This window comes from Oncorhynchus gorbuscha, unplaced genomic scaffold (assembly GCF_021184085.1).
Source record: "Oncorhynchus gorbuscha isolate QuinsamMale2020 ecotype Even-year unplaced genomic scaffold, OgorEven_v1.0 Un_scaffold_1231, whole genome shotgun sequence".
Classification (NCBI taxonomy): Eukaryota; Metazoa; Chordata; class Actinopteri; order Salmoniformes; family Salmonidae; genus Oncorhynchus; species Oncorhynchus gorbuscha.
In genome coordinates, this window is record NW_025746068.1 from 1 (window position 1) to 71,838 (window position 71,838).

At 43.3% G+C, this 71,838-nt stretch overlaps 4 protein-coding genes across 8 annotated transcripts; all 4 read left to right on the top strand.

Annotated features, from left to right (window-relative positions):
• The first annotated feature begins 52 nt into the window (after window positions 1–52).
• On the top strand, window positions 53–15,676 carry LOC124021833. Its single transcript, XM_046336971.1, has 7 exons — window positions 53–141; window positions 4,370–4,460; window positions 4,787–4,817; window positions 12,393–12,470; window positions 12,808–12,910; window positions 15,145–15,278; window positions 15,443–15,676. Exons 1-7 carry the CDS (start codon window positions 61–63, stop codon window positions 15,576–15,578), a joined length of 654 nt encoding a protein of 217 aa, XP_046192927.1. The 5' UTR covers window positions 53–60; the 3' UTR covers window positions 15,579–15,676.
• A 7,657-nt stretch (window positions 15,677–23,333) lies between these two features.
• Window positions 23,334–36,763, top strand: LOC124021828. The gene is made up of 5 exons (XM_046336962.1): window positions 23,334–23,378; window positions 32,640–32,717; window positions 32,816–33,163; window positions 35,562–35,778; window positions 36,667–36,763. Exons 2-5 carry the CDS (start codon window positions 32,663–32,665, stop codon window positions 36,761–36,763), a joined length of 717 nt encoding a protein of 238 aa, XP_046192918.1. The 5' UTR covers window positions 23,334–23,378; window positions 32,640–32,662.
• Window positions 36,673–41,490, top strand: LOC124021830 (sialoadhesin-like). Its single transcript, XM_046336969.1, has 10 exons — window positions 36,673–36,993; window positions 37,649–37,864; window positions 38,009–38,368; window positions 38,683–38,934; window positions 39,157–39,426; window positions 39,538–39,798; window positions 39,891–39,978; window positions 40,072–40,111; window positions 40,235–40,315; window positions 40,406–41,490. Exons 1-10 carry the CDS (start codon window positions 36,807–36,809, stop codon window positions 40,442–40,444), a joined length of 1,794 nt encoding a protein of 597 aa, XP_046192925.1. The 5' UTR covers window positions 36,673–36,806; the 3' UTR covers window positions 40,445–41,490.
• An 8,588-nt stretch (window positions 41,491–50,078) lies between these two features.
• On the top strand, window positions 50,079–64,903 carry LOC124021829 (B-cell receptor CD22-like). Of its 5 annotated transcripts, none has more exons than XM_046336964.1 (13): window positions 50,079–50,157; window positions 57,309–57,386; window positions 57,647–57,985; window positions 58,117–58,335; window positions 58,488–58,817; window positions 58,895–59,182; window positions 60,079–60,357; window positions 61,044–61,307; window positions 61,517–61,607; window positions 61,711–61,765; window positions 61,860–62,080; window positions 62,429–63,471; window positions 63,514–64,903. In XM_046336964.1, exons 2-12 carry the CDS (start codon window positions 57,332–57,334, stop codon window positions 62,514–62,516), a joined length of 2,229 nt encoding a protein of 742 aa, XP_046192920.1. In that variant the 5' UTR covers window positions 50,079–50,157; window positions 57,309–57,331; the 3' UTR covers window positions 62,517–63,471; window positions 63,514–64,903. The 5 variants fall into 5 exon arrangements, with proteins under 5 accessions (XP_046192920.1, XP_046192919.1, XP_046192923.1 ...); XM_046336963.1 differs by having other exon boundaries at window positions 62,429–63,446; XM_046336967.1 differs by having other exon boundaries at window positions 58,488–58,607; window positions 62,429–63,446.
• The last annotated feature ends 6,935 nt before the right edge of the window (window positions 64,904–71,838 follow it).

A 71,838-nucleotide genomic window follows, 5' to 3' on the forward strand; every position in this document is an offset into this window, starting at 1 on the left:
GAAATCTGACTCTATCTTCCTCCCTCTTCTCTCTCCAGCGGTATGGTGAGGCAGAGGGCCATGCAGCAGGTGTTGAAGCTGGATCAGGACTGTGAAGAGGCCTCCATTGAGCTCTTCAACTGCAAGGTCCTGCAACTCATGGTGAGGGGAGACTGGGGTCAGGGTCAAATCAAAATGTATTAGTCACTTGCGTCGAATACAACAGTTGTAGTAGACCTTACAGTGAAATGCTTACTTACGAACCCCTATAAAAGTAACAAGTAATTAAAGAGCAGCAATAAAATAACAATAGCGAAGACTATATACGGAGGGTACCGGTACAGAGTCAATGTGCGGGGGCATCGGTTAGTTGAGGTAATATGTACATGTAGGTAGAGTTATTTAAGTGACTATGCATAGATGATAACATCAGAGAGTAGCAGCAGTGTAAAAGAGAGGGGGGGGGCAATGCAAATAGTCTGGGTAGCCATTTGATTAGATGTTCAGAAGTCTTATGGCTTGTGGGTAGAAGTTGTTTAGAAGCCTCTTGGATCTACACTTAGCGCTCCGGTACCGCTTGCCCTGTGGTAGCAGAGAAAAACAGTCTATGACTAAGGTGGCTGGAATCTGACCATTTTTAGGGCCTTCCTCTGACACCGCCTGGTATAGAGGTCCTGGATGGCAGGAAGCTTGGCCCCAGTGATGTACTTGGCCTTTCGCACTACCCTCTATAAATCACTTTTTATTTTTTTTATTTGTCACATACACATGGTTAGCAGATGTTAATGCGAGTGTAGTGAAATGCTTGTGCTTCTAGTTCCGACAATGCAGTGATAACCAACAAGTAATCTAACTAACAATTCCAAAACTACTGTCTTATACACAGTGTAAGGGGGATAAAGAATATGTACATAAAGATATATGAATGAGTGATGGTACAGAGCGGCATAGGCAAGATACAGTAGATGGTATTGAGTGCAGTATATACTTATGAGATGAGTATGTAAAAAAAGTGGCATAGTTAAAGTGGCTAGTGATACATGTATTACATAAGGATGCAGTAGATGATATAGAGTACAGTATATACGCATACATATGAGATGAATAATGTAGGGAACATTATATTAGGTAGCATTGTTTAAAGTGGCTAGTGATATATTTTACATAATTTCCCATCAATTCCCATTATTAAAGTGGCTGGAGTTGGGTCAGTGTGTTGGCAGCAACCACTCAATGTTAGTGGTGGCTGTTTAACAGTCTGATGTCCTTGAGATCGAAGCTGTTTTTCAGTCTCTCGGTCCCAGCTTTGATGCACCAGTACTGACCTCGCCTTCTGGATGATAGCGGGGTGAACAGGCAGTGGCTTGGGTGGTTGCTGTCCTTGATGATCTTTATGGCCTTCCTGTGACATCGGGTGGTGTAGGTGTCCTGGAGGGCAGGTAGTTTGCCCCGGTAGTGCCTTGACGTTAGAGGCTGAAAAGTTGCCATACCAGCCAGTGATGCAACCAGTCAGGATTCTCTCGATTGTGCAGCTGTAGAACCTTTTGAGGATCTTAGGACCCATGTCAAATCTTTTCAGTCTTATGAGGGAAATGGGTTTTGTTGTGCCCCTCTTCACGATTGTCTTGGTGTGCTTGGACTGTGTTAGTTTGTTGGTGATGTGGACACCAAAGAACTTGAAGCTCTCAACCTGCTCCACTACAGCCCCATTGGTGAGAATGGGGGCGTGCTCGGTCCTCTTTTTCCTGTAGTCCTCAATCATCTACTTTGTCTTGATCACGTTGAGGGAGAGGTTGTTGTCCTGGCACCACACTGCCAGGTCTCTGACCTCCTCCCTATAGGCTGTCTTGTCGTTGTGTCATTGGCAAACGTAATGATGGTGTTGGAGTCGTGCCTAGCCATGCAGTCATGAGTGAACAGGGAATACAGGTGGGGACTGAGCACGCACCCCTGAGGGGCCCCGTATTGAGGATGTGTTGTTACCTACCCTTACCACATGGGGGCGGCCCATCATGGAAGTCCAGGATCCAGTTGCAGAGGAGGTGTTAGTCCCAGGGTCCTTAGCTTATTGATGAGCTTTGAGGGAACTATGATGTTGAACTGTGAGCTGTAGTCAATGAGAATAGAATTCTCACATAGGTGTTCCTTTTGTCCAGGTGGGAGAGGGCAGTGTGGAGTGCAATAGAGATTGCATCATCTGTGGATCTGTTGGTTTGATATGCAAATTGGAGTGTGTCTAGGGTTTCTAGAATAATGGTGTTGATGTGAGTCATGACCAGCCTTTCAAAGCACTTTGTGGCTACAGACGTGAGTGCTACGGGTCAGAAGTCATTTAGGCAGGTTGCCTTAGTGTTCTTGGGCACAGGCACGATGTTGGTCTGCTTAAAACATGTTGGTATTACAGACTTGGACAGGGAGAGGTTGAAAATGTCAGTGAAGACACTTGCCAGTTGGTCAGCGCTTGCTCGGAGTATACGTCCTGGTAATCCATCTGGCCCTGCGGCCTTGTGAATGTTGACCTGTTTAATTGTCATCAACAACACTAATTAGCATAGCGCAATGCCAAATAATCTTACTAGAAAATATTAATATTCATGAAATCACAAGTGAAATATAGTGAAACACAGCTTAGCCTTTTGTTTATCACTCTGTCGTCTCAGATTTTGAAATGATGCTTTACAGCCAAAGCAATACAAGCGTTTGTGTAAGTTTATCGATAGCCTAGCATAGCATTATGTACACTTAGCATCAGGAAGCTTGGTCACGAAAATCAGAAAAGCAATCAAATTAATAATTTACCTTTGAGCTTCGGATGTTTTCACTGACGAGACTCCCAGTTAGACAGCAAATGTTCCTTTTTGTTCCATAAAAATTATTTTTATACCCAAAATCCACTGGAAATAGCGGTCACGACAACGCAGAAAAAAAAATCCAAATTATATCCATAATATTGACAGAAACATGGCAAAGGTGTTTTATAATCAATCCTCAAGGTGTTTTTCAAATATCAATTCGATAATATATCAACCGGGACAATTGGCTTTTCTCTAGGACCGGGAGGAAAAATGGCTACCTTTTTTGTCTTTTACGCAAGAATCACTCTGAGAGCCCTCAGCTGGCCACTCTACGCAATGTGGTCATTCTTCAACATAAAGGCGTCAAACTACGTCTAAAGGCTGTAGACACCTTAGGAAGACCTGGAAAAGGGAATCTGGTTGATATCCCTTTCAATGGTCAATAGGGATGCATAGGAAAACAGAGCGTTCAAAATAAGAGTCACTTCCTGATTGGATTTTCCTCAGGGTTTCGCCTGCATTATCAGTTCGTTATACTCACAGACAATATTTTTTACAGTTTTGGAAACTTTAGAGTTTTCTATCCTAAGCTGTCAATTATGTGCATATTCTAGCATCCGGTCCTGAGAAATAGGCCATTAGGATAGAATTAGGTCAGATTTGCCAAATGGAGGGTGAGGGAGAGCTTTGTATGCGTCTTTGTGTGTGGAGTAAAGTTGGTCCAGTTTTTTCCCCCTCTGGTTGTACATTTAACATGCTGATAGAAATTTGGCAAGACTGATTTAAGTTTCCCTGCATTAAAGTCCCCAGCCACTAGGAGCGCCGCCCCTGGGTGAACGTTTTCCTGTTTATGGCGGAATACAGCTCATTCAGTGTGGTCTTAGTGCCAGCGGTGGTGGTATGTAGACAGCTATGAAAAATACAGATAACTCTCTAGGTAGACAGTGTGGTCTACAGCTTATCATGAGATACTCTACTTCAGGTGAGCAAAACCTTGAGACTTCCTTGGATATGGTGCACCAGGAGTTATTTACAAAAATACATAGTCCGCCGCCCCTTGTCTTTCATTTTTTTATTTAACTAGGCAAGTCAGTTAAGAACAAATTCTTATTTTCAATGACTGCCTAGGAACAGTGGGTTAACTGCCTTGTTCAGGAGCAGAACAACAGATTTATTTTACCATGTCAGCTCCTGGATTTGATCTTACAACCTTTCGGTTACTAGTCCAACGCTCTAACCACTAGGCTACCTGCCTCCCCAGGTCTGAACGACGACACTGTTCTTTCCTGCCGATACAGCCTATAACCAGCCACCTGTTGATAATGTCGTCGTTCAGCCACGACTCCGTGAAGCATCAAATATTATAGTCCTGTATGTCCCATTGGTAGTTTAGAGTTTGCACGTTTGCTAACAGAATGAAAGGAATTGGAGGTTTATTCGATCGCCTACGATCGGGTCAGGCTCTAGTCTTTTGTTATAGGATAACTTTGGTGTTGATTGGTGAACTTGTGATGAGATTTTTTTGTCTTTTCTGTTTTGTTCCTGAGATCTGATCTGATATCAGTTTATCAATTCACCCCTTCTCTCTCCTGTAGGATCTGGGCTTTGAAGAGGGGCAGAGTGTGTTGCTGTTGGAGAAGTTTACCACGGTTCAGGCTGCTCTCGGCTCCCCTGAGGCTGATAGAGGTATTGGGACAGGCTGCTCTACCAGACCCCACCACAGGGGGCGTAGTATAGACATGCTGCACTACCAGACCCCACCACAGGGGACATAGTATAGACAGGCTACTATACCACTACTATACCAGACCCCACCACATGGGGTGTAGTACAGACAGGTTGCACTACCAGACCCCACCACAGTGGGCATAGCCATTGCATTTAAAGAGTTTGATTTACCAAATATACTACAACAATATAGAAATACTTACTGTACATCTAACATTGATTTGTTGTGAGGTTTCGCTACAATGTTTCATAGTAAAGTGAACCTTTTCCTCTTCTTTCTGCAGTGGTGGACCTCTCCCCTGAGGACTCTACTGGGTGAGTGTTGAACTGGGTATCATACCTGGGTTGTTAGTGTGACTCTCTACCATGTTATCCCACTGAGCTAAAGTCTAGGCATTAGCTTCGGGAGCTAACATGAATCTTCATGTCTCAGACAAGGTTCTCGTCATTTGAGACCAGCTTTATTGAGGCCAGCTCCACTCTGTTTGTTATTCGTCATCTAAATGGTCCTATAATACATCATTTCATTTACATCCCTACAGTTATAGAAGCTATAGACTGTCCCAAATGGCCTCCTATTCCAGGGTTTCCGGTAGGAAAATGTTGCGCTGGACATTTGGCAAGAAGCATTTGAATTTACCGGACATTTGAGAAATTTAACGGACCTCATATGCATTGGGTGCTTAAGCCGATTAGGGCGTCCACCATCTGTCAGAATGACAGAAATCACATTTAAATGATGGTAATTCATATTAACAGAACATGCAAGTCGAAGATGCAACAATGTGTGGTACTTATTAACCACATTCTGATGCACACTTTGAAGATGTTAGAATAACTGTCCAAATGTACTTTTCCTCAACAAGACGAGTAACAAACAGCAAAATCACTAGCCTGTCAATCTTCTATCCCCCACCGTAGAAACGTTCACCGATTCTATTGGTCAACTTGTGGAGAAAGAAATAGCCTATACCAAACAGACTCTGGGACAGTTGTGGGAAGACAGATCCCAAATTCATTCAACCAGTAGGACCAGGCTACATTAAAAAACATAAAAAAGTCATGAATCTGATGCAGAGCAGAAGGCTTAGATCAGTAGTCGCCAACCGGTCGATCATGATCGACTGCTCGATTTCCAAGCCACTCCTAGTCGATCACCAAGCATTTCTGTGAAAAACCCAACGATAAAGCGTTCCTATAAACATTTTTTTGGTTTCGCGCTGTTGATGGTAGGTGCACTTGATTCAGCAGCCCTGGTGCCGGGAAGGCAAAGTGTTTCCATTTTAAACCATTTCATGTGTCTAAAGGTAGAACTCGGCAGGCCCAGAGAGCAAATCAAGTGCACCTATAGGCCTACCGCTGCCCAATCAGATAGCTCAGATCACCGAGTCTGCACAGTTTCCTCGCTCCATAGACTGTAAAAAGAATCCTTGAACTCACAGCAAAGTTGATCCTGTGAGATTTCAAAACGTTTAAAACCACGAGTAGAGAGACAACGAATACAGCAGAGAGCTGCTTTTTTCTTGACTGAGTTCATGTTTAAGTTGTTATTCAGCACGGTCAATACTTAGTTCATCCGTTTTATAAGCCATAAAATGTGAGTGTTTTCAATAAGCTTGCGTTGTTGTTATTTCTCTGGTCATAGGAGTAACAACATTTAATTGGTTCATGAGGCAGAAGTAATGCAGTGCGATTTAAGCCTCACCATCAGCTGGAAGACTGTGTCCCCTTTTCTCAGCTGAAGGAGGGAGAGGAGGGACGGTGAGGAGGGAGAGAGGAGGGACGGTGAGTCGGGAGAGAGGAGGGACAGAGGAGGGACGGTGAGTCGGGTGAGAGGCAGCCTCCGCTGCTCCTTCCCTCCCCTCAGACTGACCATCAGATGCTCCCTCCCCTCAGACTGACCATCAGATGCTCCCTCCCCTCAGACTGACCATCAGATGCTCCCTCCCCTCAGACTGACCATCAGATGCTCCCTCCCCTCAGACTGACCATCAGATGCTCCCTCCCCTCAGACTGACCATCAGATGCAGGCCATCAGTAGAGTACAAAAAATAAGCAAATTATTATGCTCACTCAGCTGTGCCTCACAAGCAATAGAACAAATGATCTACTACCAGTGTGATCATATACCTACAATGTTTTAAATGGTCTGAGAAGAACAACATTGGCAGGCCAATTCAAGCACAGCCAATATGCAGTGATGATATATAGGGCCTATAGCCTACTGTACAAACCTCATTGCTACAGAACTGTGTTTAATTAGTTCATGTTGCAAAGGCTTATGTTTAAGTCATGTTTTTAAATCTGAGCCGTAGATGTCTGCTTGCATTTTGACTCGGTGATCTTGACTCAGAAAAGGTTGTTGACCGCTGGTTTAGATTAAAATGTTAAACTATTTCGTCACATTATAAATGCAACAATGTGCACAAGGCAGTAGGCGATGCGTGAATGTTTGTTCCATAATGACATTAGCGGGAGAACACCATTGTCAAAAGGGCTCTGCACATGTGAGCGGTTTCATGTGACAGAGATGAAAATATCTGTTAGAAATTTTGAAAGAGGGGACATCTGATATGCAACAACTAGCATGCGTTGCTGGTATGACTCGGATTGTGCCTTTGTTTACTGGACGAGAAAGAAAGTTGATATAAAATATAATTGCCTCCACAGGCTAGTATACTTTGACACAAAGTAAGACATGCCTAATAATGTGTAGTAAAACCAGGGGTTGGAACTGGTTTGGGGAACAGACTTCGAAAACGAAGAACAGAACCAGAACCGAGAACGAAAGTGTTCTATACTGTACCGGAACAGAACTGTTATTTTAAAAGCATGGGAACCGGTTAATAATATTATTTTCTTTCTGGGAATTTTTTTCCAGTCCCACCAAAAACGCAACAAAGTGCCTATGCACAGCCCTCACTCTGTTACTCAGAAACTTAACCCAGTGTCTGCCTGCCTGCCAGCTGAAAATTGTGTGTGTGTGTGTGTGTGTGTGTGTGTGTGTGTGTGTGTGTGTGTGTGTGTGTGTGTGTGTAGGCTAACTGCCCCTCCCTCTGAAGCATAGTCTACTGTAGCTACTGACGTTACACGCTTGATTAAAATATTTTTTATTAGAGAAGAATGGATGAACCTTTTCATTGCTAGTTAAGGATACTGTAGTACTATATACATGTTTTTATTTGAATTCTGGTGCTGCTCTGCACACACAAGCTTGTTAGCTAGCTAGCTAGCTCTGGTCTAGCTCTCAAACTTTAGGCAGAATTATGTGTATTCAGAAGGCTTTAATGTCCGCAGAGAGACAATTATTTTTGCAGCAGTCATAAAACATCACATATAAAAACGACAAATAAATAGCAAAGGATATTTTCAAGCAAATAGGCAGTCAGGGTACGGCAGTTTCCTAGTGTACTGTAGTGGAACTGAGAGTCATGATCAAGGGTTTGTTCTGGTCCAATGTTAGTTAAGCAAATAGGCAGGCAGGGTACGGCAGTTTCCTAGTGTACTGTAGTGGAACTGAGAGCCACGATCAAGGGTTTGTTCTGGTCCAATGTTAGTTAAGCCAACTCTCTGAAGTTCAGACATTCAAAGTTCCTTCATAGAAGCTTCTCCTCCGCAGGTATGATTCTGTGGGCCTAATTCAGATAATGCATATGTCATCACAACAATGCATGTCATCACTTTATGACCAACTCCCTTCTCACCAGTGTATTTTCAGTCACATCAAGCACCCTTCTCTACACTTGTCTGTCCACTGCATGTACTTAGCTTGTCCGCTGCTAAATGTAAAATATATATATAAGGTGTAAAAAGGAACGATATAAACTGTTACGTTTGTTTGAACCGGTTCAGAACATTGTTTTGTTGGTCGGAAAAGTTGAGCGGCACAAACAAAATAATGGTTCTGTTCAGAACGAATAGATTGGAATGATGTTGGTTCCAACCCCTGATTTAAAACGTTCAGGTTTCTATCAATTAAGTGTATGTTTTCAAAATGCCTACTGCCTCCATCTCATTGCAAAGTGTTGTGTGACGCGGTGATGAAGCCTTCCGTTGCCTGTTCATAGTGTTGTGTGACGCGGTGATGAAGCCTTCCGTTGCCTGTTCATAGTGTTGTGTGACGCGGTGATGAAGCCTTCCGTTGCCTGTTCATAGTGTTGTGTGACGCGGTGATGAAGCCTTCCGTTGCCTGTTCATAGTGTTGTGTGACGCGGTGATGAAGCCTTCCGTTGCCTGTTCATAGTGTTGTGTGAGCGGTGATGAAGCCTTCCGTTGCCTGTTCATAGTGTTGTGTGACGCGGTGATGAAGCCTTCCGTTGCCTGTTCATAGTGTTGTGTGACGCGGTGATGAAGCCTTCCGTTGCCTGTTCATAGTGTTGTGTGACGCGGTGATGAAGCCTTCCGTTGCCTGTTCATAGTGTTGTGTGACGCGGTGATGAAGCCTTCCGTTGCCTGTTCATAGTGTTGTGTGACGCGGTGATGAAGCCTTCCGTTGCCTGTTCATAGTGTTGTGTGACGCGGTGATGAAGCCTTCCGTTGCCTGTTCATAGTGTTGTGTGACGCGGTGATGAAGCCTTCCGTTGCCTGTTCATAGTGTTGTGTGACGCGGTGATGAAGCCTTCCGTTGCCTGTTCATAGTGTTGTGTGACGCGGTGATGAAGCCTTCCGTTGCCTGTTCATAGTGTTGTGTGACGCGGTGATGAAGCCTTCCGTTGCCTGTTCATAGTGTTGTGTGACGCGGTGATGAAGCCTTCCGTTGCCTGTTCATAGTGTTGTGTGACGCGGTGATGAAGCCTTCCGTTGCCTGTTCATAGTGTTGTGTGACGCGGTGATGAAGCCTTCCGTTGCCTGTTCATAGTGTTGTGTGACGCGGTGATGAAGCCTTCCGTTGCCTGTTCATAGTGTTGTGTGACGCGGTGATGAAGCCTTCCGTTGCCTGTTCATAGTGTTGTGTGACGCGGTGATGAAGCCTTCCGTTGCCTGTTCATAGTGTTGTGTGACGCGGTGATGAAGCCTTCCGTTGCCTGTTCATAGTGTTGTGTGACGCGGTGATGAAGCCTTCCGTTGCCTGTTCATAGTGTTGTGTGACGCGGTGATGAAGCCTTCCGTTGCCTGTTCATAGTGTTGTGTGACGCGGTGATGAAGCCTTCGTTGCCTGTTCATAGTGTTGCCTGTTCATAGTGTTGTGTGTTGCCGTTCATAGTGTTGTGGACGCGGGTGATGAAGCCTTCCGTTGCCTGTTCATAGTGTTGTGTGACGCGGTGATGAAGCCTTCCGTTGCCTGTTCATAGTGTTGTGTGACGCGGTGATGAAGCCTTCCGTTGCCTGTTCATAGTGTTGTGTGACGCGGTGATGAAGCCTTCCGTTGCCTGTTCATAGTGTTGTGTGACGCGGTGATGAAGCCTTCCGTTGCCTGTTCATAGTGTTGTGTGACGCGGTGATGAAGCCTTCCGTTGCCTGTTCATAGTGATTATTATTATTATTATTATTGTGACGCGGTGATGAAGCCTTCCGTTGCCTGTTCATAGTGTTGTGTGACGCGGTGATGAAGCCTTCCGTTGCCTGTTCATAGTGTTGTGTGACGCGGTGATGAAGCCTTCCGTTGCCTGTTCATAGTGTTGTGTGACGCGGTGATGAAGCCTTCCGTTGCCTGTTCATAGTGTTGTGTGACGCGGTGATGAAGCCTTCCGTTGCCTGTTCATAGTGTTGTGTGACGCGGTGATGAAGCCTTCCGTTGCCTGTTCATAGTGTTGTGTGACGCGGTGATGAAGCCTTCCGTTGCCTGTTCATAGTGTTGTGTGACGCGGTGATGAAGCCTTCCGTTGCCTGTTCATAGTGTTGTGTGACGCGGTGATGAAGCCTTCCGTTGCCTGTTCATAGTGTTGTGTGACGCGGTGATGAAGCCTTCCGTTGCCTGTTCATAGTGTTGTGTGACGCGGTGATGAAGCCTTCCGTTGCCTGTTCATAGTGTTGTGTGACGCGGTGATGGAGCCTTCCGTTGCCTGTTCATAGTGTTGTGTGACGCGGTGATGGAGCCTTCCGTTGCCTGTTCATTTGCTGTTTGAGGAGCTGTAGCAACATCTCTCCTGCTGTCTGACAGATTTACCTCTCAGAGACTCTGCATCTGTAGGCTGGACGCCTGATAAATATAATGCATTACGAATATACTGTACACATGTCCCAATTTAATTCCACTGAATTATGCAAATTAACCTATAGATTGATAAGCATGACCCGTCAAATGTATTTAGATCAGCTGGTATTTGCATCAATCCCAGTAAAAAAAATCCCTGTTTTAGGTAGGATCACCACTTTATGTTATGAATGTGAAATGTCAGAATAATAGCAGAGAAAATAATTTATTTCTGTTTTTATTTCTTTCATCACATTCCCGGTGGGTCAGAAGTTTACATACACTCAATTAGTATTTGGTAGCATTCCCTTTAAATGGTTTAACTTGGGTGAAACGTTTCGGTTAGCCTTCCACAAGCTTCCCACAATAAGTTGGGTGAGTTTTGGCCCATTCCTCCTGACAGAGCTGGTGTAACGGAGTCAGGTTTTTAGGCCTCCTTGCTCGCACACACTTTCAGTTCTGCCCACAAATGTTCTATAGGATTGAGGTCAGAGCTTTGTGATGGCCACTTCAATACCTTCGTTGTCCTTAAGGCATTTTGCTTTGGAAATATGGTTGGGGTCATTGTCCATTTGGAAGACCCATTTGTGACGAAGCTTTAACTTCCTGACTGATGTCTTGAGATGTTGCTTCAATATATCCACTCATGATGCCATCCATTTTGTGAAGGACACCAGTCCCTCCTGCAGCAAAGCACCCCCACAACATGATGCTGCCACCCCTGTGCTTCACGTTTGGGATGGTATTCTTTGGCTTGCAAGACTCCCCCTTTTTCCTCCAAACATAACGATGGTCATTATGGCCAAACAGATCTATTTCTGTTTCATCAGACCAGAGGACATTTCTCCAAAAAGTTGCAGTTGCAAACCGTGGTCTGTCTTTTTTATTGCAATTTTGGAGCAGTGGCTTCTTCCTTGCTGAGCGGCCTTTCAGGTTATGTCGATATAGGACTCGTTTTTACTGTGGATATAGATAATTTGTACCCGTTTCCTCCAGCATCTTCACAGGGTCCTTTGCTGTTGTTCTGGGATTGATTTACACTTTTAGCACCAAAGTATGTTCATCTCTAGGAGACTGAACACGTCTCCTTCCTGAGCGGGATGACGGCTGCGTGGTCCCATGGTGTTTATACTTGCGTACTATTCTTTGTACAGATGAACGTGGTACCTTCTGGCGTTTTGGAAATTGCTCCCAAGGATGAACCAGACTTGTGGAGGTCTACCATTTTTTTTCTGAGGTCCTGGCTGATTTCTTTTGATTTTCCGATGATCTCAAGCAAAGAGGCATTGAGTTTGAAGGATTGGCCTTGAAATATATCCACAGGTACAACTCCAATTGACTCAAATTATGTTAATTAGCCTATCAGAAGCTTTTAAGCCATGACATCATTTTCTGGAATTTTCCAAGCTGTTTAAAGGCACAGTCAACTTAGTGTATGTAAACTTTTGACCCACTGGAATTGTGATACTGTGAACTATAAGTGAAATAATCTGTCTGTAAACAATTGTTGGACAAATTCCTTTTCATGCACAAAGTAGATGTCCTAACCAACTTACCAAAACTATAGTTTGTTCACAAAAAATGTGTTAAGTGGTTGAAAACGAGTTTTAATGACTCCAACCTATGTGTATGTAAACTTCCGACATCAACTGTATGTAGGGAATAGGGTGCCATTTAGGTTGCATTCATAATGTTGTGGTGTTATGTTGCTGTAATGAATGTGTTTTTCACCATGGTCCCCTTCCTCTTGTCCTCAGGTCCCCCTGTCCCTCTCTCTGGGTGGGGAACGTCACCGTGGACCTCACGGAGAAGCACATATGGGACCTTTTCAAAACGTACGACCACCATGCCCCATTTCCATCCGTTTTAGTTCAGTAGCCTGACCGATCTATCTCCATATCCACTGCTTAGGCTTCTCTTGCTGTGACTTTCGTTCGTTCGTTCTTACATGGTGTGTGGTGATAATCGTCAAGAAACATAACATTAACACCTTAAATGGTTTACTCAAAATGGCCGCCGGTCCCCCATTCTAATACTATGACATTTATCTGTTTGTTGAGTTGGAATGGTGATCATTATTCTTTTACGTTCTAATTCTATGTTTTTACTGTAGGTGTGGGGAAATAGAGAGAATGTAGAACTCTGATACTAATTCTATGTTCTGTACCATAGGTGTGGTGAGATAGAGAGTGTCAGAGTTCTACATGAGAGATTCTGTGCCTTTGTCAACTTCAAAAATGCCAACATGGCTGCTCGCGCCTTGGAGAGGCTCCAGGTGAGTGGTGGGATGAAATATAATGCTGTCTAAATGCCTTCAACTATGTGAGTTGTGCTTTCAATTCCTCAGCTTGAACTTTAGGAGTGTGTACTTTTTTGCCATTGGAACTATGCTTTTGGGACATGCTTTTGGTTACACTTTTGGAACTATTGCTTTTGGGAGTATGCTTTTGGCTATTGTTTGGGACTATGACTATTTGGTTCCATGGCACTTTTGGACTATGCTATTGTACTTTTGGGAGTATGCTTTTGGTTCTATTGTCCGATTGGAAAAATTTGTTACTTTTGGGCTATTTGTTCCATTGTACTTTTGGGACTATGCTTTTGGTTCCATGGCACTTTTGGACTATGCTATTGTACTTTTGGGAGTATGCTTTTGGTTCTATTGTCCGATTGGAAATATGCTATTTGTTCTTTTGGGACATGCTTTTGTACTTTTTGGGACTATGTTCTATTGTCCGATTGAAATATGCTATTTGTTCCATTGTACTTTTGGGACTTTGGGACAATGTTTATTTAACCAGGCAAGTCAATTATTAATAACAAATTATTATTTACAATGACGGTGAGGCTATAGGCCTTGTGTGAGTACGGATAACCCCTCAAAAAACAGTTTAAATCTAATTAATTAAAACTAAACCTGTCCATTCAAGATGGAAATCAGTCCTAAATCCCGATGTCACACATTCAAGATAGACCATGATATCATGTCACACTTGCGTGTCTGCAGTGAAAGGTGGCAGAGCGAGAGCGATGTTTGTCAGACCACATGGAGCGTGTCTGCAGTGAAAGGTGGCAGAGCGAGAGCGATGTTTGTCAAGACCATGAGGCATCCCGATGTCACACTTGCGTGTCTGCAGTGAAAAGTGGCAGAGCGAGAGCGATGTTTCAGACCATGAGGCATCCTGATGTCACACTGGAGCGTCTGCAGTGAAAGGTGGCAGAGCGAGAGCGATGTTTGTCAGACCATGAGGCATCCCGATGTCACGAATCGGCTCAAAGCCCGTAACAAAAGGGAGACAACGTGGAGATAAGGAGAAACAAAATATATATTTATTAAATAAGTAACTAAGTATAATATACAATGGTGTGTAATCAGTATTCAGTAGTGTGAGTGTTTTGCATGAATGTGATAATGCAGGGTGTTGAAAGATGCTAAAGCAAACAACCAAGAAACACAACAAATTCCATAAAGGTGTCTGCATGGAGAGAGACTCCTCCATGAATGGGGAAGTGGTGTATTTATCCTGGGAGACACCGGGCCCAGGTGTTTCCCATGTAGCTGACGACCCTCCCAACTGCGCCCACCGGCATCCTAATAAGGGAACAAGAACAAAGAGAGAATACGGCAGACGGAGTGGGAGGGTCGTCACACCGAAAAAACGTCTGTACCAAAACTTGATTAAAAATAAGTTTGACTAAAAGGACAACACAGACCAAAGACACTGGCAACAGCTCAAATACACCAGCAAACTGTGGTGTGTGTGTGTGTGTGTGTATTGTAAAACAACAGGCTTCCTTACATAAGGCAATACAAACTAGTGTCATGTGGTGACAACTAGAAACAGCGATATGGCTCAACAACCTGTTCATCTATTTAACCTTTGAACTCCTCCAGACATCAGGTCCTGGGTTTTCGGTTGGCTTGGAGGGAATTCAAGATCAGGGGGCTGAATAATGAAGGGGACTATTAGCATGAAACACGATTGAGATCTGAGCTTGTATTATGTGTTCTCATTTTGAGCTGGAAGAGCAATGTTTCTTAACTGAATAAGAATGGACCAGGGTTTGAGGCTGCGTGTTGCTACTGATGTCCACCTGACAGCACTGTAGAGATCTCAATGTTGAGTCAGACGTCTCTGCATGATACACAGAGTCAAGAACCTTCAGTGTAGAGCTTGAGTCTTGCACATAAATAGTATCACCATCGTTCAACACAGAGAGAAAAGTACAACGATTCAACTCCTTTCTGTCGGGAAATGAAAAACAAGCCGGTAATAAAACCCAATATAATGTTATTGGTTTCACTGTACTTTGGGACAATGCTATTAATTCAATTGTACTTTTGGGACTATGCTATTTATTCCGTTGTATGGCAAAGGAAAAACAATCTTTGTGCCGGTAATAAAACCCAATACGTTGTTATTGGATCCATTGTACTTTTGGGACTATGCTATTGGTCCTATTGCATGTAGTATTTTGAATGTGCCTGCTGTTTGTCCTCCTGTCCAGGGTGTGGAGCTGGAGAGCACCAGGCTGGTAATCAGGTACCCAGACCGCTGGATCCAGAGAACCCCTCCCTCTCCTCAGAGGACCAACTCTATAGGCCTCAACACCTCCTCAACCTCCCAGTACGCCTCCACAGGGTAAAGACATCCGTCTGTCATTCAACACATCATTATGAGTTATTCTAAAGTTTTACCAATCAACTTGTATAAACTTTTGAAATGTACAAAGTGATGGAAGGAGGAAGCAGGAGCTCAGGTGCAGGTGTTTGTGTTTTCATACTGTTTGTGTGTCTCTCTCCCAGGACCAGGAGGATGGCTCCCATCAATGGTGACGAGTGTTTCTTCTGGAGGACCACCGGCTGTTTCTATGGTGACGGGTGTCGCTTCAAACACAAGCCTGACCAGAGAGGAAGAGACAGGAAACCATGGCAACCCTGACCACCACGCAGGGACTGGATAGTACAGAGGGAGGAGAATGATGAGGATGAGGGACTGTGTCCCTACTTTAAAAGGGAAAAGGAGGTTGAGGGTGGGGGCGGGGGGGGGGGGGTGTCACCCCGTTTGTAGTCCTCTGGCACAGACCACAGATCCCAGACAGAACACTAGACATATATAATTAGTGTATGAAGTGTCAATCAAAGTGAAGAGGAGTGCACCTCTGATTTCCTTCCCCCTCTCCCTCGGCCGGAGCTGTGGAACATGGAAATGACATCATCATTAGAAGTTGAAGGGATCTTTGCCCAGTGAACCGCCTCTATGGTGACCATGTTGTAGACACTAAGGGGGATGACATCTGTTGTTATCATGTGTTTTACTGTGTATTTATATATGGTCATGTGACTGGACATGTGACCTGAATATGTCGCTTTGAGACTCAGTGCCAGCCTGATGCCATAGGGTGCCAAGTAATTGTCCCTACAGGGGATGAATAAACAATGCTTTTTAATTGAATATGGGGCATGTTCCAGGCAGACTAAATTGCAGTCACCTGCCTTCTCTCACAACACCTAGATAAGTGTTTGTTTAAGATGTCAGCTAACCCATCATGATATAGCAAACTGATGCAGGACTGCACAGTCAGTGACGTGGCACACAACCATGAGTCAGTCTGGAACGTCACCAGTGTCCATGGGGTGTTCTAACATCCAGACCACCTTAAATGAAACAACTAGTGTCCTACTGTGGATATTGGAACAAGACCCATAACACCATCCTAATATTGAGTTGCTCCTCCCCCTTTCACCCTCAAAACAGCCTCAATTCATCATGGACTCTACAAGGTGTCGAAAGCGTTCCACAGGGATGCTGGCCCATGTTGACTCCAATGCTTCCCACAGTTGTGTCAAGTTGGCTGGATGTCCTTTGGGTGGTGGAACATTCTTGATACACACGGGAAACTGTTGAGCGTGAAAAACCCAGCAGCATTGTAGTTCTTGACACACTCAAAGCAGTGCGCCTGGCACCTACTACCATACCCCGTTCAAAGGCACTTAAATCGTTTGTCTTGTCCATTCACCCTCTGAATGGCTCACATACACAACCCATGTCTCAAGGCTTAAACATCCTTCTTTAACCTGAATCCTCCCCTTCATCTACACCGATTTTGAAGTGGATTTAACAAGTGATCATATCTTTCACCTGGATTCACCTGGTCATTTCTGTTATAGAAATAGCAGGTATTCCTAATATTTTGTACACAGTGTTCGCTCGGTGGACTAATACATACATGTCTGTTCAGTGGACTAGTACATGTCTGTTCAGTGGACTAGTACATGTCTGTTCAGTGGACTAGTACATGTCTGTTCAGTGGACTAGTACATGTCTGTTCAGTGGACTAGTACGTGTCTGTTCAGTGGACGAGTACATGTCTGTTCAGTGGACGAGTACATGTCTGTTCAGTGGACTAGTACATGTCTGTTCAGTGGACTAGTACATGTCTGTTCAGTGGACTAGTACGTGTCTGTTCAGTGGACGAGTACGTGTCTGTTCAGTGGACTAGTACATGTCTGTTCAGTGGACTAGTACATGTCTGTTCAGTGGACTAGTACATGTCTGTTCAGTGGACTAAAGTGACAATAAGAGGAGTACAGAATGACTGTTTGAGAGCATAAATGTAAAATGACAATCTGTCTGTATCCTCTCAGCATGTGGGGGAGCTGAGTGTACAAATGACTTAGTGTTTTATTATGTCAATCAGTTGTATTCATTCATAATAAAATATAGTTTTATCAAATCAGATGAAGTTTCATTATTAAATGTAAATGTTATCTGCTGCAACGTGTTGTATATTTATATGTATGTTTCCCTCTGATTGGATTGTCTGAATTCACTCGTCGAGTGACAATTAACGAAAAAAACGACATTGATGAAAGATGTGAATCCCTCTACCCTGGCAAAGACAGACCGTATCTAGGAAAACGATTTAGGCTTTGCCTGTTCCTCTCTGCCCCTGTTCCTCTCTGCCCCTGTTCCTCTCTGCCCCTGTTCCTCTCTGCCCCTGTTCCTCTCTGCCCCGGTTTCTCTCTGCCCCTGTTCCTCTCTGCCCCTGTTTCTCTCTGCCCCTGTTTCTCTCTGCCCCTGTTTCTCTCTGCCCCTGTTTCTCTCTGCCCCTGTTCCTCTCTGCCCCTGTTTCTCTCTGCCCCTGTTCCTCTCTGCCCCTGTTTCTCTCTGCCCCTGTTTCTCTCTGCCCCTGTTTCTCTCTGCCCCTGTTTCTCTCTGCCCCTGTTTCTCTCTGCCCCTGTTTCTCTCTGCCCCTGTTTCTCTCTGCCCCTGTTTCTCTCTGCCCCTGTTCCTCTCTGCCCCTGTTCCTCTCTGCCCCTGTTCCTCTCTGCCCCTGTTCCTCTCTGCCCCTGTTCCTCTCTGCCCCTGTTCCTCTCTGCCCCTGTTTCTCTCTGCCCCTGTTTCTCTCTGCCCCTGTTTCTCTCTGCCCCTGTTTCTCTCTGCCCCTGTTCCTCTCTGCCCCTGGCCCCAGTCCCTTTTTGCCTGCGTCCCTTTTCTCCACCCTTCCCGAAGTGTGCACTAACAATCACCAATCACACATGCACACAGAGGCAGTGTTAACTGAGTTGTCTCATTTAAGGTGGAGAGTTCAGACCCTGTGAAGAAGAAGGAAGTCTCACTAACAGGTGACATGAACACAATGGTCTCAGAATGATTATTTCTATTCACTGAAAGGACCCCAGTTTAACACTGTATGTGTGTGTTCTCCAGAGAAGGGTATTCAGCTGTTTAAGCAGGGCCAGTACTCTCAAGCTGTGGACATGTTCTCTGAGGCTCTCCACTGTTACCGCAAAGTCCACAGATACACAGCACCTTAAAGCTTGACCTCTAACCTATGACCCCAATAATTGCTACAGCTAAGGGTGTTTGGAGATCTACTCCTCTGACTAATCATATGCTCAGAAGTCCATCAAGCCTGATCCTGATTGGCCAAGGTGATGCTTCCACAAAGGGAGTGCACTAACAGGGTTGAAGGTCACGATCTGATCTACTGTGAATGTGCACAATGCTTTGTGTGTCTGTCAGAATTCTGACTCTCGCCATCTCTCTTCCTCCCCCCTCCCCTCTTCTCTCCAGCGGTATGGTGAGGCAGAGAGGGCCATGTAACAGAGTGGAGGCTCCTCAGAGGAGGAAGGGGAGGGACATCCCCCTTAGTGAATTTAAAAAGTTATCCTTTTTAGATGAAACTATGTAATCAAATAAATGATTAAAACACACTATTTCGCAATGAAGGTCTATAGTAGCCTCAACAGCACTCTGTAGGGTAGCACCATGGTGTAGCTGGAGGACAGCTAGCTGCCGTGCCCTGGTACGGCAGCTAGATCCTCCTCTCCACCCTCTCCGAGTTGGGCATCTCCGGCGCGGCCCACGCTTGGATTGCGTCCTACCTGACAGGTCGCTCCTACCAGGTGGCGTGGCGAGAATCTGTCTCCTCACCACGCGCTCTCACCACTGGTGTCCCCCAGGGCTCTGTTCTTGGCCCTCTCCTATTCTCGCTATACACCAAGTCACTTGGCTCTGTCATAACCTCACATGGTCTCTCTTATCATTGCTATGCAGACGACACACAATTAATCTTCTCCTTTCCCCCTTCTGATGACCAGGTGGCGAATCGCATCTCTGCATGTCTGGCAGACATATCAGTGTGGATGACGGATCACCACCTCAAGCTGAACCTCGGCAAGACGGAGCTGCTCTTCCTCCCGGGGAAGGACTGCCCGTTCCATGATCTCGCCATCACGGTCGACAACTCCATTGTGTCCTCCTCCCAGAGCGCCAAGAACCTTGGCGTGATCCTGGACAACACCCTGTCGTTCTCAACTAACATCAAGGCGGTGGCCCGTTCCTGTAGGTTCATGCTCTACAACATCCGCAGAGTACGACCCTGCCTCACACAGGAAGCGGCGCAGGTCCTAATCCAGGCACTTGTCATCTCCCGTCTGGATTACTGCAACTCGCTGTTGGCTGGGCTCCCTGCCTGTGCCATTAAACCCCTTCAACTCATCCAGAACGCCGCAGCCCGTCTGGTGTTCAACCTTCCCAAGTTCTCTCACGTCACCCCGCTCCTCCGTTCTCTCCACTGGCTTCCAGTTGAAGCTCGCATCCGCTACAAGACCATGGTGCTTGCCTACGGAGCTGTGAGGGGAACGGCACCTCAGTACCTCCAGGCTCTGATCAGGCCCTACACCCAAACAAGGGCACTGCGTTCATCCACCTCTGGCCTGCTCGCCTCCCTACCACTGAGGAAGTACAGCTCCCGCTCAGCCCAGTCAAAACTGTTCGCTGCCCTGGCCCCCCAATGGTGGAACAAACTCCCTCACGACGCCAGGACAGCGGAGTCAATCACCACCTTCCGGAGACACCTGAAACCCCACCTCTTTAAGGAATACCTAGGATAGGTTAAGTAATCCCTCTCACCCCACCCCCCCTAAGTTTTAGATGCACTATTGTTAAGTGACTGTCCCACTGGATGTCATAAGGTGAATGCACCAATTTGTAAGTCGCTCTGGATAAGAGCGTCTGCTAAATGACTTAAATGTTAAATGTCATGGTTCTCGCCCCCTTCCATAGACTTACACAGTAATTATGATTCAGAGCATGTCCTCCAACCTGTTAGAGCTCTTGCAGAATAAACTTGCAGAATAAACTGACATTTTGAAAGCATAAGCTGCAGCTAGCTAGCACTGCAGTGCATACAATGTGGTGAGTAGTTGACTCAGAGAGAAAGACAATAGTTGAACAGTTTTGAACAAACACATTTTTTCCAAAATGAAGGAGGAGCAAAATAGAGAGCGATAGATCAAACAACCTGCTCAAACAGAGGGATGTTATATTAGCTAGCTGGCTATGATGATCCAACTCAACACTGGAAGTCTTCCACGTCAAGGGAAGCTTTTGGTTTGACTAATTTATTGCCACCGGGGCTCACCTGTGTATGTGCTAAACTGCTTACTGACTGTACATAGTAACGTTACTGCATGATTTTAGAGGGATTACTAACGCATTAGTTCTATTAGCTATTGTAGCGACCCGCACAGACAGCTGTGTGTTATGTGTTAGGCTATTAGTTGGTTGTGTTGTACTTACCAGTACCCAGTGTTCGCGGGGCTGACATGCCAATCAACCTGCCAATCAAGGAACGCCTGGAATGTTCTGATGCCGGGCATCCTGGTGGTTGGTGGAGTGGCGTGGGGGTGGGGATGGAGTGGCGTGGGGGTGGAGTGGCGTGGGGGTGGGGGTGGAGTGGCGTGGGGGTGGGGATGGAGTGGCGTGGGGGTGGGGATGGAGTGGCGTGGGGGTGGGGATGGAGTGGCGTGGGGATGGAGTGGCGTGGGGGTGGGGGTGGGGGTGGAGTGGGGGTGGGGGTGGAGTGGGGGTGGGGGTGGAGTGGGGGGTGGGGGTGGAGTGACAGCTAACTAGCTCAACGGCAGCATATCGTATTGTTCACAATCCAGTACATTCAGAGTAGCTGTGTGATGCACCGAAATGCTTGTTTATCACTGAATAACAGCCACTTCATGTAGCTAACAAGCTAGCTGAGCTCACTAGTTCACTCAATTCAAACACCAGTTCAATATAACTCCCAATAACACGGTATTTTCACATGTGTGGCTGGTTTATTCTATATATTTTTTTTACATTTTCAAATGTTATTTAATCTTGTGTGTATTTTCATTGGACTTGTAGGGACATATGAAGCCTGGAAGCTGCAGTAATGTAGAGATGTCAGTAGGGAGAGCTCTAGTCTAGAACACTGGTACCAAAGATACTCTCCTTTCATCTGTTCTGGAACCTTCAGTACCAGCTGATGAGGAGTGATGGGAATGGGTCACATTTTGTCTCTTGTAAAACATGTAGGCCCACTCCTCAAATAAAGAAATGTAACTACAGTATTCTGACTTTATACCATTTTCTATTTAGATACAGTGCCTTGCGAAAGTATTCGGCCCCCTTGAACTTTGCAACCTTTTGCCACATTTCAGGCTTCAAACATAAAGATATAAAACTGTATTTTTTGTGAAGAATCAACAACAAGTGGGACACAATCATGAAGTGGAACGACATTTATTGGATATTTCAAACTTTTTTAACAAATCAAAAACTGAAAAATTGGGCGTGCAAAATTATTCAGCCCCGTTAAGTTAATACTTTGTAGCGTCACCTTTTGCTGCGATTACAGCTGTAAGTCGCTTGGGGTATGTCTATCAGTTTTGCACATCGAGAGACTGAAATTTTTTCCCATTCCTTCTTGCAAAACAGCTCGAGCTCAGTGAGGTTGGATGGAGAGCATTTGTGAACAGCATTTTTCAGTGCTTTCCACAGATTCTCGATTGGATTCAGGTCTGGACTTTGACTTGGCCATTCTAACACCTGGATATGTTTATTTTTGAACCATTCCATTGTAGATTTTGCTTTATGTTTTGGATCATTGTCTTGTTGGAAGACAAATCTCCGTCCCAGTCTCAGGTCTTTTGCAGACTCCATCAGGTTTTCTTCCAGAATGGTCCTGTATTTGGCTTCATCCATCTTCCCATCAATTTTAACCATCTTCCCTGTCCCTGCTGAAGAAAAGCAGGCCCAAACCATGATGCTACCACCACCATGTTTGACAGTGGGGATGGTGTGTTCAGGGTGATGAGCTGTGTTGCTTTTACGCCAAACATAACGTTTTGCATTGTTGCCAAAAAGTTACATTTTGGTTTCATCTGACCAGAGCACCTTCTTCCACATGTTTGGTGTGTCTCCCAGGTGGCTTGTGGCAAAATTTAAACAACACTTTTTATGGATATCTTTAAGAAATGGCTTTCTTCTTGCCACTCTTCCATAAAGGCCAGATTTGTGCAATATACGACTGATTGTTGTCCTATGGACAGAGTCTCCCACCTCAGCTGTAGATCTCTGCAGTTCATCCAGAGTGATCATGGGCCTCTTTGCTGCATCTCTGATCAGTCTTCTCCTTGTATGAGCTGAAAGTTTAGAGGGACGGCTAGGTCTTGGTAGATTTGCAGTGGTCTGATACTCCTTCCATTTCAATATTATCGCTTGCACAGTGCTCCTTGGGATGTTTAAAGCTTGGGAAATATTTTTGTATGTAAATACGGCTTTAAACTTCTTCACAACAGTATCTCGGACCTGCCTGGTGTGTTCCTTGTTCTTCATGATGCTCTCTGCGCTTTTAACGGACCTCTGAGACTATCACAGTGCAGGTGCATTTATACTGAGACTTGATTACACACAGGTGGATTGCATTTATCATCATTAGTCATTTAGGTCAACATTGGATCATTCAGAGATCCTCACTGAACTTCTGGAGAGAGTTTGCTGCACGGAAAGTAAAGGGGCTGAATAATTTTGCACGCCCAATTTTTCCGTTTTTGATTTGTTAAAAAAGTTTGAAATATCCAATAAATGTCATTCCACTTCATGAGTGTGTCCCACTTGTTGTTGATTCTTCATAAAAAAATTACAGTTTATATCTTTATGTTTGAAGCCTGAAATGTGGCAAAAGGTCGCAAAGTTCAAGGGGGCCGAATACTTTCGCAAGGCACTGTATGTGACATGTTGTTCCTGCATGTTAATGACCTGACTAGACGAGGCTACTTTAAAATGTGTCAACCACAGAACTCACACTTAGGCTATGCCTGCTTCTACTAACACTTACAGTAGACTACTTCTTGTTTCCACGCAGTGACAGTACGTTGACTGACTGTTCAAGACCTCTCCCCTTCACTTCACTCTGTAAGTACACTTGACGATATCTTGAAATATAGTTTTAGTTTTGATGTTTTTAGCCAAACATCACATGACTTACTGTATCTTTGTACTTGTTGGTTTATTTTGAACTGTGTTTTGGTTGTTACATCAGGGCCTGTATTCATAAAGTGTCTCAGATGGTCCATATAATTATGATCTAAAAGGCTAAACTGATCCCAGATCAGCTCTCCTACTCTGATACACTTTGTGAGTACTGATCCTGGACTGTGGTTTCATGTGTTTAGTTTAGTTCAGTTTATTCATTTACATGTTTAAAACATGATCAGTAGAGTTTGACAGTAATACCCAGATCTCTATTCAACAGGGTCATGTTCACTGCCATAGTATAACTGTGTAAGTGTGCATGTGTGTGTGTACGCATGCGCGTGTGTGTGTGTGTGTATGAATTTATTTTTTACATATTCATCTGATTGTTGGATATACAGTCACGACCAAAATGATTGGCACCCTTGACAAATACTGAGCTATATATTGTGTGCTACAAATGATGGGATGTAAATTGTACATGTTACACAAAAACTTGTGCTTGTTATTTTAAGAGCTCTGAGTGCAATAGATTGTTGTGGAGACATTTTGAAAATGGCCTAGAGTGAGAGTGATTGAGTTGTTGTTTCAAAAAAGCTTTAGGAGTAGTATTAACCTGAGACACAGTGATGGTGGGTTGTGTTTAGGAGTAGTACTAACATGAGACACAGTGATGGTGGGTTGTGTTTAGGAGTAGTATTAACATGAGACACAGTGATGGTGGGTTGTGTTTAGGAGTAGTATTAACCTGAGACACAGTGATGGTGTGTTGTGTTTAGGAGTAGTATTAACATGAGACACAGTGATGGTGGGTTGTGTTTAGGAGTAGTATTAACATGAGACACAGTGATGGTGGGTTGTGTTTAGGAGTAGTATTAACATGAGACAGTGATGGTGGGTTGTGTTTAGGAGTAGTATTAACATGAGACAGTGATGGTGGGTTGTGTTTAGGAGTAGTGGTAATATGAGACAGTGATGGTGGGTTGTGTTTAGGAGTAGTATTAACATGAGACAGTGATGGTGGGTTGTGTTTAGGAGTAGTGGTAATATGAGACAGTGATGGTGGGTTGTGTTTAGGAGTAGTATTAACATGAGACAGTGATGGGGGGTTGTGTTTAGGAGTAGTGGTAATATGAGACAGTGATGGTGAGTTGTGTTTAGGAGTAGTATTAACATGAGACAGTGATGGTGGGTTGTGTTTAGGAGTAGTATTAACATGAGACACAGTGATGGTGGGTTGTGTTTAGGAGTAGTGGTAATATGAGACAGTGATGGTGGGTTGTGTTTAGGAGTAGTATTAACATGAGACAGTGATGGTGGGTTGTGTTTAGGAGTAGTGGTAATATGAGACAGTGATGGTGGGTTGTGTTTAGGAGTAGTATTAACATGAGACAGTGATGGTGGGTTGTGTTTAGGAGTAGTATTAACATGAGACACAGTGATGGTGGGTTGTGTTTAGGAGTAGTATTAACATGAGACAATGATGGTGGGTTGTGTTTAGGAGTAGTATTAACATGAGACACAGTGATGGTGGGTTGTGTTTAGGAATAGTATTAACATGAGACACAGTGATGGTGGGTTGTGTTTAGGAGTAGTATTAACATGAGACAGTGATGGTGGGTTGTGTTTAGGAGTAGTATTTACATGAGACAGTGATGGTGTGTTGTGTTTAGGAGTAGTACTAACATGAGACACAGTGATGGTGGGTTGTGTTTAGGAGTAGTATTAACATGAGACACAGTGATGGTGGGTTGTGTTTAGGAGTAGTATTAACATGAGACACAGTGATGGTGGGTTGTGTTTAGGAGTAGTATTAACATGAGACACAGTGATGGTGGGTTGTGTTTAGGAGTAGTATTAACATGAGACACAGTGATGGTGGGTTGTGTTTAGGAGTAGTATTAACATGAGACACAGTGATGGTGGGTTGTGTTTAGGAGTAGTATTAACATGAGACATAGTGATGGTGGGATGTGTTTAGGAGTAGTATTAACATGAGACACAGTGATGGTGGGTTGTGTTTAGGAGTAGTATTAACATGAGACACAGTGATGGTTGGATGTGTTTAGGAGTAGTATTAACATGAGACACAGTGATGGTGGGTTGTGTTTACGAGTAGTATTAACATGAGACACAGTGATGGTGGGTTGTGTTTAGGAGTAGTGGTAATATGAGACAGTGATGGTGGGTTGTGTTTAGGAGTAGTATTAACATGAGACAGTGATGGTGGCTTGTGTTTAGGAGTAGTGGTAATATGAGACAGTGATGGTGGGTTGTGTTTAGGAGTAGTATTAACATGAGACAGTGATGGAGGGTTGTGTTTAGGAGTAGTGGTAATAACATGAGACAGTGATGGTGGGTTGTGTTTAGGAGTAGTATTAACATGAGACAGTGATGGTGGGTTGTGTTTAGGAGTAGTATTAACATGAGACACAGTGATGGTGGGTTGTGTTTAGGAGTAGTGGTAACATGAGACAGTGATGGTGGGTTGTGTTTAGGAGTAGTATTAACATGAGACAGTGATGGTGGGTTTTGTGTTTAGAGAGTGATGGTGGGTTGTGTTTGAGTAATATGAGACAGTGATGGTGGGTTGTGTTTAGGAGTAGTATTAACATGAGACAGTGATGGTGGGTTGTGTTTAGGAGTAGTATTAACATGAGACACAGTGATGGTGGGTTGTGTTTAGGAGTAGTATTAACATGAAACAATGATGGTGGGTTGTGTTTAGGAGTAGTATTAACATGAGACACAGTGATGGTGGGTTGTGTTTAGGAGTAGTATTAACATGAGACACAGTGATGGTGGGTTGTGATGGTGGGTTGTCATTAGGAGTAGTATTATGAGAGTAGTATTAACATGAGACACAGTGATGGTGGGTTGTGTTTAGGAGTAGTATTAACATGAGACATAGTGATGGTGGGATGTGTTTAGGAGTAGTATTAACATGAGACACAGTGATGGTGGGTTGTGTTTAGGAGTAGTATTAACATGAGACATAGTGATGGTGGGTTGTGTTTAGGAGTAGTATTAACATGAGACACAGTGATGGTGGGTTGTGTTTAGGAGTAGTATTAACATGAGACAGTGATGGTGGGTTGTGTTTAGGGGTAGTATTAACATGAGACAGTGATGGTGGGTTGTGTTTAGGAGTAGTGGTAATATGAGACAGTGATGGTGGGTTGTGTTTAGGAGTAGTATTAACATGAGACAGTGATGGAGGGTTGTGTTTAGGAGTAGTGGTAATATGAGACAGTGATGGTGGGTTGTGTTTAGGAGTAGTATTAACATGAGACAGTGATGGTGGGTTGTGTTTAGGAGTAGTATTAACATGAGACACAGTGATGGTGGGTTGTGTTTAGGAGTAGTGGTAATATGAGACAGTGATGGTGGGTTGTGTTTAGGAGTAGTATTAACATGAGACAGTGATGGTGGGTTGTGTTTAGGAGTAGTGGTAATATGAGACAGTGATGGTGGGTTGTGTTTAGGAGTAGTATTAACATGAGACAGTGATGGTGGGTTGTGTTTAGGAGTAGTATTAATATGAGACACAGTGATGGTGGGTTGTGTTTAGGAGTAGTATTAACATGAGACAATGATGGTGGGTTGTGTTTAGGAGTAGTATTAACATGAGACAGTGATGGTGGGTTGTGTTTAGGAGTAGTATTAACATGAGACAGTGATGGTGGGTTGTGTTTAGGAATAGTATTAACATGAGACAGTGATGGTGGGTTGTGTTTAGGAGTAGTATTAACATGAGACAGTGATGGTGGGTTGTGTTTAGGAGTAGTATTAACATGAGACAGTGATGGTGGGTTGTGTTTAGGAGTAGTACTAACATGAGACACAGTGATGGTGGGTTGTGTTTAGGAGTAGTATTAACATGAGACAGTGATGGTGGGTTGTGTTTAGGAGTAGTATTAACATGAGACACAGTGATGGTGGGTTGTGTTTAGGAGTAGTATTAACATGAGACACAGTGAAGGTGGGTTGTGTTTAGGAGTAGTATTAACATGAGACACAGTGATGGTGGGTTGTGTTTAGGAGTAGTATTAACATGAGACACAGTGATGGTGGGTTGTGTTTAGGAGTAGTATTAACATGAGACACAGTGATGGTGGGTTGTGTTTAGGAGTAGTATTAACATGAGACACAGTGATGGTGGGTTGTGTTTAGGAGTAGTATTAACATGAGACACAGTGATGGTGGGTTGTGTTTAGGAGTAGTATTAACATGAGACACAGTGATGGTGGGTTGTGTTTAGGAGTAGTATTAACATGAGACACAGTGATGGTGGGTTGTGTTTAGGAGTAGTATTAACATGAGACACAGTGATGGTGGGTTGTGTTTAGGAGTAGTATTAACATGAGACACAGTGATGGTGGGTTGTGTTTAGGAGTAGTATTAACATGAGACATAGTGATGGTGGGATGTGTTTAGGAGTAGTATTAACATGAGACACAGTGATGGTGGGTTGTGTTTAGGAGTAGTATTAACATGAGACACAGTGATGGTGGGTTGTGTTTAGGAGTAGTATTAACATGAGACACAGTGATGGTGGGTTGTGTTTAGGAGTAGTATTAACATGAGACACAGTGATGGTGGGTTGTGTTTAGGAGTAGTATTAACATGAGACACAGTGATGGTGGGTTGTGTTTAGGGGTAGTATTAACATGAGACAGTGATGGTGGGTTGTGTTTAGGAGTAGTGGTAATATGAGACAGTGATGGTGGGTTGTGTTTAGGAGTACTATTAACATGAGACAGTGATGGTGGCTTGTGTTTAGGAGTAGTGGTAATATGAGACAGTGATGGTGGGTTGTGTTTAGGAGTAGTATTAACATGAGACAGTGATGGAGGGTTGTGTTTAGGAGTAGTGGTAATATGAGACAGTGATGGTGGGTTGTGTTTAGGAGTAGTATTAACATGAGACAGTGATGGTGGGTTGTGTTTAGGAGTAGTATTAACATGAGACACAGTGATGGTGGGTTGTGTTTAGGAGTAGTATTAACATGAGACACAGTGATGGTGGGTTGTGTTTAGGAGTAGTATTAACATGAGACACAGTGATGGTGGGTTGTGTTTAGGAGTAGTATTAACATGAGACACAGTGATGGTGGGTTGTGTTTAGGAGTAGTATTAACATGAGACACAGTGATGGTGGGTTGTGTTTAGTGATGGTGGGTTGTGTTTAGGAGTAGTATTAACATGAGACAGTGATGGTGGGTTGTGTTTAGGAGTAGTATTAACATGAGACACAGTGATGGTGGGTTGTGTTTAGGAGTAGTATTAACATGAGACACAGTGATGGTGGGTTGTGTTTAGGAGTAGTATTAACATGAGACAGTGATGGTGGGTTGTGTTTGGAGGAGTAGTATTAACATGAGACACAGTGATGGTGGGTTGTGTTTAGGAGTAGTATTAACATGAGACACAGTGATGGTGGGTTGTGTTTAGGAGTAGTATTAACATGAGACACAGTGATGGTGGGTTGTGTTTAGGAGTAGTATTAACATGAGACAGTGATGGTGGGTTGTGTTTAGGAGTAGTATTAACATGAGACAGTGATGGTGGGTTGTGTTTAGGAGTAGTGGTAATATGAGACAGTGATGGTGGGTTGTGTTTAGGAGTACTATTAACATGAGACAGTGATGGTGGCTTGTGTTTAGGAGTAGTGGTAATATGAGACAGTGATGGTGGGTTGTGTTTAGGAGTAGTATTAACATGAGACAGTGATGGTGGGTTGTGTTTAGGAGTAGTATTAACATGAGACACAGTGAAGGTGGGTTGTGTTTAGGAGTAGTATTAACATGAGACACAGTGATGGTGGGTTGTGTTTAGGAGTAGTATTAACATGAGACACAGTGATGGTGGGTTGTGTTTAGGAGTAGTATTAACATGAGACACAGTGATGGTGGGTTGTGTTTAGGAGTAGTATTAACATGAGACACAGTGATGGTGGGTTGTGTTTAGGAGTAGTATTAACATGAGACAGTGATGGTGGGTTGTGTTTAGGAGTAGTATTAACATGAGACACAGTGATGGTGGGTTGTGTTTAGGAGTAGTATTAACATGAGACACAGTGATGGTGGGTTGTGTTTAGGAGTAGTATTTAACATGAGACACAGTGATGGTGGGTTGTGTTTAGGAGTAGTATTAACATGAGACACAGTGATGGTGGGTTGTGTTTAGGAGTAGTATTAACATGAGACACAGTGATGGTGGGTTGTGTTTAGGAGTAGTATTAACATGAGACACAGTGATGGTGGGTTGTGTTTAGGAGTAGTATTAACATGAGACACAGTGATGGTGGGTTGTGTTTAGGAGTAGTATTAACATGAGACACAGTGATGGTGGGTTGTGTTTAGGAGTAGTATTAACATGAGACACAGTGATGGTGGGTTGTGTTTAGGAGTAGTATTAACATGAGACACAGTGAAGGTGGGTTGTGTTTAGGAGTAGTATTAACATGAGACACAGTGATGGTGGGTTGTGTTTAGGAGTAGTATTAACATGAGACACAGTGATGGTGGGTTGTGTTTAGGAGTAGTATTAACATGAGACAGTGATGGTGGGTTGTGTTTAGGAGTAGTATTAACATGAGACAGTGATGGTGGGTTGTGTTTAGGAGTAGTGGTAATATGAGACAGTGATGGTGGGTTGTGTTTAGGAGTACTATTAACATGAGACACAGTGATGGTGGGTTGTGTTTAGGAGTAGTGGTAACATGAGACACAGTGATGGTGGGTTGTGTTTAGGAGTAGTATTAACATGAGACAGTGATGGTGGGTTGTGTTTAGGAGTAGTATTAACATGAGACACAGTGAAGGTGGGTTGTGTTTAGGAGTAGTATTAACATGAGACACAGTGATGATGGTGGGGGTTGTGTTTAGGAGTAGTATTAACATGAGACACAGTGATGGTGGGTTGTGTTTAGGAGTAGTATTAACATGAGACACAGTGATGGTGGGTTGTGTTTAGGAGTAGTATTAACATGAGACACAGTGATGGTGGGTTGTGTTTAGGAGTAGTATTAACATGAGACAGTGATGGTGGGTTGTGTTTAGGAGTAGTATTAACATGAGACACAGTGATGGTGGGTTGTGTTTAGGAGTAGTATTAACATGAGACACAGTGATGGTGGGTTGTGTTTAGGAGTAGTATTAACATGAGCCACAGTGATGGTGGGTTGTGTTTAGGAGTAGTATTAACATGAGACACAGTGATGGTGGGTTGTGTTTAGGAGTAGTATTAAATCAAATCAAATAACATTTTATTTGTCACATACACTGAATACAACAGGTGTAGTAGACCTTACAGTGAAATTCTTACTTTAAAGCCCTTAACCAACAATGCAGTTTTAAGAAAATACCCCCCAAAAGCAAGAGATAAGAATAACACATAATCGACCCCACAAATGCTGATGCTCCAGATACTCAACTTGTCACGTTCTGACCTTAGTTCCTTTCTTATGTCTTTGTGTTAGGTTGGTCAGGGCGTGAGTTGGGGTGGGTAGTCTATGTTCTTTTTTCTATGTTATATTTCTATGTGTTTGGCCTAGTATGGTTCTCAATCAGAGGCAGGTGTCGTTTGTTGTCTCTGATTGAGAATCATACTTAGGTAGCCTGTTTTCCCCATTTGGTTGTGAGTGTTTAATTTCTGTTTTGTTTCTGTTCACCTGGCAGAACTGTTTCCGTTTTCCCTTTGTTATTATTTTGTGTAGTGTTCAGTTTGTTCTATTAAAACATGACGGACATTTACCATGCTGCATTTTGGTCCTCCTCTCCTTCCACCAACGAGAAGCGTTGCACAACTAGTCTAAAGAAGGTGTGGTGGTTCATTTCTTTACTATCAAATAAGGAGAGACAAACTTATCACACCAGTCAGAGTTATACTTAAACTAAATCTTTAATAATAAGATCTTTGCAATGACTTTCAACGATTCATCATTTCTCATGAACCATTGAGAGTGACAACATAATGGCTACTGAGATATTTTATAGCAAAGATCCACCCCCCTATTCGACATAACAAACCAGAGATATTAGGAACAGTTCACAAAGTGAGACTTTATAAATGAGAAAGGAGTATCCCGTAGCCTGGTCCTCCATCCTCAGGGTCTGGTGGGCAGTATGGCACCTTCCTGCAGTGGCAGGCATGGATCCAAGTAGACCTATCAGCTACGCAAACAGCAGTGGGGGTAATCAGCATCACCTGGTATGGTCGAGCCAACCTCTGCTGGTTCCAATGCTTTCGTCTCAGGTCTTTCACCACCACTCAGTCACCTGGTTGCAGTTTTTGCAGGATCCCCACCAGAGGCTGGGGTAGAGCCGCTTTCACCCTGGGGAAAATAGCATTCAGAACATTGTCTAGAGCTGTACGATAACTTACCATGTCATCGTCACAGTCCATCAGTGTCAGCTTGTTCTGTGGGAAGGGAGAATTGATCGTCCTCATTGGTCTACCTGTTAGAACCTCATGAGGAGCCAATCCAGTGGCAACCTTTCGGTTACTAGTCCAACACTCTAACCACTAGGCCTCCCTGCCACAGTTAGTTTGACCTATATACTGTGTAGGATGTGTGTTTTAACTTTTCTACATCCATAACAACCAGCTCTTTTGACTTTGATACAGACTCAATGGGCCTTACGGGCCTTCACTACAGATGCTCTGTGTGTGTGTGTCACTTGCTGTTTATCCTCACAGCTTGAGGATAGGAGTTATCATTGAACCTGGTGGTCAGTCTTTAGGCTGCTGTACTGTTTGACGGACCGTAGAGGATTGAACATTTATCCTTCTATAATTGTGGATCTGAGAATAAAACAGCTTCACAACAATCAATGTATAAATATGTGTTTACAGTAATACAGACCTGTTGAATAAGTGGTTGTTGTTGATGGGGATGATCATGATGACTTTATTGAATTCATGAGGAAATTATTTTTGCATCATACGACACGTCATCTTAAATAGACAGATGTAGACAGACATGCAACACATCACACACATTACATACATAGTGGAATAGACTTACAGACAGACAGTATTCACATAGACAACCATATAGCACAATACAACACAACACAATATGAGCCTGGTTCATTTTCAGTAATGAGGCCCTGGACCCCATTTACAGTTTCTACTTCAATGTATCAGGTGGAGTTATTCACCAGCTATAGAGAGAGTTGTTGTTTATGTTTCTAAGACTGCAGGGTGGGAGATGCAACAATGGCCTTGAGAACAGCAGGAAGTGTGTTGGTGGTCTTTCTCTGGTCTGTAGCAGGTATGGTCTCATTCATAGCTTGACATGTTTTTCAATCTACAGGCATCAGTGTCATTGGCTTAATTCTGATACCATTGTGCTGTGTGATTGTGTTTCAGTGGTACTGGGTCAGGATGGCTGGAGTGTTACATACACCACTCAGAGTATCTGTACCTTGAAGGGGTCAACAGTAGAGCCGTCCTCCTCTTACACATATCCCAGTGGTCATAAAGTCACAACAACCTTCTGGTTCACTAAATATGATGCTGAGGAGAATTATGTTAGTCTGAAGGATGACCCAGACTACAAAGGACGTGTGACGTACCGTGAGGATAAAGAGAATGGTCACATCCTGACAATCACAGACCTGAGAGAGAGTGACTCAGCTACATACATGTTCAGATTTACAGATCAGACTGGGAAGTGGAGATATACTGGCAAACCTGGAGTCACTCTGTCTGTTACAGGTACAGTTACATTCTATATACTGGCAAACCTGGAGTCACTCTGTCTGTTACAGGTACAGTTACATTCTATATACTGGCAAACCTGGAGTCACTCTGTCTGTTACAGGTACAGTTACATTCTATATACTGGCAAACCTGGAGTCACTCTGTCTGTTACAGGTACAGTTACATTCTATATTCTGGCAAACCTGGAGTCACTCTGTCTGTTACAGGTACAGTTACATTCTATATACTGGCAAACCTGGAGTCACTCTGTCTGTTACAGGTACAGTTACATTCTATATACTGGCAAACCTGGAGTCACTCTGTCTGTTACAGGTACAGTTACATTCTATATACTGGCAAACCTGGAGTCACTCTGTCTGTTACAGGTACAGTTATTCATTCTGGCAAACCTATCACTGGCAAACCTGGAGTCACTCTGTCTGTTACAGGTACAGTTACATTCTATATACTGGCAAACCTGGAGTCACTCTGTCTGTTACAGGTACAGTTACATTCTATATACTGGCAAACCTGGAGTCACTCTGTCTGTTACAGGTACAGTTACATTCTATATACTGGCAAACCTGGAGTCACTCTGTCTGTTACAGGTACAGTTACATTCTATATACTGGCAAACCTGGAGTCACTCTGTCTGTTACAGGTACAGTTACATTCTATATACTGGCAAACCTGGAGTCACTCTGTCTGTTACAGGTACAGTTACATTCTATATACTGGCAAACCTGGAGTCACTCTGTCTGTTACAGGTACAGTTACATTCTATATACTGGCAAACCTGGAGTCACTCTGTCTGTTACAGGTACAGTTACATTCTATATACTGGCAAACCTGGAGTCACTCTGTCTGTTACAGGTACAGTTACATTCTATATACTGGCAAACCTGGAGTCACTCTGTCTGTTACAGGTACAGTTACATTCTATATACTGGCAAACCTGGAGTCACTCTGTCTGTTACAGGTACAGTTACATTCTATATACTGGCAAACCTGGAGTCACTCTGTCTGTTACAGGTACAGTTACATTCTATATACTGGCAAACCTGGAGTCACTCTGTCTGTTACAGGTACAGTTACATTCTATATACTGGCAAACCTGGAGTCACTCTGTCTGTTACAGGTACAGTTACATTCTATATACTGGCAAACCTGGAGTCACTCTGTCTGTTACAGGTACAGTTACATTCTATATACTGGCAAACCTGGAGTCACTCTGTCTGTTACAGGTACAGTTACATTCTATATACTGGCAAACCTGGAGTCACTCTGTCTGTTACAGGTACAGTTACATTCTATATACTGGCAAACCTGGAGTCACTCTGTCTGTTACAGGTACAGTTACATTCTATATACTGGCAAACCTGGAGTCACTCTGTCTGTTACAGGTACAGTTACATTCTATATACTGGCAAACCTGGAGTCACTCTGTCTGTTACAGGTACAGTTACATTCTATATACTGGCAAACCTGGAGTCACTCTGTCTGTTACAGGTACAGTTACATTCTATATACTGGCAAACCTGGAGTCACTCTGTCTGTTACAGGTACAGTTACATTCTATATACTGGCAAACCTGGAGTCACTCTGTCTGTTACAGGTTACAGTTACATTCTATATACTGGCAAACCTGGAGTCACTCTGTCTGTTACAGGTACAGTTACATTCTATATACTGGCAAACCTGGAGTCACTCTGTCTGTTACAGGTACAGTTACATTCATTCTGGCAAATATCACTGGCAAACCTGGCAAAGTCACTCTGTCTGTTACAGGTACAGTTACATTCTATATACTGGCAAACCTGGAGTCACTCTGTCTGTTACAGGTACAGTTACATTCTATATACTGGCAAACCTGGAGTCACTCTGTCTGTTACAGGTACAGTTACATTCTATATACTGGCAAACCTGGAGTCACTCTGTCTGTTACAGGTACAGTTACATTCTATATACTGGCAAACCTGGAGTCACTCTGTCTGTTACAGGTGGAGTCACTCTGTCTGTTAACATTCTATATACTGGCAAACCTGGAGTCACTCTGTCTGTTACAGGTACAGTAACATTCTATATACTGGCAAACCTGGAGTCACTCTGTCTGTTACAGGTACAGTAACATTCTATATACTGGCAAACCTGGAGTCACTCTGTCTGTTACAGGTACAGTAACATTCTATATACTGGCAAACCTGGAGTCACTCTGTCTGTTACAGGTACAGTAACATTCTATATACTGGCAAACCTGGAGTCACTCTGTCTGTTACAGGTACAGTAACATTCAATATAGGAAAAGTGTCTTGGTTTGTGTTTATGTCTGTATAACATAGGATTTCTTCCATCTTTGTATTAGAGTGATAAGTCAGTGATAAAGGGATTTATAGTGATATTGTTTTTTCTCCAGGTCTTCAGGTGAAGGTGACTGGTGGACATCAGGATAAGACACTGACCTGTATCACCACCTGTACTCTGACTGACAACCCCACCTACATCTGGTACAAGAACGGACATAAAGTAAAGGAGGACACTTCCAGACTGTACTCAGACTCCTTTAGTGATGCAGACAGTTACTCCTGTGCTGTAAAAGGCCATGAGGATCTCCTCTCTCCTGCAAAGTGTAAGTGTGGACTTTTACATACAACATTTGTTTCAGGTTGTCAGACGATCATCATTTAATTTTCTGTGAATGTGACGTTCACTTCTGCTGTAGTTCCATATGCTTTGCCACGCAGTGTTGAATGGGCTTCTAGATATATAATCAAATTCATGAAAATAGAGTCAATGGATGAATTTACTTCTACCAAATACATTTCATTATGTTGTTGTGCTTGTACACCATTGCACTACTTTTTTAAACAATGAAAAAATTGAAAAAAAACCCTACAAAGCTGAGGGACTAGTCACATCCTTGTTACTTTCACAGCATATGATTTTAACTGGTGAAAACTCGTGTTCCTACTTAATCAACAGTGTGGACTTCTTTGAGTTAATTTTTTCGAGATGGGATCACCTCGTTAGTCAGTACGTGTTACACATGTGCTCGCTTGTCCATCTGGTTCGTGGGAAGGTATTTCACCTTTGTTGGCCCAGATGATATTTAAATGATGAAGTTTAAGAAATGTGGAGAGTCAACACCTTTACTTGATTTACTGATTTCTGGAAAAACAATTCTTTATCTTCCCTGCTTTTGTTTTTCTCCACTTTTTGGTTTGTTTCCTGTCTTCAAGTTTGGTGTAGGTTTTTACTTTTTTCTTATTTTTCTTATCTTAAAATATTGTGGGTGCTCATGTCTCTGGTTCCAGTTGTTGTTGCTAGTCAACTTTCAATGGACACCCCCATGAGTGTCTTTCACAACCTTTCCTAGAAACCGGTCTCATTTTGGTCTTTTTTAGTGACTCTTTGGTATTTCCCCCTTCTGTTTGAGTGACTTTTGGTTTTCTTGCAGGTGAACATAACAAAATAAGTGTATTGGTAATATAAAGGGATTATATTGTCTTCTTGTCTTTCAGGTCAGAAGTGTTGGAGTGTGACTTACACCCATCAGAGTATCTGTGCCTTGAAGGGGTCAACAGTGGACATATCCTGCTCTTACACATATCCCAGTAATCATGAGATCAAACAAGCTTTCTGGTTTACTAAATGGTCTGGTATGGAGGCTGAAGATCTGAGCTCAGCACCAGGGTATGAGGGTCATATAGAGTACCTTGGGGATAAGAAGAGTGACTGTACCCTGAGAATCACAGACCTGAGATTGAGTGACTCTGCTCGGTACAGATTCAGATTGATAACATCCGGAGATCAGTTTTCTGGCTCACCTGTCTCCCTGACTGTCACAGGTAATCTGTCACACATCTCACATCTATTAGTGTAATGACCTTATTAAGGGCAGTCATACAGACATAATAGTGGTATGTGATGGAAAAATACCAAATGTACTATTTCACATAAGAGGACATTCTGAACAAAAATGCAACATGTAATGTGCATGTTACACATGTTACATAGATGTGTCACGCTGCATGAGACAAATACGCTTTTTGTTCATATGGAACATTTCTGGGATTTATTATTTCAGCTCATGAAACATGAAACCAACACTTTACATGTTGTATTTATAGTTTTGTTCAGTGTAGTTGAAACAGAGATCCGAGAGAGAGAATGACTGTCATTATTGTCTCTAAAATAGTTTATTCAGATCCGAGAGGGCAGTATGACACAGAGTTACTCTGTCTGTCACAGGTAATACATACTGTGTTAAATACTAGACCAAATGTGCATTATCAATCTACAGACTAACGTCATTTGAATTCAAACAAAATTAATAGTCTAGTTATTGTAGGTTAGTTCAACACATGTCTTGATTTGTGTTTATTCAGTATAAGGGTCAGGATGATAGTCTGTACAGACTGTAATAGGACTGGCTTGCATCATTTCTTCAGAAGAGAACTCAGTAAATTCAAACAGTATGTCGTGTGTTGTATTTCTCTCCAGATCTTCAGGTAAAGATGACAACTTCACTGTTTTCAAGATGGGTGACCCTGAACTGTGGCACGTGTACTCTGACTGACAACCCCACCTACATCTGGTACAAGAACGGACACAAAGTAAAGGAGGACACCTCCAGCCAGGACTCAGACTACCATAACACTGAAGACAGCTTCTCCTGTGCTGTAAAAGGCCATGAGAATCTCCACTCTCCTGCAGTGTGTGCGTGTAGATTCCACTACACTATTCCTCCTCATTAGGCTATATTCATTCATGTTGTTGAATTACACATCTGAAACACTCATCACACAGAAAGATCTGAGAAAAGAATACAGAAAACACTATATTGTCATGTTATTGTTTAAGGTGTCCGTGGTCAGAAGTGTTGGAGTGTGACCTACCCCCATCAGGGAGTCTGTGCCTTGAAGGGGTCATCAGTGGATATATCCTCCACGTATGACAGTGGTTATGATACGATCACATCAACACTCTGGTTTAGTTCTAAACAAAGTTCCAGCTGGAGGGATGAGTTGATCCCTGAGGACCTAACCACAGACCCAGGGTATGCAGGTCGTGTGGAGTATGTTGGAGAGAAGGAGAGAGGTCACTCCACCCTGAGAATCACAGATCTGAGAGAGGAGGACTCTGCTGAGTACAAGTTCATCTTCAACACACAGACATCAAGATGGGGACACAGTTTCCCTGGAACAACTCTGACTGTCACAGGTAACACTGCACTCACAACCTTCAGGTGAATGTGACTCCTGCCTGGTGATTCAACACTTTGGGAACTTTCCCCAAATTCCAGAAATCCTGGTTGGAGGATTAATTCCTTCTGATTCTGGTAATATTCTGGAAAACATGGGGATTTTGGGAGAGTTAACAGAACTGTTTAACCCTGTTCCTGCCACAGTGACAATGCAGCTGTGGGTGTTGTCTTTTTTTTACATTGATACAATAGGAACCTTCTGTGTAGGAAAGTCTTTGTTTATTGTAATAGATCAGGTGATTCAGGGTTTTAATGAGGTTTTCTAATCCAGGTCTTCAGGTGCGGATTAAGGATCCAACCAACATCACAGAGGGAAAGGGGCTTTGTCTGTTCTGTGAGTCCATATGCTTTCTGCAGGACAACCCCTCTTACATCTGGTACAAGAACGGACATCGTCTGTTCAGACACAAGACTAAGTACCTGATCCTAGACCCAGTCAGCAGTGAGGATGCCGGCAGATACTCCTGTGCTGTAAACGGCCAGGAGGATCTCCCCTCTGCTGAAGAGACTCTCACTGTCAGATGTGAGTATGTGGGATATAATTCTAGAACTACACACTGATTATACAAAACATTAAGAACACCTGCTTTTTCCATGACATAGACCAGATTTCCACAACTGGTGGTCTGCAGGCCAAATTTAGCTTGCGGGTGGTTTTATTTGGCCCCCCACAAGCAAGGTAAGAGTACACATTCTTGCATTATACTATGTGTATTCTTACCTTTTATGTCCTCATCTTTACCAGATGGCCAAAGCAACACCTCAGTGTCAGTCAGTCCCTCTGGTGAAATAGTGGAGGGCAGTTCAGTGACTCTGACCTGCAGCAGTGATGCCAACCCACCTGTGGACAAATACACCTGGTACAAGGTAATATACAAGAAAATGTCAATGAGACATTCTGGACAGAGATACACCATCCATAACATCAGCTCTGAGGGCAGAGGAGAATATTACTGTGAGGCTGAGAATGAAGTTGGAGCCAAAATATCAAAGCTTGTTCCTGTAAATGTTTTGTGTAAGTATTGCATATAATCTCCAATTTCGACTCTATTTTACTTGAATTGTGATTTTACAGACATATATTCTGACCTCAAAAGGAAAGTATTGTGACACATTTTTCCATCAGATAAACCAAAGAACACCTCAGTGTCAGTCAGTCCCTCTGGTGAAATAGTGGAGGGCAGTTCAGTGACTCTGACCTGCAGCAGTGATGCCAACCCACCTGTGGACAAATACACCTGGTACAAGAAGAACGTAACCTCACCAAAAGCATCAGGACAGAGTTACAGCATCCATAAGGTCAGCTCTGAGGACAGAGAGGGATACTACTGTGAGGCTCTGAACATTATAGGGAGAGAGACTATCCCTGTCCATATTAATGTTATATGTAAGTATGACACATTCTGTCCATTTTTGGTGCTCTGTAATTTTACAGATTTCATTCTGACATCATGCATTTATAAACTCATGACCCTGCAGCAGTGTTTTCCTGGGTTCCTGTGGTGGGGGTGGGGGCTGTCCTGACTGCTGGAGCTCTTCTTGTCACCATCTACTTCTACATGAAGAGGTGAGCCAGCCATTTACATCTACTGTATTAGTAACATATCAACTTCCACTAGAGGTCAGTAGAGAGCAGAACTCACTCTGTCCCTCATTACAGGAGACACACAGGAGGAAGTGATGACACAGCAGACAGACAGGTAATATTGTCAACAACCAAAGTTATTTCAATACCAATACAGCAGAAACAGACAGGAAGCAAATACATTTATGTATGTGTGTTTTATACAGTATTGTATTTCTGTGTCTCTCTCTCTCCACAGAGTGTCCATCCTGATCCTAACAGTGACATGTACACAGCTCTGAACATGAAGACCAGGTCACCAGAGTATGACACCCTGGCAGTAAGTGTGTTTAGTGTGTGTGTGTCTATGTCTGTAAAAGTGTTAGAGGGAGGGGTTTGTAAAGTGCTCATTCAATGTGTCTTCTTTCAGAATGTGAGGGACTCCCCAGTGACACAGCCCCTCAAATAGACACTTGGCCCTCCGATTATGAAAACTTCAGAGAACCACCACAGAACCTGGACTGAAGAGAACCACCACAGAACATGGACTGAAGAGAACCACCACAGAACTTGGACTGAAGAGAACCACCACAGAACCTGGACTGAAGAGAACCACCACAGAACCTGGACTGAAGAGCAACAGCATCAAACCAAAGCTAGGCCTCACAATGTTATTCTCTCACTATCATATTGCTTTCTTATCTATTAGGTTTTCCAGACAATGACCTTTAACTTTTGAGTGAATGCTGGAATTGAGATTATTTATCTTTAGGAGAACACAGTATGTATATAGATGATCAATACAGTATGTGTATAGATGATCAATACAGTATGTGTATAGATGATCAATACAGTATGTATATAGATGATCAATGGAATAGATTGTGCTTCTGCTCTTTTTCTATAAGATTTTGCCATTTCCAGATTTTATTACATTTCACGTCGAAATATGTTGAACTATTCATTAGCTCTGCTCCTTCGGGGTAGCAGTAAACTATAGCAATCCCCCAGCAGGAACACAGAACCTAACAGGTGGAGGCTGGGGTGGTGGGAGGAGCTAAAAGCCAGCTCATAATAGCAGCAAGTGGCAGCAGGATGAGTGAGCAGACCTGGTCATCCTAAATAGACTGCCAAATAAGGTAGGCGTATGTCACGCCTTGACCTTAGTTATCTTTGTTTTCTTTATTATTTTGGTTAGGTCAGGGTGTGACAAGGGTGGTTTGTTTAGTTTTTGTATTGTCTAGGGGTTTTTGTATGTCTTGGGGTTTTTCTAGTCTAGGAGTTTATATGTCTATGGTTGCCTAGATTGGTTCTCAATCAGAGGCAGCTGTTTATTGTTGTCTCTGATTGGGGACCATATTTAGGTAGCCATATTCCTCGGATATTTTGTGAGTTGTTATTCTATGTTTAGTTGCCTGTTTTGCACTAGCCATATAGCTTCATGGTTCGTTTTGTTGTTTTGTATAGTTTTGTTCAGTGTTCTCTCTTTCATTAAAGATTTATGTACGCTTACCACGCTGCGCCTTGGTCTCCTGTTTATGACGACCGTGACAGTGTAAATGATACTAGCCTCTTGGTGCAATCTTAGCTGATGCATCAGCTGAGACAGGCACTCAGGTTTTTTTTAATGAACTGGCTCCACTTAGTTTCAGAAAGAAAACACCACAGAGAAATATATTTAACCATTTACAGTGTATTCAGACCTCTGGACTTTTTCCAAATTTTGTTACATTGGAGACTCATTCTAAAATGGATGAAATAGATTATTTCCCTCATCAATCTAGACACAATACCCCATATTCACAAAGCAAAATGTTTTCTCATTTATAAAAACAAATACAGAAATACCTTATTTACATAACTGTTCAGGCCCTTTGCTATCGGACTTGAAATTGAGCTCAGTTCCTGTTTCCATTGATCATCCTTGAGATGTTTATAGAACTTGATTGGAGTCCACCTGTTGTCAGGTTGTGCTCTACTGGTATAGAGGTCAGGTGCAGGAGAGCAGAGAGTTGTAAGGCACACACTTTAATTGGCAGAAGCAACAACAGACGGACGCAACTGCTTCAAAAAACCTCCAGCCAATGGCAAAAGTGAAAAGCGCAACAACAGTCACAATGATGCAAATGTTTAACAATTAACAATTAAACTTAAACAAACCAGCCTGGCGCATCACACAAAACACGTAACAAAATAATTCCACACAAAGACATGGGGGGGAACAGAGGGAATATATATGTAGTGTGATTAGGGAATGTAAACCAGGTGTGCGGGGAAACAAGACAAAACACATGGAACAATTAAAAATGGAGCTGCGATGGCTAGAAGATCAGTGATGTCGACCGCCGAACGCCGCCGCCCAAACAGGGAGAGGAGCCGCGGTGGATGTTGTGACACCTGTGGTGAATTCAATTGATTGGACATGATTTGGAAAGACACACATCTGTCTATATATGATCACACAGTTGACAGTGTATGTCAGAGCAAAATCCAAGTCACGAGTCGAAGGAATTGTCCATAGAGCTCAGAGAAAGATTGTGTTGAGGCACAGATCTGGGGAATGGTACCAAAACATTTCTGCAGCATTGAAGGTCCCGAAGAACACACTGGTATCCCATCATTCTGAAATGGAAGAAGTTTGGAACCATCAAGACTTTTCCTAGAGTTGGCTGCCCGGCCAAACTGAGTAATCGGGGAGCATCTCAGGGAGGTGACCAAGAACCTGATGGTCACTGACAGAGCTCCAGAGTTCCTCTGTGGAGATGGGAGAACCTTCCAGTAGGACAACCATCTCTGCAGCACTCCACCAATCAGGCCTTTATGGTTGAGTGTCCAGACAGAAGCCACTCCTCAGTAAAAGGCACATGACAGCCCTCTTGGAGTTTGCCAAAAGGCACCTAAAGGTCTCTCAGACCATGAGAAAAAAAGATTCTCTGGTCTGATTAAACCAAGATTGAACTCTTTGGCCTTGAATGCCAAGCGTCACGTCTGGAGGAAAACTGGCACCATCCCTACGGTGAAGCATGGTGGTGGCAGCATCATGCTGTGGGATGTTTTTCAGCCGCAGGGACTGGGAGTTTAGGAAGGATCGAGGCAAAGACAAACGGAGCAAAGTACACAGAGAACCTTGATGAAAACCTGCTCTGCGGGGGGCTGAGGACATCAGACTGGGGCGAAGGTTCACCTTCCAACAGGTCAAAGACTGTAAGCACACAGCCAAGACAACACAGGAGTGGCTTCAAGACAAGTCTCTGAATGTCCTTGAGTGGCCCAGCCAGAGCCCGGACTTGAACCCGATCAAACAACTCTGGAGAGACAGCTGCCCAGCAATGCTCCCCATTCAACCTGACACAGCTTGAGGGGATCTGCAGAGAAGAAACTCCCCAAATACAGGTGTGCCTAGCTTATAGTGTCATACCCAAGATGACTTGAGGCTGTAATCGCTGCCAAAGTTTTCTCAACAAAGTAATGAATAAGAACCTGAATAATCATGTTAGCGTGATATTTCCGTTTTTTTAATACATTTGCCACAATTCCTAACAACCTGTTTTTGCTTTGTCAGTATGGGGTATTGTTTGTAAATTGATGAAAAAAAAACAGGAAGGGATCGCCTCCCATGGGAACAGGTGGAGGCATTCAGGAGAGGAGGCAGCAGGTAAAGGGAGCCAGCGCTTTGCGGGAACACGGCTGGCAAGGAAGCCCGAGAGGCAGCCCCAAACATTTATTGGGGGGTGCACATGGGGAGTGTGGCTAAGTCAGGTAGGAGACCTGAGCCAACTCCCGTGCTTACCGTGGCTAGAGGTGGACCGGGCAGGCACCGTGTTATACTGTGAGCTGCACGATGTCCCCGGTGCGCAGGCATAGCCCGGTGCGCTTCATCGCAGCTCCTAGTATCGGCCGGGCTAGAGTGGGCATCGAGCCAGGTGCTATGAAGCCGCTCAGCGCATCTGGTCTCCAGTGCGTCTCATCAGCCCGGGATATATGGCACCAGCCCTACGCACGGTGTCCCCGGTTCGCCAGCACGGCCCAGTGCGGTCTGTTCCACCCCGCCGCACATGCCGGGCTACGGGGAGTATCCAGCCAGGACAGGTTGTGCAGGCTCGGTGCTCGAGACCTCCAGTGCACCTCCACGGTCCGGTCCATCCGGTGCCTCCTCCACGCTCCAGGCCTCCTGTGGCAGCCCCACACACCAGACTGTCTCTCCGTCTCTTCCCTCCAGGTGCTCCCGCCTGTCCAGCAGAGCCTCCCTCCTGTCCAGCTTCCAGAGCCTCCCTCCTGTCCAGCGCTTCCAGAGCCTCCCTCCTGTCCAGCGCTTCCAGAGCCTCCCTCCTGTCCAGCGCTTCCAGAGCCTCCCTCCTGTCCAGCGCTTCCAGAGCCTCCCTCCTGTCCAGCGCTTCCAGAGCCTCCCTCCTGTCCAGCGCTTCCAGAGCCTCCCTCCTGTCCAGCGCTTCCAGAGCCTCCCTCCTGTCCAGCGTGCCTCCCTCCCAGAGACTCCCGCCTGTCTGGCGCTGCCGGAGTCTCCTGTCTATTTGGGGCCCGCTGCAAGTGTCCTCAGTCCGAGGTCTGAGGCAAACAGATGCCCACCCAGACCCACCCTAGGTTTCGGTTTTGCGGCCGGAGTCCACAACTTTGGGGGGGGGAGTGGACTGTCACACCCTGACCATAGATTGTTTGTATGTTTCTATTTTTAGTTTGTTCCGGGTGTAATGTGGGTGGGTATTCTATGTTGTATGTCTAGGTGCTGTTTTTCTATGTTTAGGCCTGGTATGGTTCCCAATCAGAGGCAGCTGGTTACCGTTGTCCATTTTTGAGAACCATCTGTCTTTGTGTGTCTGCACCAGACAGAACTGTTTCATTTGTTCCACTTTGTTGTTTTTTGTTGTTCTTGTGTTCAGTTTCTTTATTAAATTTACCATGAACACGTACCACGCTGCATCTTGGTCCTCTTCACCTTCTTCCACCTACGACAACCGTTACATAATCACCCTAGACCTACAGCATAGTCTACCTGAGCTGAAGGCTAATGTTTAACGGTATATACCGGTAAGCCATGACAGAAGAATAAATTATGGCCTGATATCAAGAGAAATAGACCCTGTACATTACTAGAATACGCCTGCATATACTGTAAGTGTCTCAAGTAAACTACAACAGACATTTCCACAAGATACATAGAACGTGTGATCACCAACACTGATCGCCATGTGGGTGTTAAGTAAGACCACCACATACTAGGTAATGCTAGTATCAACATGCCATCCAACACAGCTGAAACTATAATAAGACCACCACATGCTAGGTAATGCTAGTATCAACATCCCATCCAACACAGCTGAAACTATAGTAAGACCACCACATGCTAGGTAATGCTAGTATTAACATCCCATCCAACACAGCAGAAACTATAGTAAGACCACCACATGCTAGGTAATGCTAGTATCAACATCCCATCCAACACAGCTGAAACTATAATAAGACCACCACATGCTAGGTAATGCTAGTATTAACATCCCATCCAACACAGCAGAAACTATAGTAAGACCACCACATGCTAGGTAATGCTAGTATCAACATGCCATCCAACACAGCTGAAACTATAGTAAGACCACCACATGCTAAGTAATGCTAGTATCAACATGCCATCCAACACAGCAGAAACTATAGTAAGACCACCACATGCTAGGTAATGCTAGTATCAACATCCCATCCAACACAGCTGAAACTATAATAAGACCACCACATGCTAGGTAATGCTAGTATTAACATCCCATCCAACACAGCAGAAACTATAGTAAGACCACCACATGCTAGGTAATGCTAGTATCAACATGCCATCCAACACAGCTGAAACTATAGTAAGACCACCACATGCTAGGTAATGCTAGTATCAACATGCCATCCAACACAGCTGAAACTATAGTAAGACCACCACATGCTAGGTAATGCTAGTATCAACATGCCATCCAACACAGCTGAAACTACAGTAAGACCACCACATGCTAGGTAATGCTAGTATCAACATGCCATCCAACACAGCTGAAACTATAGTAAGACCACCACATGCTAGGTAATGCTAGTATCAACATGCCATCCAACACAGCAGAAACTATAGTAAGACCACCACATTCTAGGTAATGCTAGTATCAACATCCCATCCAACACAGCTGAAACTATAGTAAGACCACCACATGCTAGGTAATGCTAGTATCAACATGCCATCCAACACAGCTGAAACTATAGTAATCCCACCACATGCTAGGTAATGCTAGTATCAACATGCCATCCAACACAGCTGAAACTATAGTAAGACCACCACATGCTAGGTAATGCTAGTATCAACATGCCATCCAACACAGCTGAAACTATATCTAGCCTTGATTTGTCATCACACAGCTATACAGCGTCAGCTTCCCCACTAAGGTCCAATGTGAGAACTTGAAGTCTTAGGAGGAAAGGTTAGGGTTAGACAGTAGTATCAATGTAAAATGATTTACTACTATTGTAAAATGATGTGTTCCATCGTACATTGATGCACCAACCTGATGCTGTGGAAGGGGTATTTAGTGTTGGCCTTAATGTCAACACAACCTCACAGGTGTCATCATTCTCCTCATTGGCCTGCTATATTTTGGACAGCCGTATTTCATTTATGGCCCTCAACTCCACCACTACACACACCTGTCACATCTGCTCCTACTCTCCCCCCATGGCGCTTGAGGGCGCCAGGCTGCCCTGCATCATGCACTCCTAACATCCATTACGCACACCTGCTTTCCCTCATCACGCGCATCAGTGAAATTGGACTCACTTATCACCTAGTTATTACCTCTATATTTGACAGTTCCCTTGCTCTGTTCCCCGCTGCTGAAATAATTATTTTTTGTCTGTATTACTAATTGGCTGACGCTGTTACTGTCTCGTTCTACATTAAATGTTTGACTCCCGTACCTGCTTCGTCTCTCCAGCGTCATCCCATGTGATACTGAGGCTATCCACTGTAATTGTCAGTTGTAGGAATGATTGGAGACAGGCAGAGGAATCCGTAATGGAGGGGGGGTTTAACACTCCACTCAAAATATACAACATGCCTTGAAAGACACACGGACAAAGCCCAAAACAAACACGTATACAAAAACACATGGATGCAACCCAAACAAGATGGCAAAATGGCTTAAGGACAACAAAGTCAAGGTATTGAAGTGGCCATCACAAAGCTCTGACCTCAATCCAATCGAAAATGTGTGGGCAGAACTGAAAAAGCGTGTGTGAGCAAGGAGGCCTACCAACCTGAATCAGTTACACCAGTTCTCTCAGGAGGAATGGGCCAAAATTCACCCAACTTATTGTGGGAAGTTTGTGGAAGGCTACCCAAAATGTTTGACCAAGTTAAACAATTTAAAGGCAATGCTACCAAATACTGACCCACTGGTAATGTGATGAAAGAGATAAAAACTGAAGTAAATTATTCTCTACTATTATTCTGACATTTCACATTCTTAAAATGAAGTGGTGATCCTAACTGATCTAAGACAGAGCTTTTTTACTACGATTAAATGTCAGGAATTGTGAAAAACTGAGTTTAAATGTATTTGGCTAAGGTGTATGTAAACTTCCAACTTCAACTGTATATACACTGCTCAAAAAATAAATGGAACACTAAAATAACACATCCTAGATCTGAATGAATGAAATATTCTAATTAACTACTTTTGTCTTTACATCGTTGAATGTGCTGACAACAAAATCACACAAAAATGATCAATGGAAATCAAATTTATCAACCCATGGAAGTCTGGATTTGGAGTCACACTCAAAATCAAAGTGGAAAACCACACTACAGGCTGATCCAACTTTGATGTAATGTCCTTAATACAAGTCAAAATTAGGCTCAGTAGTGTGTGTGGCCTCCACGTGCCTGTATGACCTCCCTACAACACCTGGGCATGCTCCTGATGAGGTGGCGGATGGTCTCCCGAGGGATCTCCTCCCAGACCTGGACTAAAGCATCCGCCAACTCCTGGACAGTCTGTGGTGCAACGTGGCGTTGGTGGATGGAGCGATACATGATGTCCCAGATGTGCTCAATTGGATTCAGGTCTGGGGAACGGGCGGGCCAGTCCATAGCATCAATGCCTTCCTCTTGCAGGAACTGCTGACACACTCCAGCCACATGAGGTCTAGCATTGTCTTGCATTAGGAGGAACCCAGGGCCAACCACACCAGCATATGGTCTCACAAGGGGTCTGAGGATCTCATATCGGTACCTAATGGCAGTCAGGCTACCTCTGGCGAGCACATGGAGGGCTGTGCGGCCCCCCAAAGAAATGCCACCCCACACCATGACTGACCCACTGCCAAACCGGTCATGCTGGAGGATGTTGCAGGCAGCAGAACGTTCTCCACGGCGTCTCCAGACTGTCACGTCCGTCACATGTGCTCAGTGTGAACCTGCTTTCATCTGTGAAGAGCACAGGGCGCCAGTGGTGAATTTGCCAATCTTGGTGTTCTCTGGCAAATGCTAAACGTCCTGCACGGTGTTGGGCTGTAAGCACAACCCCCACTTGTGGACATCGGACCCTCATACCACCCTCATGGAGTCTGTTTCTGACCGTTCGAGCAGACACATGCACATTTGTGGCCTGCTGGAGGTCATTTTGCAGGGCTCTGGCAGTGCTCCTCCTTGCACAAAGGCGGAGGTAGCGGTCCTGCTGCTGGGTTGTTGCCCTCCTACGGCCTCCTCCAAGTCTCCTGATGTACTGGCCTGTCTCCTGGTAGCGCCTCCATGCTCTGGACACTACGCTGACAGACACAGCAAACATTCTTGCCACATCTCGCATTGATGTGCCATCCTGGATGAGCTGCACTACCTGAGCCACTTGTGTGGGTTGTAGACTCCGTCTCATGCTACCACTAGAGTGAATGCACCGCCAGCATTCAAAAGTGACCAAAACATCAGCCAGGAAGCATAGGAACTGAGAAGTGGTCTGTGGTCCCCACCTGCAGAACCACTCCTTTATTGAGGGTGTCTTGCTAATTGCCTATAATTTCCAACTGTTGTCTATTCCATTTGCACAACAGCATGTGAAATTTATTGTCAATCAGTGTTGCTTCCTAAGTGGACAGTTTGATTTCACAGAAGTGTGATTGACTTGGAGTTACATTGTGTTGTTTAAGTGTTCCCTTTATTTTTTTGAGCAGTGTATATATATATATATATATTACAATTACACAAATGTTACCCAAAATGTTTGACCAAGTTAAACCAAATACTGACCCACTGGTAATGTGATGAAAGAGATAAAAGTTGAAATAAATTATTCTCTCTACTATTATTCTGACATTTCACATTCTTAAAATAAAGTGGTGATCCTAACTGACCTAAGACAAGACATTTTTACTACGATTAAATGTCAGGAATTGTGAAAAACTGAGTTTAAATGTATTTGGCTAAGGTGTATGTAAACTTCCAACTTCAACTGTATATATATATAGATTTTTTTTAATATATATTTTTTTACAATTACACAAATGTTAATGCCAAAGACACACCAGAATGGTTTACTAAGAGATGTTCAGTGTTCCTGAGTGGTCTAGTCTCAGCACCTGACTTGCTTAACAATCAGAGACAAGGTTTGAATATTGCTGTCCATCAATGATTCCCAACCAAATGTTAAAAACTTGAGCAATTTGGATAAAAACAATGGGTAGATATTTTTGCAAAGGTGGTAGAATCTTATTTCAAAGGTTTCACAGCAGTAATGGCTGCCAAAGTGGTTTTCACTAAATATTAACTCAGAGGGGTGGAAACTAATCCAACTATGATGTTTCTGATTTTTTTCTTAATTAGAAAAAAATCTATAACTTTCTTTCACTTTCAAAATGATGAGTTGGTTGAGTATATCTGTTGGGAAGTTGTTTTCATTTAATTCCTGTTTATATTTAATTTTAAAGCAGCAAAATGTGAAAAAAGTTCAAGGGTGTGTAGAAATGTTCTATTAAAATACAGTAACCTCCCTTTTCTGACATGCTGTTCTGGTCCTCATGCATGTTAATGACTTAAAGAGGAAGGAAAGGACAGTTCTGTCTCAGCATATGTATCAACCACAGAACTGACACTTACTAGCAGTTTCCACTCACTACCAGGAAGCTGACTTACCGTATACGACCTCTCCCCTTCACGCTGTAAGTATGCTTTATGATATCTGGAAATATTGGTTTTGGTAATATGGTTTTTAGCCATAAGTCATGTACTTTTTCATTTATTTTGAGCTGTGTTTTGGTTGTTACATCAGTGTGAGTATTCATTAAGTATATCAGAGTGTAGGAGGGCTGATTTAAGATCAGGGCCCCTGGTCCATATAAGTAGGATATAAAAGGTGTGTGTGTGTGTGTTTGTGGATATGTTTAACTATAGTTGTGGGAACCAGATGCCCCAAGAATAGTAATCTACAATAATTTGACCAACTAGGAACATTTTTGTTTGTCCCCACAAGGTCAAATTCTATTTCTAGGGATTTTAGGGTTAAGGTTAGAATAAGGGTTAACATAAGAATTAGGTTTATGTTTAGGAGCTAGGGTTAAGGTTTGGTTTTGGGGTCAAGGTTAGGGTTAGGGTTAGGGTTAAGGTTAGGGTTAGGGTAAGTGTTAGGGAAAATAGGATTTTGAATGGGACAGAATTGTGTGTCACCACAAGGTTAGTTGTACATGACTGTGTGTGTGTGTGTGTGTTTGTTTGTCAGTCACTTAGCCTCACAGATTGTGGATAAGAGCTATCATTGAACCTGGTGGTCAGTCTTTAGGCTGCTGTACAGCTTGACGGACCGTAGAGGATTGAACATTTATCCTCCAATATTTGGGGTTCTGAGAATAAAACAGCTTCAGAACAATCAATGTAGAAATATGTGTTTGTAGTTTTACACATCTGTTCTATAAGTTATTGTTGTTGTTGATGTTGTTTGTGTTGTTGTTATTGCTGTTGTCGTTGATGACTATTGTATACATTAGGAAATGGTTTTGCATCATACTGCATCTCAGTTTAAACATACACAATGACCATGTTAACATGCGCACAGTATTCCGGATAGTAGCTGTTTACATGTGTAACAGTATAACATTAGACCGTCCCCTCGCCCATACCCGGGCGCGAACCAGGGACCCTCTGCACACATCAACAAAAGTCACCCACAAAGCATCGTTACCCATCGCTCCACAAAAGCCGTGGCCCTTGCAGAGCAAGGGGAACGAACCACTACTTCAAGGTCTCAGAGCAAGTGACGTCACCGATTGAAACGCTATTTAGCGCGCACCACCACTAACTAGCTAGCCGTTTCACATCCGTTACACATGCACCTTTGATATCCCGCTCACCAGTATCCCTGTACCCATGAATACACAGAACAGGTATAATTGAAATTCACATGGGCTAAATGGAATAGTAACTGAAATATGGACACTGTCTGTAGGCCTATATCCTATTAATGCCAGTAGAATTGTGCTTTTCCCCCCCCAGTAAAATGAAACAACAAAGGTTGATTTTGTATCAGGAACAGGAGTGGAGAAATATGACTTCTTTCTTTCAGCATCTCTTGAGAAAATGGAATGGCGTGTCATGTGTTATCTTTGACACTGTTATGCAAGCCGACAGTATTTCAACCACATATAATATGCACCCACGACTGCAGTCCAATCAGAAACTTGTTTCATAATTTCCTTCAAACTGCTCAAACTGATGACATTTGGACATTTGGACATTTGGCACAGGAAGACACTTTCCACTGTTTTGGAGTTATTGTGTTTTCTCCCGGTCCCTAAATGAAACACAGAACTTTACTGGTGTTAATTACTGATGCTCACTAATGCATTCATTCTTTCTATGTAAGAAATTATTCTGGTTAGCACTACTTTATTTAGTCCTCTGGGGCAACAAGTTACGACAGAAGAGAAGCTGCTAACTGAAGTTGAATCTATATGAATATATATATATATATATATATATATATATATATATATATATATATATATATATATATATATATATATATATATATATATATATATATATACAATGCATATATATATATACAATGCATACTATATATACAAAAGAATGTGGACACCCCTTCAAATGAATGGATTTGGTTATTTCGGGCCAAACCCAATGCTGACAGGTGTATTAAATCGAGCACACAGCCATGCAATCTCTTATTGGCTGTAAGTGCACGAGTGATGCGCGTTTGGAGCAATACTGGCTGTATCCAAGGCTTAGCCAATCGTTCACATTACAGAACAACAGAATGCAGCGCAGCACACAACAGAAGAAAGAAGAGAACCAATTTACTAGTTACAGCATCAGCGTGCGCCTTGGAAAGGCATTTTGTCAGTTACAGCAATGAGTCTCCTGAATGATAACGAAGAGGTAACGTTAGGTGAGAATCCTGACCACGGAGACAGGGGTGAGAAGGTGATGAAATGTACTTCATGAGCTGTAACCGAAAAACAACTGATATTTGTAAAGGTTGAGGATAGGGAAGAAGTGGTGGAACAAGTATTTTTCTTGCTAGCTGGATCGAATTATCCGTTAGTTAGCCAGAGAAATGTTGAACAACATTCAAATAATATATATTTTATGAAATATATTTTTATATGTTTAAAGCTTTGTTGGTTACTACATGATTCCATATGTGTTATTTCATAGTTTTGATGTCAAACTACAATGTAGAAATAGTAAAAATAAAGAATAAACCTTGAATGTGTAGGTTTGTCCAAACTTTTGACTGGTATATTTGTAAGTCCAAAAATGGATGTAGCAACTACAGATTGCCCCTTTAAGTCTATCAAAAGTGTGCGAGTTTGAGCAGTTGTCCATTTGGCCTATGGGTAAAACAAACTATTATCAGCATGAATTAGATTGAGCAATAAAAGCTCCACTTTTATTCCATAGGCTGGGAACCACACTATGCAGCTGTTATTCCATAGGCTGGGAACCACACTATGCAGCTGTTATTCCATAGGCTGGGAACCACACTATGCAGCTGTTGTTCCATAGGCTGGGAACCACACTATGCAGCTGTTGTTCCATAGGCTGGGAACCACACTATGCAGCTGTTATTCCATAGGCTGGGAACCACACTATGCAGCTGTTGTTCCATAGGCTGGGAACCACACTATGCAGCTGTTGTTCCATAGGCTGGGAACCACACTATGCAGCTGTTGTTCCATAGGCTGGGAACCACACTATGCAGCTGTTGTTCCATAGGCTGGGAACCACACTATGCAGCTGTTGTTCCATAGGCTGGGAACCACACTATGCAGCTGTTATTCCATAGGCTGGGAACCACACTATGCAGCTGTTGTTCCATAGGCTGGGAACCACACTATGCAGCTGTTGTTCCATAGGCTGGGAACCACACTATGCAGCTGTTATTCCATAGGCTGGGAACCACACTATGCAGCTGTTGTTCCATAGGCTGGGAACCACACTATGCAGCTGTTGTTCCATAGGCTGGGAACCACACTATGCAGCTGTTGTTCCATAGGCTGGGAACCACACTATGCAGCTGTTGTTCCATAGGCTGGGAACCACACTATGCAGCTGTTGTTCCATAGGCTGGGAACCACACTATGCAGCTGTTGTTCCATAGGCTGGGAACCACACTATGCAGCTGTTGTTCCATAGGCTGGGAACCACACTATGCAGCTGTTGCAAGAGCGCATTTTTCACTGGCTGTCCACTGGTTTAAAAAGCAATGATTGATAGGCAGCTTAAACTTCCTGAATTCAACCACTATTGGGTTCAAATACACATTTAGATTTGTGAATAGCCGTCCACAACAACCACAATCCGTAAGACGCAGATAGCTAAATGAGAGAGCAGCAGTATGATTCACATCAATGCGCTATGTAGATATCAATAATAAGAAATAACCGTATCGCCGTAGACTACACCACTGCTGTCATCCTTACCTCCAAGCGTTTATTCAAGTTGGATAATCTTTGGATGCCGACAGCATTCGCCCCATTGGAAGACATAGCTTGGACTGAAGCCTACAAAAGCCCATTCCTGAGCTTTTCCCACCATCGATCAAACACATTTGGTGTGTCATCACAGCGGTGTCTGACTTTGGTGTGTCATCACAGCGGTGTCTGACTTTGGTGTGTCATCACAGCGGTGTCTGACTTTGGTGTGTCATCACAGCGGTGTCTGACTTTGGTGTGTCATCACAGCGGTGTCTGACTTTGGTGTGTCATCACAGCGGTGTCTGACTTTGGTGTGTCATCACAGCGGTGTCTGACTTTGGTGTGTCATCACAGCGGTGTCTGACTTTGGTGTGTCATCATAGCGGTGTCTGACTTTGGTGTGTCATCACAGCGGTGTCTGACTTTGGTGTGTCATCACAGCGGTGTCTGACTTTGGTGTGTCATCACAGCGGTGTCTGACTTGAGCCTTTTTTCAACGCTGATCTGAATGGCATTGAGAAAACAGAGAAAGATTTTCTTTGCAAACATCCTTTCTGAATTTAAAAGTCATCCTTGACGTAATCATCTAGTTTTTCCAAAGTATCCATAATCTGATTGCAATATTGTTGCTGGTAACGTAATGGATTACAGTTACCGTCTTTGTAATCCCTTACATGTAACAGATTACAGTTACCGTCTTTGTAATCCCTTACATGTAACAGATTACAGTTACCGTCTTCGTAATCCCTTACATGTAACAGATTACAATTACCGTCTTTGTAATCCCTCACATGTAACCCGTTACTCCACAACCCTGTTTATTTATATAACTATTCAGACCCTTTGCTGATAGACTCGGAATTGAGCTCAGGTGCATCATATTTCCATTGATCATCCTTGAGATGTTTCTACAACTTGATTGGAGTCCACCTGTGGTAAATTCAATTGATTAGACATGATTTGGAAAGGTACACACCTGTCTATGTAATGTTCCACGGTTGACAGTGCATGTCAGAGCAAAAACCAAGCCATGAGGTCGAAGGAATTGCCCGTAGAGCTCCAAGACAGGATGGTGTTGAGGGGGAAGGGTACAGTACCAAAACATTTTTGCTGCATTACCCAAGAACACAGTGGCCTCCTTCATTCTTAAATGGAAGAAGTTTGGAACCACCAAGACTCTTCCTAGAGTAGGCCGCCTGGCAAAACTGGGTAATCGGGGTGAAGGGCCTTGGTCGGGAAGGTGACCAAAAACCCAATGGTCACTCTGACAGAGCTCTGTGGAGAGGGGAGAACCTTCCAGAAGGGCAACCATCTCTGCAGCACTCCACCAATCAGGCCTTTATGGTAGAGTGACCAGACGGAATCCACTCCTCAGTAAAAGGCACATGACAGCCCGCTTGGTTTCATCTGGTCTGATGAAACCAAAATTAAACACTTTGGCCTGAATGCCAAGCATCACATGTGGAAGAAACCTGGCACCATCCCTATGGTGAAGCATGGTGGTGGAAGCATCATGGTATAGGGATGTTTTACAGTGGCAGGTACTGGGAGTCTAGTCAGGATCGAAGGAAAGATGAACGGATCAAAGTACAGGTAGATCCTTGATGAAAACCTGCTCCAAAGCGCTCAGGACCTCAGACTAGGCAGAAGGTTCACCTTCCAACAAGACAAAGACCTTAAGCAAACATCCAAGACAATGCAGGACTGGCAAGTCTCTGAATGTCCTTGAGTGGCCCAGCTAGAGCCCGGACTTGATCCTGATTGAACATCTCTGGAGAAACCTGAAAATAGCTGTGCAGCAACGCTCCCCATGCAACCTGACAGAGCTTGAAAGGATCTACAGAGAAGAATGGGAGAAACTCCCCAAATACAGGTGTGACAAGCTTGTAACATCATACACAAGAAGAATTGTTGCTGTAATCACTGCCAAAGGTGTTTCAAAAAAGTATTGAGTAAAGGTTCTGAATACTTATGTAAATGTTATATTTCATTTTTTTATTGTGAATAAATTAGCAAAAAAATATTAATAACGATTTTTGCTTTGTCATGAGGTTATTGTGTGTATTTAATCCATTTTAGAATAAGACTAATGTTACAAAATGTGGAAAAAGTCAAGGGGTCTGAATACTATCCAAATGCTGTAATGGGATTCTTCCTGTGAAGGAGAGGCGGACCAAAACACAGTGTGGTAAGTGTCCATGGTTTTAATAGGAAAACTCAACATGAACACAACTACAAAAACAAGAAACGTGAAAACCCGAAACAGTCCCGTGTGGCACAAACACTGACACAGGAAACAACCACCCACAAAACCCAACACAAAACAGGCTACCTAAATATGGTTCCCAATCAGAGACAATGACTAACACCTGCCTCTGATTGAGAACCATATCAGACCAAACATAGAAATAGACAAACTAGACACACAACAGAATGCCCACCCAGCTCACGTCCTGACCAACACTAAAACAAGGAAAACACACAAGAACTATGGTCAGAACGTGACAAATGCAATGTAGTTGACAAACAAATGGTCTACCAAATATCGTAAATTACAAGCATAAACTTGTGTCACACCCTGATCTATTTCACCTGTCTTTGTGATTCTCTCCTCCCTCCTCCTGGTGTCGCCCATCTTCCCCATTATCTCTTGTGTATTTATACCGGTGTTCTCTGTTTGTCTGTCAGCTCCTGCTTTTCCCCAGTCTCTCTTTTCTCATCCTCCTGGATTTTACCCTTGCCTGTCCTGACCCTGACCCTGCCTGCCGTCCTGTACCTTTGCCCCTGTTGCTGTAATTAACATTGTTGCTTCGTCACGGTCTGCATCTGGGTCTTAACATATCCTGATAACTTGTCTAAATTAGGGGTGAAAGTAGCCAATTATACCAGTCCAGAATGGAGTATCAGCAAAATGAATTATTTTGCAATTATGGTGGATCGAACTGCGAAGGTAGCCTAGTGTTTGAAGTGACTTATTTGACAATCAGATGAAAACATTATCACACAACACCCATGATATGAGAAACTGAGCCTGACAGCACAGACCACGAAAAACATTAAATGGGATGAGATGTTTACCTGCCACAGTATCCTGTCTAAAATCCTCATATCCCAGGCATCTTATCCAGGTTTCTCATAACCGGAATACAAGCTTTTGGGTTATTGTAAATGGGATATGAAGTTTATATGCATCAAATCAAAAACAGAATACTTGAGTATCCCAAATAATAATATTGCTGTGCATGGAAACGTAGTCCGTATGAGTCTGGTTCATTTTCAGTAATGAGGTCCTGTACCCCATTTTACAGTTTATACTTCAATGTATCAGGTGGAGTTATTCACCAGTTATAGAGTGAGTTGTTGTTTATGTTTCTAAGACTGCAGGGTGGGAGATGCAACAATGGTCTTGAGAACAGCAGGAAGTGTGTTGGTGGTCTTTCTCTGGTCTGTAGCAGGTATGGTCTCATTCTTATCTTTTAGTTGCTCTGTTTATCAATCTACAGACATTTCTAAAAGGTTATGAATCATAATGTTATTCTGGTGTGTTCTGTTAGGCGTCTCCACTTCACTTTAAATAGTTATCTTTCACACCTCACTGAGGGATGCTTTTCTATGGTTTCCATTCCTCAGCAAATACAGTATGGCAACAATGTGTGGACAAACCTTACTGTCAGTGTGAACCAATAGGTTTGTGCTTAATGTAATGTGCTTTCAGTGGTACTCGGGCAGTATGGATGGAGTGTGACCTACACCAAGAATAGTATCTGTGCCTTGAAGGGGTCAACAGTGGAGCTGTCCTGTTCTTACACATATCCCAGAGGTCATAGAGTCAGAACAATTGGATGGTCTTATTGGAATAGTGATGCGGGTCGATTTGTTGAAATCCAATCTAATAATGAGGGTCGTGTGGAGTACCGTCAGACAACAGAGAAGGACTCTACCCTGAGAATCACAGACCTGAGACAGAGTGACAAAGATACATATTACTTCAGATATAAAACAGACAAGTCCGATTGGAAAACTGCCCAACGTGGAGTCACTCTCTCTGTCACTGGTACTGTAATGTTTCATATATAGTATAGTACTCTACCATCTTAGTTATGTATTAAATGTTCTATGAGAACAGTGACGTGGTGGTGACTGACATACTTACTCTGTTGTTGTTTTCATAACCTCTCTATGCAGAACTGCAGGTGGAGGTGACAGGACAATGGAATGTGAAAACACTGACCTGTAGAACCAGCTGCAGCCTGCCTGGTAATCCCACCTACGTCTGGTACAAGAACAGACAATATCTAGATGAGAGGACTTCCTCTATATACTCTATATATGTCTACATTGAGAATGCAGACAGCTACTCCTGTGCTGTAAAAGGCCATGAGGATCTCCACTCTCCTGCAGTCTGTGAGTGTAGATGAATTTAGTTATAATTTCACAATACCAAATGACAGCTAAAGTGGATATTGATTTACAAAATACTGAAAATGTTCAAGTAGTTTACAACAAAAGTAAACAGAAATAGTTTAAAACTAACAGATGTCTTTATAATGTTTCAGGTGTTCATAATTCAAACTGCTGGAGTGTGACTTACACCAAGAGGAGAATCTGTGTCTTGAAGGGCTCCACAGTGGAAATATCCTGCTCTTACACTCATCCCACTAGTTATATAGAACAAGGTTCATTCTGGTTTACACAGAAAGACCCTGTAGATGTCAGTTCATATCCAGAGTCTGCAGGTCGTGTGCAGTACAATAGGAACACAGAGAACCACCACACCATGACAATAACACACCTGACAGAGAAGGACTCGGCTGAATACATATTCAGATTAATAACATACAAGGGGAGATTTTCTGGCCTTCCTGGTGTGATGTTGACTGTCACAGGTAATACTACACATTATGCTACAGGACAAGTCTAGTTACATTACAAAGACTAGAGTCAAATACATATTTCCTCTTAGATATCCTGTTGGAGATGGATCCTACGTCTGTGTCAGAGGGGGAGAGAGTCACGCTGAGATGTAGAACCCAATGTGCAGTCGCTCTGAACCCCACCTGCATCTGGTACAAGAACGGACAACGTCTGACCAACCCAGTCACCAGTTATAACAGCCTGATCCTAGACCCAGTCACCAGTTATAACAGCCTAATCCTAGAACCAATCAGCAGTGAGGATGCAGGGAACTACTCCTGTGCTGTAGAAGGTTTTGAGAGAATCCTCTCTCCAGAAGAGACTCTCACTGTCAGATGTGAGTACATGGGGTGTTGATATATCTACAGTGAAAGTCATTGATGTCATCTCTGTAATACATGGTTCTACATGTCAGTATAATATACTAATCTCTACTAATTTACATCATCTCTCTAATACATGGTTCTACAGTCTGTGTAATATACTAATCTCTGCTAATTTACATCATCTCTGTAATACATGGTTCTACATGTCAGTGTAATATACTAATCTCTACTAATTTACATCATCTCTCTAATACATGGTTCTACAGTCAGTGTAATATACTAATCTCTGCTAATTTACATCATCTCTGTAATACATGGTTCTACAGTCAGTATAATATACTAATCTATACTAATTTATATAATCTCTGTAATACATGGTTCTACATGTCAGTATAATATACTAATCTATACTAATTTACATAATCTCTGTAATACATGGTTCTACATGTCAGTATAATATACTAATCTATACTAATTTACATCATCTCTCTAATACATGGTTCTACATGTCAGTGTAATATACTAATCTCTACTAATTTACATCATCTCTCTAATACATGGTTCTACAGTCAGTGTAATATACTAATCTCTGCTAATTTACATCATCTCTGTAATACATGGTTCTACAGTCAGTATAATATACTAATCTATACTAATTTACATAATCTCTGTAATACATGGTTCTACATGTCAGTATAATATACTAATCTATACTAATTTACATCATCTCTCTAAAACATGGTTCTACATGTCAGTATAATATACTAATCTCTACTAATTTACATCATCTCTGTAATACATGGTTCTACATGTCAGTGTAATTTACTAATCTATACTAATTTACATCATTTCTTGGTTCCTTACATGTTATTTGAGTTGTTCTTTTTTCTGTCATCTTCAACACCAGATGGCCCAAAGACCACCTCAGTGTCAGTCAGTCCCTCTGGTGAAATAGTGGAGGGCAGTTCAGTGACTCTGACCTGCAACAGTGATGCCAACCCACCTGTGGACAAATACACCTGGTACAAGAAGAATGGAGGTCACAATCAGAGTATCTCCAATCAGAACACAGGACCACATCATACCTTCAACCAAGTCAAGTCATCTGATACTGGGGAGTACTACTGCGAGGCCCAGAATGAGTTGGGGACAGACAGGCCTGAGTCTATCAACATGGATGTGAAATGTGAGTAAAATACATCTCAGTGTTTGAATTAGTGTTTGAATGAGACTTACATTTCCCTCACTAACTTTAAACATCAGCTATCTGAGCAGCTAAACGATCGCTGCAGCTGTACATAGTCCATCTGTAAATAGCCCATCCAATCTACCTACTTCATCCCCATATTGTTTTTATTTACTTGTCTGCTCTTTTGCACACCAGTATCACTACTTGCACATCATCTGCTAATCTATCACTCCAGTCTTAATCTGCTAAATTGTAATTGCTTCGCTAATATGGCCTATCTATTTCCTACCTCCTCACGCCATTTGCACACACTGTATATATTTTTTTCTATTGTGTTATTGACTGTACCCTTGTTTATTCCATGTGTAACTCTGTGTTGTTGTTTGTGTCGCACTGCTTTGCTTTATCTTGGCCATGTCACAGTTGTAAATGAGAACTTGTTCTCAACTGGCCTACCTGGTTAAATTAAGGTGAAATATATATATATATTTCTTTAAATGCCAAGGTTGCAAACAAGTATTAATGAAACAAAGTAGTCATTAAGCATCTCTAAATGTGTTCTTGTTAATGTTTTGTGTAAGTTATAGTTTTAGTTCTCTGATCATTTCATTTTTATATGACATGTAATGTGAAGTTGTAATGAAACTACTGTCTTAATAATCTGACAAATTATATTTTACCAGACGGCCCAAAGAACACCTCAGTGTCAGTCAGTCCCTCTGGTGAAATAGTGGAGGGCAGTTCAGTGACTCTGACCTGCAGCAGTGATGCCAACCCACCTGTGGACAAATACACCTGGTACAAGACGAACATAGCCTCAGCAAAAGCATCAGGACAGAGTTACAGCATCACTAACATCATCTCTGAGGACAGAGGAGAATATTACTGTGAGGCCCAGAATAGAAGAGGATCTATGAACTCTACAGCTCAGATGATCATTGTAGCAGGTAAAGTTCCATCTTCAATACTTCAACACAGAACTACATGTTTCAATCTAATGTTAATCATTACACATCGTCTTATTACACCTTAGTCTATATCTATACAATGGGTTATAAGATCCCTTAACAAGTATTGTATTAATGTCCTGTATTATAGTTTATTTGTAGTTTATTATATCATGCCATGTACTCATATCATCCATATTGTATTATAGTGAAACAAACCTCAGTTCTGACTGCAGCTGTAGGGATCACAGTGGTTGTTCTGGTTCTCATCCTCTGTCTCTCTGGACTCATGTGGTTCAGGTGAGTTAAAATGCTTACTTTGTGATTGTGGATTATTTAAATGTAGCCCTCTGATTAATTATTAGCTTCATTAATTCATGAATACAATGTGTTTACAAAACAGGAAGAAGGCCTCCAAACCCACCTCCAACACAGGAGACACATCAGAAAATGAACAGGTGAGTGTTGGAATCAGAAGGTGACTGTGATGACTGTGTATTGCTTTGTGGAACATTTCCACTCCTCATGTTGTCTGTCCTCTCTCTCCATCAGGGAGACTCTAGTCCAGTGTATGATAACATCTCAGGCATGGCCATGACCTCTACTGCAGCACAGACAGTGGCCACAGATGACCAGGATGACGTTCACTACGCCAGCGTCCACTTCCAGGAAGTCCTTCTGTACTCGACCATCCAACCGTCTCAAGCCCAGGAACAGGACGAGGATATCCAGTACGCTACTCTGAAATTAAACCTCCTGAGTGATGCCACCTGGTGAGCATATTCTGCCTTAAGGTCATTCATATGCTACTGTTTATTGTAAGAGATGTCATCAATAAGCAAAACTGTTGACCACTAGTGATGTCATTTCCTTAATCTACCAATCCAACAATGGACACCTCAAGACAATTACTATGACATGTCTATAATGAGGGAGTGATGCGATGATGGTTTTGAGGAACTGTTCTGACTGTATTCCAAATGGCACCCTATTCCCTATTTAGTTCACAACTTTTGATGTGAGCCCCATAGGCCCTGGTCAAAGGTAGTGCACTATAAAGGGTATAGGGTACCACCATTTGGGGCGGATTCTTTGTTTAATTTCTGTTTCTCTCTCTTCAGCCCCACAGCAGCAGACCCTGGTGCTGCTGAGGAGGACTACTTTGTTCTCTACAGCACAGTCAACAAATCCAGAACCAAGAAGACCTGAGCATTACAATACCAGAACCAAGTAGACCTGAACACAAGAAACCCAGAACAAAGTGGACCTGAACACAACAAACCCAGTACAAAGTGGACCTGAACACAACAAACCCAGTACAAAGTGGACCTGAACACAACAAACCCAGTACAAAGTGGACCTGAACACAACAAACCCAGTACAAAGTGGACCTGAACACAACAAACCCAGTACAAAGTGGACCTGAACACAACAAACCCAGTACAAAGTGGACCTGAACACAACAAACCCAGAACCAAGAAGACCTGAACAGAAGAAGTTTGACAATAACCTTGTGTATCTGGACCTGTATATCTAAACTAAGTGATATAATGGCTATGGAGGTGTGGAATATTGACCCTGAATGCTGAATATTGAATGAATATTGAGCCCTGAATGCTGATTGGCTGAAAGGTGTGGTATAACATGGGTATGACAGAAAATTACTATTTACTGGTCTAATTACGTTGGTCACCAGTTTATAGAAGCAATAAAGTATTTTTCTCTTCTGAAATGCTGGTTCAGCCAATCAGCATCGAAAAAACAAATTTCCCAGTTTATAATAGTATATAATAATATACGCCATCTACCAGACACATTTATCCAAATTCATTCACTCAGTCATTACAGTCATTACAGTCATGTTTGACTACATTTTTCATATGGAGGTCCCAGCAGAGATCCCATATGGAGGTCCCATATGGAGGTCCCATATGGAGGTCCCAGCAGAGGTCCCATATGGAGATCCCAGCAGAGATCCCATATGGAGGTCCCATATGGAGGTCCCATATGGAGGTCCCAGCAGAGATCCCATATGGAGGTCCCATATGGAGGTCCCATATGGAGGTCCCAGCAGAGGTCCCATATGGAGGTCCCAGCAGAGGTCCCATATGGAGGTCCCAGCAGAGGTCCCATATGGAGGTCCCAGCAGAGGTCCCATATGGAGGTCCCAGCAGAGGTCCCATATGGAGGTCCCAGCAGAATGGAGGTCCCAGCAGGAATGGAACCCAGGAGCCATGCTGTATAAACTGAGCCACACAGGACGACTCTATTCAACCAAACAAAACAATCACCAGACGTGTGAGATATGAAGTCTAACAACAATAGATATTCTGTTTCTATTATCTGTATTACTTCATATGGTACTATTAGATGATACGCAAAGTATACGTTTGCTTAATTTTTTTTAGATATATATACTTTTTTAAAGACAAAGTTCTGGCACATTTTTGCCTCAATGTCCAGGAAAGAGTTCTGCTTGATGCAACTTTTCCAATTGCTTTTATCCAATGTTTTTTTGCTGTTGTAAACTACTGTGTGAGGTGTGACATTTTGAAAAGCTTTCAAAATCACGCCTCTTGTGCTACACAGTATATGCTGTACAGTAACTGCAAATACGACATTTACAGTACATTGGTTTGTATGGCAATAGTGTTTTTTTCATCTTCATCATCATCATCATCATGTCTGTAAAAAAATATACACAGACACTTTCAGAAGGAGCAATGTCCAGCACCTAGACACACAACAAGTTACATAAAATATTATTCATTGTCATTTTTAAAACGCACAGACACAATATAACATAACATGGATGTTTGGAGTGTGGAGTGTAATTCAGTCAGAGAGGGTATTCCATTCCAGAACACAGAGATGGAACATTCTGGAATGTTCTATGATTGATAATAATACATCTCACAGTTAACACACTCAGACCAGGCATTGAGAGTAAAGCTTGTGTTAAAGCCTTTATAACAGTCCACCATTTTGTCCAACTAGTAGTTAGAGAATATAATGCATCATTGTTTAGTGAGAGTAAAATACATAATTGTTTAGTGAGAATATAATACAACATTGTTTAGTGAGAATGTGATGTCATATAGAAGGAGTGTTATGGCCTCCAACATGGCGTGGCTCTTAACTCCCTAACTGTTGTCTGACCTTCCCAGGTAGGTGTCTCTCTTTGGGGACAGAGAGGGCCTAGGGGTGGATGGGAAAGTGGATATCCCATGGAGAAGTACCTTTTATCCCCCTGACAGCCTCACTGAGTCTGTTTTTTTTTATAGAGCTAGGGGGACCGGGCAGTGGGGGTCAATATGGGCGTCCCTTCTGTTAGGCCACACCCACAGGAAGTGTCACTAAATGACATTGTCGAACAGATGCATGGACTGCATGATGTTCTCATCCTGGACGGGAGGCAGGAAGGGACAAAAAGCACAAAGGATAAGAAGCAGAAGTTAGAAGAAAACATAGAAGTTTTAAACAGTAGAATAGCAGAAGCAGGTTCTTAAAGTAACTGCCAATGAAATTCTCACTTTTAAAAGTTCATATTCTGTTATCTCATACCCAAATAAAGCTGTTGACTTGTCCTATACTCATATTTGTGGCCAAAGCATAAATTGGAGAAAGAACACTTAAAAAAACCCACCTCAAGAATATGATGTCATATCAGCGGTTTAGAGGAGGATGAGCTGGCCAATCAGCGGTTTAGAGGAGGATGAGCTGGCCAATCAGCGGTTTAGAGGAGGATGAGCTGGCCAATCAGCGGTCTACAGTACATTACATTAATGTGTTTTTATGACCAGTATACACCCACAGTATTCTGTTGTTGGGGTATGCCCAAGCCATTCCAACACAGAAAAGCTGATATTTAACATACTTAATGATATTGTTTTGGAAGTAAAACTATTTAATTCATATTGTAAGTAATTATAGGTCATATTTTATAGAACTCTGAAAACACTGGACAGTTACTGTGAATTGTGATGTTTAGACGCCATCAAATCATGTCATTCATAATGATATCTTATAGAATCATGTCATTCATAATGATATCTTATAGAATCATGTCATTCATAATGATATCTTATAGAATCATGTCATTCATAATGATATCTTATAGAATCATGTCATTCATAATGATATCTTATAGAATCATGTCATTCATAATGATATCTTATAGAATCATGTCATTCATAATGATATCTTATAGAATCATGTCATTCATAATGATATCTTATAGAATCATGTCATTCATAATGATATCTTATAGAATCATGTCATTCATAATGATATCTTATAGAATCATGTCATTCATAATGATATCTTATAGAATCATGTCATTCATAATGATATCTTATAGAATCATGTCATTCATAATGATATCTTATAGAATCATGTCATTCATAATGATATCTTATAGAATCATGTCATTCATAATGATATCTTATAGAATCATGTCATTCATAATGATATCTTATAGAATCATGTCATTCATAATGATATCTTATAGAATCATGTCATTCATAATGATATCTTATAGAATCATGTCATTCATAATGATATCTTATAGAATCATGTCATTCATAATGATATCTTATAGAATCATGTCATTCATAATGATATCTTATAGAATCATGTCATTCATAATGATATCTTATAGAATCATGTCATTCATAATGATATCTTATAGAATCATGTCATTCATAATGATATCTTATAGAATCATGTCATTCATAATGATATCTTATAGAATCATGTCATTCATAATGATATCTTATAGAATCATGTCATTCATAATGATATCTTATAGAATCATGCTACAACATCACACTCACGAACTCACTAATGCACAGACACACAGGAACTCTTCAATGGTGAGACAGGGTGAGACAGAGAGTAACATTTTAAAGGTATAGTCTAACTCCCAAATGGCACCCTATTCCCTATATTGTGCACTACTTTGGTGTTTTTAATTGTGAGATATAATCGTTGTGACTACTCCTTACTATAATAGCTTGGTGAAGAAATTATTTAGAAATGTAATCATAGATCTGTAGTTAGTTACCTAGAAGAAGTTGTCGACATGCTCCTTGGGGGCGTTGTTCTGTGTACAGGGATATGTACACGTTCCCATCTTATCAAAGAGCTCATGATATCAGTCATCTCCTGGAACGGACACACACACACACACACACACACACACACACACACACACACACACACACACACACACACACACACACACACACACACACACACACACACACACACACACACACACACACACACACACACACACACACACACACACACACACACACACACACACACACATGCACGCACGAACACACACAGTCACACAGTCAGCACAAACACACGCTGTTATCTTCTTACATCCGGTGAAATTGCAGTGCAAAATTCTAACTACAGTGTTATATACACTGCTCCCAAAAATAAAGGGAACACTTACACAACACAATGTAACTCCAAGTCAGTCAGTCAATTCTGTGAAATCAAACTGTCCACTTTATAGGCAATTAGCAAGAGACCCCCAATAAAGGAGTGGTTCTGCAGGTGGTGACCACAGACCACTTCTCAGCTCCTATGCTTCCTGGCTGATGTTTTGGTCACTCTTGACTGCTGGTCGGTGCGTTCACTCTAGTGGTAGCATGAGACGGAGTCTACAACCCACACAAGTGGCTCAGGTAGTGCAGCTCATCCAGGATGGCACATCAATGCGAGCTGTGGCAAGAAGGTTTGCTGTGTCTGTCAACGTAGTGTCCAGAGCATGGAGGCGCTACCAGGAGACAGGTCAGAACATCAGGAGAATTGGAGGAGGCCGTACAACAACGCAGCAGCAGGACCGCTACCTCCGCCTTTGTGCAAGGAGGAGCACTGCCAGAGCCCTGCAAAAGACCTCCAGCAGGCCACAAATGTGCCTGTGTCTGCTCAAACGGTCAGAAACAAACTCAATGAGGGTGGTATGAGGGCCCGACGTCCACAGGTGGGTGTTGTGCTTACAGCCCAACACCGTGCAGGACGTTTGGCATTTGCCAGAGAACACCAAGATTGGCAAATTCGCCACTGGCGTCCTGTGCTCTTCACAGATGAAAGCAGGTTCACACTGAGCACATGTGACAGACGTGACAGAGTCTGTAGACGCCGTGGAGAACGTTCTGCTGCCCGCAACATCCTCCAGCATGACCGGTTTGGCGGTGGGTCAGTCATGGTGTGGGGTGGCATTTCTTTGGGGGGCCGTACAGCCCTCCATGTGCTCGCCAGAGGTAGCCTGACTGCCATTAGGTACCGAGATGAGATCCTCAGACCCCCTGTGAGCCCATATGCTGGTGCAGTTGGCCCTGGGTTCCTCCTAATGCAAGACAATGCTAGACCTCATGTGGCTGGAGTGTGTCAGCAGTTCCTGCAAGAGGTAGGGATTGATGCTATGGACTGGCCTGCCCGTTCCCCAGACCTGAATCCAATTGAGCACATCTGGGACATCATGTCTCGCTCCATCCACCAACGCCACATTGCAGCACAGACTGTCCAGGAGTTGGCGTATGCTTTAGTCCAGGTCTGGGAGGAGATCTCTCAGGAGAACATCCGCCACCTCATCAAGAGCATGCCCAGGCGTTGTAGGGAGGTCATACAGGCACGTGGAGGCGACACACAGTACTGAGCCTCATTTGGACTTGTTTTAAGGACATTACATCAAAGTTGGATCAGCCTGTAGTGTGGTTTTCCACTTTAATTTTGAGTGTGACTCCAAATCCAGACATCCATGGGTTGATAAATTTGATTTCCATTGATCATTTTTGTGTGATTTTGTTGTCACATTCAACTATGTAAATAAAATGTATTTATTGAGAAATTTCATTCATTCAGATCTAGGATGTGTTATTTTAGTGTTCCCTTTATTTTTTTGAGCAGTGTATATTCTGAGACAGTGTTCCACATTGGACTACCAGGCTACATTAGACTATATATGGATAACATGCTACATTAGACTATATATGGATAACATGCTACATTAGACTATATATGAATAACAGGCTACATTATACTATATATGGATAACAGGCTACATTATACTATATATGGATAACAGGCTACATTATACTATATATGGATAACAGGCTACATTATACTATATATATGGATAACAGGCTACATTATACTATATATGAATAACAGGCTACATTATACTATATATGGATAACAGGCTACATTACACTATATATGGATAACAGGCTACATTATACTATATATGTGACAATACAGAGGCGGATGCAAGATGCAAGCAACGATGGTTTAATGAATACAGTTACAGCAGCAACAGGACAGACAGACTGTACTCAGACGGAATCCGACCCAGGGACTAGGGCGCATCTTTCGATGATAGCGTGCTGAGAAATCCAGTGGAGCATGCTGAGAAATCCAGCGGAGTGTGTCCGGAATGGGTAGGAAGGAGCACAGCAGATAATCCACACAAGGGCGACGAGAGAATGAGCAAGGACACACGACACAACCTCAGGGAAGTAACAATGATCTGACAACAGGAAACACTGGTTACAGAACATATAAAGGGAAGATAAGTGGTTCCAGCTGGCGCAGACAATCAGGCCGAGATTGGGAACCACGCCCAACCAAACACGGGAGAGAGAGAGAAAGAGAGAGGGAGGCAGTGGATTCATGAACCGTGACAGCCTCTTGGCATTCCCAGGCGAATTTACCTGTCGATTGAAATCATCGATAAGGGAGTGATCCAGAATGTCCCTAGCAGGTACCCAACTTCTCTCCTCCGGGCCGTAACCCTCCCAGTCCACCAGGTACTGGAATCCGCGTCCTCTCCTTCTAGAGTCCAAATTACGATTGACAGAAAACGTGGGTTCCCCATCAACAAGTCGTGGCGGCGGGGGAACCGGGACCGGCGGGTTAATGCGTGCCTGAAACACAGGTTTTATTTTAGACACATGAAAGATAGGATGAATTCTCCTATACGCCGGAGGAAGCTTGAGCCGGACCGCCACCGGACTAATGATCCTGGTGACTCTGAACGGGCCGATAAATTTGGGGGCAAGCTTGTTCGAAACGGATCAGAGTGGAATGTTCTTAGTAGAAAGCCACACTCTTTGGCCAACGACGTATACCGGAGGCTTCGACCGGTGGCGATCGGCCTTAGCCTTGGTGCGCGCCCCACCCGGAGAAGAGTCTCACGGGCTCTGCTCCATGCGTGACGGCACCTCTGGATGAAAGCGTGAGCGGAGGGAACAGTGACCTCGGACTCCGTACTGGGAAAGATAGATGGCTGGTAACCTAAACTACACTCAAACGGAGAGAGACCCGTGGCTGCCACTGGCAACGAATTGTGAGCGTACTCAACCATAGAGAGTTGTTGACTCCAGGAAGAGGGATTCTTAGAAACCAAACATCGCAACACTCTCTCCAAATCTTGGTTGGCCCTCTCCGTTTGACTGTTGCTCTGGGGATGAAACCCTGAAGACAGGCTGACACTCGCTCACAGTAACGTACAAAACTCTTGCCAAAACTTGGACACAAATTGGGGCCCCCTGTCAGAAACTACGTCCATCGGCAGGCCATGTAAGCGAAAGACGTGATCCACGACAGTTACCGCTGTCTCCTTGGCAGATGGTAATTTAGGCAAGGGAATAAAATGAGCCGCCTTCGAGAACCGGTCCACCACGGTCAAAACAACCGTCTTGTCCTGGGAGGGCGGGAGGCCGGTAACAAAATCTAGTGCGATGTGGGACCAGGGTCTCGAAGGGTCCGACAGGGGTTGGAGTAACCCATCTGGGGGTCGATTAGAAGTCTTCCCAGTGGCACAAACCGAGCAAGCCAAGACAAAACTGTGAATGTCACGAGCCATCAGTGGCCACCAAAAGCGTTGCTTAACCAAAAAGCTAGTGCGGCTGACTCCTGGATGACACGCTACGTTGGAGCAATGCCCCCACCGAATAACATCGGACCGACACCCCTCCGGCACAAACAACCGATTAGGCGGGCAACCGGGCGGAGGCGTTACCCCTTCTAAGGCCGTTTTGACCCTCGATTCAACCTCCCATGTGAGTGTGGAGACCACTAGGGTCCCGGGTAGGATGCACTCGGGAGTGGATGGGCGTCTGGAATGGTCAAAAATGCGAGAAAGGGAATCGGGTTTGACATTCTTGGAACCCGGGCGATACGAGAGAGAGAAGTCAAAACGTCCGAAAAAGAGTGCCCACCGCGCCTGCCTGGAGTTGAGTCGTTTGGCGGTTCTGATATATTCCACATTTTTGTGATCGGTCCAAACTATAAAAGGTACCCCCGAACCCTCTAACCAATGGCGCTACTCCTCCAGTGCTAACTTCACTGCCAACAACTCTCTGTTGCCAATGTCGTAGTTGCGTTCCGCAGGTGATAACCGATGGGAAAGGAACGCACAAGGGTGCATCTTGTCGTCAGAAGTGGAACGTTGAGAAAGTACCGCACCTACCCCCACCTCTGAAGCGTCCACCTCCACCACGAACTGACGCGAGGGATCGGGAGCTATGAGGATGGGAGCCGAAACAAAGCGGCTCTTGAGTTTGGCGAATGCAGCCTCGGCTGTGTTGGACCACCTGAACGTCACTCTGGGGGAGGTTAAGGCGGTAAGAGGAGCGACTATCTGGCTAAAGTTGCGAACGAAACGCCGATAGAAATTGGCGAATCCCAGAAACCTCTGTAGGGCCTTACGGGAATCTGGGCTTGGCCAATCCACCACAGCCTTAACCTTGTCAGGATCCATGCGAATACCTTCAGTCGAGACGATGTAACCTAGGAATGGAACGGATTGTGCATGAAAAATGCATTTCTCCGCCTTGACAAAAAGTCCATTCTCCAACAACCTCTGAAGCACTCGTCTGACGTGCTGAACATGTTCCTGGAGAGAAGAAGAAAAAAATCAGTATGTCATCCAGGTAAACATATATGAACTGATCAATCATATCTCTCAGCACGTCATTGACGAGTGCCTGGAAAACCGCTGGGGAGTTGGATAGCCCAAAAGGCATGACCAAATATTCGAAGTGCCCTCTGGGGGTGTTAAACGCGGTCTTCCATTCGTCCCCCCCCCCTTATGCGAACCAAATGATATGCATTACGTAAATCCAACTTAGTGAACACGGATGCTCCCTGTAACCTTTCAAAGGCTGAGGACATCAACGGTGAGGGATAGGTATTCTTCACTGTGATGTTATTCAACCCACGGTAATCAATGCAAGGACGCAGAGATCCGTCCTTCTTCCCCACAAAGAAGAACCCCGCCCCCGCTGGAGAAGAGGAAGGACGAATGAATCCAGATGCCAGAGAATCAGAGATGTATCTCTCCATAGCCTCCCTCTCAGGAACAGAGAGTGAATATAACTTGCCTTTAGGCGGAGACTCACCTGGCAATAATTCTATTGCACAGTCATAGGGACGATGCGGAGGAAGAGAAGCAGCACGGGACTTACTGAACACCTCCTTCAGGTCGAGGTATTCAACGGGCACGTTA

Bases quoted from the DNA above. Each gene is read 5' to 3' on its own strand.
- LOC124021828 (XM_046336962.1), top strand. From the start codon at position 32,663: ATGGCCTTGAGAACAGCAGGAAGTGTGTTGGTGGTCTTTCTCTGGTCT. The intron at 32,718-32,815 runs GTATGGTCTCAT...ATTGTGTTTCAG, and splicing joins CTTTCTCTGGTCTGTAGCAG to TGGTACTGGGTCAGGATGGC. The intron at 33,164-35,561 runs GTACAGTTACAT...TTTTTTCTCCAG, and splicing joins AGTCACTCTGTCTGTTACAG to GTCTTCAGGTGAAGGTGACT.
- LOC124021833 (XM_046336971.1), top strand. From the start codon at position 61: ATGCAGCAGGTGTTGAAGCTGGATCAGGACTGTGAAGAGGCCTCCATT. The intron at 142-4,369 runs GTGAGGGGAGAC...TCTCTCCTGTAG, and splicing joins GCAAGGTCCTGCAACTCATG to GATCTGGGCTTTGAAGAGGG. The intron at 4,818-12,392 runs GTGAGTGTTGAA...TCTTGTCCTCAG, and splicing joins TCCCCTGAGGACTCTACTGG to GTCCCCCTGTCCCTCTCTCT.
- LOC124021830 (XM_046336969.1), top strand. From the start codon at position 36,807: ATGGAGGCTGAAGATCTGAGCTCAGCACCAGGGTATGAGGGTCATATA. The intron at 39,799-39,890 runs GTAAGTATGACA...ATGACCCTGCAG, and splicing joins TGTCCATATTAATGTTATAT to CAGTGTTTTCCTGGGTTCCT. The intron at 40,316-40,405 runs GTAAGTGTGTTT...GTCTTCTTTCAG, and splicing joins CAGAGTATGACACCCTGGCA to AATGTGAGGGACTCCCCAGT.
- LOC124021829 (XM_046336964.1), top strand. From the start codon at position 57,332: ATGGTCTTGAGAACAGCAGGAAGTGTGTTGGTGGTCTTTCTCTGGTCT. The intron at 57,986-58,116 runs GTACTGTAATGT...CTCTCTATGCAG, and splicing joins AGTCACTCTCTCTGTCACTG to AACTGCAGGTGGAGGTGACA. The intron at 59,183-60,078 runs GTGAGTACATGG...CTTCAACACCAG, and splicing joins AGAGACTCTCACTGTCAGAT to ATGGCCCAAAGACCACCTCA.